Source organism: Aplidium turbinatum, chromosome 14 (assembly GCF_918807975.1).
Source record: "Aplidium turbinatum chromosome 14, kaAplTurb1.1, whole genome shotgun sequence".
NCBI lineage: Eukaryota > Metazoa > Chordata > Ascidiacea > Aplousobranchia > Polyclinidae > Aplidium > Aplidium turbinatum.
This window is the reverse complement of record NC_137485.1, coordinates 12,803,818-12,875,906: the sequence shown is the minus strand read 5'-3', so window position 1 is coordinate 12,875,906 and position 72,089 is coordinate 12,803,818. Positions and strand designations below refer to the sequence as shown.

At 37.4% G+C, this 72,089-nt stretch overlaps 4 protein-coding genes across 6 annotated transcripts in view; 2 read left to right on the top strand and 2 right to left on the bottom strand.

Moving 5' to 3' along the window:
- LOC145782909 (very long chain fatty acid elongase 4-like) overlaps nt 1-3,323 on the top strand; it is a 9,022-nt gene extending 5,699 nt beyond the window's left edge. Inside the window, exons 4-6 of the mRNA XM_082594672.1 lie at nt 1,821-1,992; nt 2,792-2,919; nt 3,156-3,323. Coding sequence (XP_082450798.1) covers nt 1,821-1,992; nt 2,792-2,919; nt 3,156-3,323 — 468 coding nt within the window. The remainder of the gene's footprint in view (nt 1-1,820; nt 1,993-2,791; nt 2,920-3,155) is intronic.
- A 23,058-nt stretch (nt 3,324-26,381) lies between these two features.
- LOC145783123 (very long chain fatty acid elongase 4-like) lies at nt 26,382-39,723 on the top strand. 2 transcript variants are annotated; one of them, XM_082594903.1, is made up of 6 exons: nt 26,382-26,544; nt 32,811-32,998; nt 34,916-34,996; nt 35,354-35,525; nt 36,923-37,050; nt 37,271-39,722. In XM_082594903.1, the coding sequence occupies exons 1-6, from the start codon at nt 26,469-26,471 to the stop codon at nt 37,436-37,438; spliced, it is 813 nt and encodes a 270-aa protein (XP_082451029.1). In that variant the 5' UTR covers nt 26,382-26,468; the 3' UTR covers nt 37,439-39,722. The 2 variants fall into 2 exon arrangements, with proteins under 2 accessions (XP_082451029.1, XP_082451030.1); XM_082594904.1 differs by lacking the exon at nt 34,916-34,996 and having other exon boundaries at nt 37,271-39,723.
- A 1,019-nt stretch (nt 39,724-40,742) lies between these two features.
- On the bottom strand, nt 40,743-49,438 carry LOC145782908 (uncharacterized). Its single transcript, XM_082594671.1, has 9 exons — nt 49,367-49,438; nt 48,720-49,016; nt 47,916-47,988; nt 46,900-47,184; nt 46,533-46,590; nt 46,216-46,346; nt 42,898-43,067; nt 42,514-42,730; nt 40,743-41,743 (listed from the first exon to the last, which is right to left on the bottom strand). Exons 1-9 carry the CDS (start codon nt 49,436-49,438, stop codon nt 40,743-40,745), a joined length of 2,304 nt encoding a protein of 767 aa, XP_082450797.1.
- Nucleotides 49,439-57,679: 8,241 nt separating this feature from the next.
- On the bottom strand, nt 57,680-68,527 carry LOC145782713 (putative ATP-dependent RNA helicase DDX6). 2 transcript variants are annotated; one of them, XM_082594467.1, is made up of 12 exons: nt 68,232-68,527; nt 67,547-67,610; nt 66,580-66,712; nt 66,229-66,330; nt 65,402-65,548; nt 64,030-64,124; nt 63,758-63,880; nt 63,130-63,258; nt 61,839-61,955; nt 60,618-60,783; nt 60,257-60,366; nt 57,680-59,249 (listed from the first exon to the last, which is right to left on the bottom strand). In XM_082594467.1, exons 1-12 carry the CDS (start codon nt 68,381-68,383, stop codon nt 59,175-59,177), a joined length of 1,413 nt encoding a protein of 470 aa, XP_082450593.1. In that variant the 5' UTR covers nt 68,384-68,527; the 3' UTR covers nt 57,680-59,174. The 2 variants fall into 2 exon arrangements, with proteins under 2 accessions (XP_082450593.1, XP_082450594.1); XM_082594468.1 differs by lacking the exons at nt 67,547-67,610; nt 68,232-68,527 and adding an exon at nt 67,362-67,416.
- Nucleotides 68,528-72,089: the final 3,562 nt, after the last annotated feature.

The following is a 72,089-nucleotide window of genomic DNA, read 5'->3' as shown; positions in this document are numbered from 1 at the left end:
CACTAAAAAAGTTTGATCTCAGTCTCATTGGCCATCTTCGGAAACGAAGGGCGAACATCATCAATATATTTTTGAGTTGTTGCAACACAACAAAGAATGGCTTTTCGATACCTTCCATGACATTTATTCTTAGCCATCTCGACATTTATTTTTAGCCTTTCATATCTCGAGTGTCGTAATAGAAAGGGCACCCCAGCCTTTGTTTCCTAATGTTGATAAAGGTTTATGCAAAAAAAAAACACAGGCAAACTTTACTAACACGTTCAAATGATAAATGTTGTCGCTTGTAGGCTACAGTAGCCTAGCACTTTTTGTGGTATTAATATGCTACCATTTATTGCAGCCCACTAACTTCCGTTATCTGCAAATTAGCTGGAAAATTTGGTAGACGAATTAGCATAAATAATGACGGATATGGCCATGTTGCATAATATTTGTTCAAACACTTGTTGTTTTTTTAAATATCGCATCTGATTGTTTTGTGTTTGTCAATATTGTTAGGCTTGGATTAATGGTAACCAAAGTTGCCAGATAATCCTTGAGGAAGTCGGACAGTTTTAGTTTGAATTTGGACATTTTAAGACAAATAATGTCAAATGTTTTATTTATAGTCCAGCACTTCACTGATATCACAGGAAATTAAACGTTTGCACAAAAAATGTCCGAATGACTTGCTGGCTGTTGAACACAGTAGGCTATATCCTATAAAGGGTCAATTTTTCGTTTTTTTTGTCCGATTAGTAGGCCACCTAGCAACCGTGGTGGGAACCTTTCCCTTCGCAAGCTCAGATATCTTAATTATCTTGATATCTAAATAAGATGATTTGGAATCTCAAACGTCATCGTGTCGGTTATAGGCTATGGCTGAGTGCAATGAGTGGTGAGTGTACCTCAACAGCGCGTGAAAGGTTGACATCCATCTACAGCAGTGTTTCTCAACCTTTTTTTGCCCAACGCTCCCTTTACAAAACTGGCGAAATTTTACCGACCCCCCCCAACAAAAACGATTAATTACGAAAAGCAAATATATATTTGCGAACATGAAAACAGTATACTGGTAGCCTAGTAGTGGTTACGGCATAATGGAACTCACCAGATTTTGTGATATGCTGAAAAATTACTGAATTTAAATTTTAAATAGATAGCGTTTGTAAACAAAACGGTTGGTCAATCAAATACAACGATGGTGTAAGAGAAATTGTTTGGCTATCGTGCGAGCATGTAGAGTAGATTATCCCGACAATGATGCAACAAAATCGTTACGCTGGGCAGTAGATGGGTTAAACCACAAAGCCCCTAATAATCAAAACACCCCTCTCAAGCCGAGGTAATCATACCGCCCCCCTGCAAAATCAAAACGCCCCCCCGGGGGGTGGTACCGCCCCCGTTGAAAACCACTGATCTACAGTATCGCCGCACTCGCTGCTGTAGCGGCTGTATATCTTTGACAAGATACACATATTTGAAGATGGAAAATGGGTTCCTTTCAGGCCTATATAGTTGGATAGTCTTAATAGACAGCGTGAAAGCTACACCTTGTGCGGACAGCCAGGTTGGTTTTGAATCGTTATCCTTGGACTGACAAAGCCTTGACAGGACTGGTAGTTTTGCATACTTCTAGAGGCTTTTGACGCAGGGCCGGTTACCGAGATTGACAGAGTGACGCTTGCGATTGTTGAAATGTTGTTGCCGAGGAATTATTCCATCCAATTGGTGACGCTGAATGGAGAGCAGTCATTATAGAATCTTCCTTTCTGGGCTATCCTTCAACAACTTTGTTGAAGTGTATTTTTAAATAATTTCCAAATTGTTTGTTTTAGATGGCCAAAGTTATCTGGTGGTATTTTATATCCAAATACATTGAAATGCTGGATTCGATATTTTTTGTTTTAAGAAAAAAGTACTCTCACATTTCTTTTCTTCATATGTACCACCACAGCACGATGTTAATGAACGCTTGGCTTGGTGTCAAATATGTTCCTGGTGGACAAAGTAAGTTTACATTGCAAGTTTATGTTGTTGGCAAGTGTGTTTATACTTTAAGCAGAGATGTACGTATACGCCGCATACTTGCGGCGTAGACTTTTTGTTTACGCTAACGCTTACGGCCACATTTATTTGGATAGTTTGCGCTTGAGGCTACGTCGTAAAGTTTTCGCGGTTTTTTAGCGCATAGCGTCAACGCATACTTTTTAATGTCTTTTTTTCGCCACAACACGCCAATACCTTCCAGCGCTGCAGTTGAAAGAATGTTTTCAATGGGCAAAGACATATTGGAACCAAAACACAGCAAAATGTCAGATGAACACTTTCAGATGCTTGTGTTTCTTCGTGAAAATTCAAAATAAAACTTGTTTGTTTCGAGTGGTTTATACTGTATGAATGTTTGGCACCTAGCAAACAAAGTTAGTTTACGCTAATGCATGCGCTGACGCCGCCAACTTTTTTACAAGTTACGTTGACGCATACGGCGTATGTTTTTTCGAACGTTTGCGTTTGCGCTGACGGCGTCAATATTTTTTGTATGCGCGTACATCACTGACTTCAAGTACACTTTGAATTTTTATAATTAGGCCCCTTTTTTCTTGTTTGCATCGAATTGCATCTAATTTGTTTTTCAACTAACCTTCAAGAAGAGAAACTGAAGCGTGATTTTACCACAAAATAACCACATATAGCCTAATAAGCATAGTAGGCTACATGATTGGCTTGCTAGCTCCCTGTATTTGCGTTTAGATAAACCACCTTTCTTCAATTCATTCTTATTTTCGAGATTTGCTTTGTTTTTCAGGTTTTTTCATTGCTCTTCTCAATTCTTCAGTCCACGTGCTAATGTATAGCTATTACGCTCTCAGTATTTTTGGGCCAAAAGTTCGGAAATATTTGTGGTGGAAAAAATACTTGACACGGTTACAACTTGTAAGCAACTTTTTCTTTATGTAATATCTATGGGGATTGCTGTGTAGAGTTAATGTTGGCAAGCCAATTACATTTCTCTGCATTGGTCAATGGTCAACACCTGGTTTGGCTTATGCGATTTTGCAAATGGCAATATTCAAATGCAACGTGGTGTTTCAACGTAGGTGATTTTCAAAAATATTTTGACATAGGCTGAAATACAAAAAAAAAATTTTTGACGCATCTCTTCTTTACAGGTCCAATTTGTTGCCATATTTCTGCATTGCGGCTACAACTTGTCTGTGGAATGTGACTTTCCACGATGGATTAACAAACTGGCCATGTTATACATGTGCACTATGATTATATTATTTCTAAATTTTTATCTGAAAGCATACAAAACTAAAAACACGAAAAGACAGTAGGCTAAAATATAGGCTACAGTAGGCTGTGTCTGGAGAGTTATTATTACTTTTTATATGAAAGTAGGCTACATATAGATTACAATCGTATTAAAATCCGATAAAATTTGAAAGTAAATGATCTATTGCAGTAGATTACTGGTTGTAGTGTCTGTTGGATCTAAAACTGAATCAACATAATAGTCTCGGTTCGACTTGTTTTGTATAAAAGGAATCTTTAAGGTAAGTTTGCCATTTCTGAGTAGGAAAAATTTGGGAAGACACAGAGATCATCTGTTACCACAGAGTGTTTATTTCTAAAAATATTTACTATTAATTCAGCATTCAAGCATCACCTGGAACCAGATCTCCACACTAGGTTAAGAAGTTGCGATTGAATACGTGAATTCAAAAAGAGCCCAGCAACTTCATTTTTTTTAAATTTCACTGTTCGTGCTGTTCCGATTCCGTTCAGTGTCTTCTAGAATCTAGATTCTAGATGATACATAAAAAAAAACAGCCGAAATTTCAAGCCTGAACTTGAAAAATATCTCCCTCAACATTTTCATTGATTAGACTCTCTCTAGTAGTCTAAGCAGAGAGAGCCCAACTTCAACAATTGGGCTTGCAACACCTTTACATCGTTTTATCCCACAGAATTTTCATCGAGTGAAATTTTCAAGCATAATAGGCTACTTCTTCCCAGTAGACTATATTTAAGCATATATATTATAATAATCATTATCGAAATCCGGATCGAAATTCCACCACAAACGCAAATAACCAAAATAATTAAAACAGATTTATCTCATAAACACGTTTGTGGGAATTAGGCCCTTCTTGAATTCACGTATTCTGTTGCATAATAGCACAAGAGAAAAAGCAACAAAGAAATATTCGATTGCATGCATGTTTTTATGAACATTGACTCACTTTCAACAAGGTATTGCTTGTCACCAAATTTCGTATTAAATTGCTTAAAAAATTACCTGAGCTCATATGTTTGAAATTGTAGGCTACTAAAGCGTCAAAATACCTTTTTAGGTTACTGTCTCAACACTTTTTTTCTGAATACCGGTATTGAAAAGTTTAAGTGTTCATCAGGATGTCCATTTTTTCTTTGTTCATTGACTTTGCATCGACGAAAAAGCTCGTTTAATGCTTAACAAATTAGAAACAAACAAAAAAAATAAACACGTTGAAATAATGTAAAAACAATTACTGTGTTTCAAAAATAGCAAAAATACGACAGCAAGATGTGCAGGAAATATATTTATTTATTTACTTAGTGTTCGTTATAAAACGTGCCGTGAACTGGCCGGTGGTGCGACTCCATCTGAAAAAAATGAATCACCGTAACAGGCTCACAACTAAATTGTAGACTGGTTTGTAATCTTTTTTTTTTTGGACGCAAACTTGAGTAGAAAAATTTGGAACATGGTCCGAAAATTTGAAACTCATGACAATTTTACTTTAGGGCCTCTACACTTGAAAGTTAAGATGCGCAATAACTACTACGTGGACTATAGATTTTATTGCATTACTTGGGCTATAGATTTTATTGCCATTCGTTTTTTACGAAACATTATCTTGAAATGATTATTGTAGCGCCCTGCGTTCCTGCTTAGGTCTTTTCAACGTTTTTTAATCGTCGTGAAATGGTCGTTCTTTTGCATATATGTAACGCTATCCAGGAATTTAAGTAATTGTGCAGTTGTGCTTCAAGATTCTGAAGCGTGATTAGGAATTTGCGTGCCTCTCAAGAATTCGCATGCCAATAGTAGTAGTTTTTCGTCTCTTCAACGTTATAGCTTACAGATGCTGGATGCCTCAACGACTATGTATATCGCATTCTGGCCTTCAATTCAACAGACAGAGAGTATTATTTTTGGTGTAGAGAGTATGTCAGAGTACGGCATAATAATTGGTGCAGCTCACTATAATATGACTTTGGTACAGTAGTGATATTACTTCTGGCTCCGTCAGTCAACGTTCAGTGTGCTGTTTCCTGGGTTGAACTTATGATTTGACTTATGTTATGAGTTCTGTTGTGGAAAGACGATTGCAATCTTTTAAGTTATGTGGTGACAATTAAATCATATATGTAATATAGAAGCCCAGACCTCGTTCTCGGATCATTTCTGCCGCATTGTTGCGCCGGAAATGTTGTTGTAGACTTAGTATTACAGCTAGGTATAAGCGGATAAGTTAAGTTACCTGTTATCCGCTACAATTATCTTATAGTTTTTTTCCAGCAAACGCTGCGCATGTAGGGCTTACGACCTGTGGCTGTGGCTATCAATGCAATATGATTGTAACTTGGTAACAAGACGTCTATAACGTTGCAGGCATGTCACCACTATAAGCTGTTGCTTACGTTTACATACTTGTTGCTGTTTAATTTTTTGTTTATGGAGTAAACAAATTTCATCAAATATAGTTACTATTTTCTAAAACCTCCACGGCCTGTTTCACTCTAACAGGGGGATCATCAGAAGGTCCTTATTCAAATATAATTTGATTTTGAAGTTGATTCTATTTGAATAAGGATCTTCTGACGAACCCCCTTTTAGGGTGAAACAGGCTGTAGAGGATTTAGAGAGTAGGCTACTAGCCTAACTATATGATGTAATTTTCTGTGTAATAAGAGTTCTTTACTAAACTTTATATAATTTATATCTTTGAATTTCTCTTTTTGAGCCGCAACACCTTTTCACATTGCGAAAAATTAAGCCTGTCTTTCTGCCCCGTTCCGCCACTCTAAATTTTGCCGTCGGTTCTTACAGTCAACGAATTTTGGATTCACTCTCTCTTTCCACAGGCACCTCGACTCCACAGTCTAGCCTTCACGACCTAAGCTTGTGGACCTTTCCCCGGGTGCATTGCCCCCCAAAATTACACCGCTTCCAGCCGCCGCGGGTGTAGCAGGCCGGTTCTTTGAAGTCTCTGACCTTGCGATGTTTATTGTGTTCTTCTCGTTGTGTTAATTTTTTGTACCGGTACGTCGTCACCGTTTAATAAACAAAATAACACCGTAAGGATGGAATAAAAGAGGTGGTCACAGCGGTAAACCATAATCTCTTCGTGGGAAAATTGTAACATAAAGTTCCCGGATCCGTTTGTCTGCATATAGTGACCGAAAAAGAAACACTTCTTGAAACGTCTATTCAATAAGTGTATTCCTGTAAAATTAGCCCGCGGCTATCGAAATTGAGATGCAATGCCGTACACCAAACTGTCACTACGATACAGATTACTTGGATAAAAGACGGAGAATTTGTCCAGTTAGCAAGCACCAAATAAACCAGTTAAATGTGCGACCGACTTCCAACAAACAACTTCGAGAATGAATCAGAAAAATTTGTGATAACTCAAAGGCGACGCAACATTTCATGTTTAAACCGGTTTCAACAGGTTTGACCCAGGTCTTACGGACGATGGTGCAATTTTGGCTCATGTTTTAGGAATTTCCATGACGTAATATTCAGTAGACCCGAACGGTTTCTACATGACGTTTGACCAGGCGAACAACCGTCTGGAACAAGAGGTAGCCTACAGTAGTAAAATCTCATCAAGAACGTAAGATCGCAAAAAAGGAAATGGTAAAAATAACAAACAGATAAAAAACACTGTATAAACAAAAAAGCAAGCGGAACGACTTGGACCTGGAGATCAATCTTGCAAACGATTTTCAATAAGCATGAACCAAGTAGAAACTGCGTTTTCTGTGACGTCATTACGTAAATGGAAGTTAAAGGTAGAACAGAGTAAAAACGCAAACAGTTCTGACAACCGAAAGTAAATTAAGCGAACGTTCCGCCGTAACCAGCGTGTCCTAGAGGGTTTTGGCTAAGGGATAGGCTACATGGGATGACGTGTGTTCGATTTCCACCCGGCCTGTCACTAACCCTTTTTTCTTCTGCAGCCTAATTACCAAACAACGTTTGAAGCACTGGTCAACTCAGTTTCAGTTTGTTTTTTACTTTTGACCATCACAACGAAAAAAACAATATATGCCAAACATAGCAGACTAGCAGAGGTCTAGAAAAAGGTAGAAGTGACAAAACGCGGACGTTATAACGTGCATGATAAAACGCGGACGTTATAACGTGCGTTAAACCAAGCAGAACAATCAGTTTGAAATATGGCACGGTCACAACTCTCCGGCTGGTCACAGCAGAAAACCAAAATATCTTTGTGGAAAAGTTGTAACATAAAATTCCCGGATCCTTTCGTCTGTAGCCTATGCGATGACATAGGCTACAGATTTACATAGGCTACATAAGACTACAGACTACATAAGGCTACAGCACATAAGGCTACATACATACTACAGACTACATATGGCTACAGATGACATAGGCTACACGATGACCTGGCCCTAGCCAACCATCCTTCCAATGTCCATCCTGCAGCAGAAGTTTCACCGCACAGATAGACCTCATCAGCCATCTCCGCACTCATGTAGACTACACTGACCAAAGTCAACACTAAAAAAAGAAAAAAGAAACTTGATCTCAGTCTCATTGGCCATCTTCGGAAACGAAGGGCGAACATCATGCGATGACACCGAAAAAATACTGTTCTGAAAACGTCTTTTCACGAATTGTATTTCAAGGTAAAACGCGGTACGCCACTAAAATTTGTCACCACAATATAAATTACTAAGATAAAAGACGGAAATTTTGTCTAGTTGGTAAGCACAAGCAAAACAGTTTTAATATTCGACCAACCTTTCAAACGACAATTCTAAAATGACGAAACTGACTTGGGATATTTCAAACGCACGTAACCAGCTTCTGTGACGTAATAGTGCTAAACATTGTGAAGCAATTCCCACAGGTGTTGAAACGGTTTGTGCAATGTTTTACAGGTGTTACAAAAGATTGTGCAATCTCTGCTCATTTTTTAGTAATATTCCATTACGTAAGAGACCTTAACGGTTTTATGTGATGTTTCATTTGGGGAACGATTGTCCGTAGCACTGCCTAAGGGCCAGAAGGGTCACAATTGGGCGGTAGCCACTTAAACCATGTTCTGATTGCTTCATGCCTTAGGCTACAATTAGCTCTTACAAAAATTGTACTGGATGCAGCGGAGCGAAAATTTTTTTGTCTAAATCCGTAGCCTATAGCACGTTTAAAAATGAATATATTTTTATTTCTTTAATTTAAAATGAAAAATCATCTGCAAAACTGTGAAATAATGACAAATCCTTATTTTTTGGTGAAGTTGGTTGGTTTTGAATCTTTATCCTCGGACTGACAAAGCCTTGATAGGTTATTCCAGGTAGTTTCGCATACTTGTAAACTTGTAGAGGCTCTTGACGCAGGGTGAAATTTTCTGATTGTTGAAGTTTTGTTGCCGGGGAATTATTTTATCCATTAGGTGCCGTTGAATAGAGAGCACTCCTTAGCGTGCGATGCTCAAGCGCACACCCCGAGAATCGAACCAGCGCCGCTTGATCTTGAAGCTTTTTCGTTTACGAAACCACGCGCTAACCAACTTAGCTATCGGGGCGGACTGTAGTTGAAGATATAATCATAGAAGAAAATAAAGCACAACTTGTGTAAAATTAATAATGTGTAAAATTGATAAAATTGCAAATTTTGATGGTGGTTTTGGCAAAATGCATCTCATGCTGCATACTTTTACCTTAATAAATTACACTGGAGGTTAGATTGTTGTGCAAATGCCAGCATTTGATGAATGCAAAATAGCATAACTTGTCAGGAAGAAATGGGTGTGGTTTTAAAAATGAGAAACTACTGCTTTGAAAAAAGATGGATAACCTCAAAGAAAAAATATCCCACTTCTTTTTCCTCACAGCTTGCGCTTCTTTGTAAAATTAATGGTCATGTGCTAACCCAGTGGTTCCCAACTTGGGGGTCGCGAAGCTGTTGCTCATGCAACAACAAAAGGGAATGTAAGTAGGACGAGGTACCGGTCCGCTAGTAGTATGTGCCAGGCTACGTTTACATGACGTTGGTCACAACGGTAAACCATAATCTCTTCGTGGGAAAATTGTAACATATGATTCCCGGATCCGTTCGTCTGTATGTAATGACCGAAAAGAAAAACTCTTCTGAAAACGCCTATTTGAGAATTGTATTTCTGTAAAAATAGCCCACTGGTTGTCGAAATTCGAGTGCAACGCGATACACCACTAAACTTGTCACTACAATGCAAATTACTTGGATAAAGACGGAAATTTCGTCCAGCTGGCAAGCACTAAGAAAAACAGTTAAATATGCGACCAACCTTCAAGCAACAATTTTACAAATGACGAGAATACATTGCAATAAATGCAATATCTCAAACGCACGTAGGCAGCTACTGTGACGTAATAATGATAACCAATGATAAGTTATTCAAGCACCTGTTCAAGTTTGGCTTACACCTGTTCAAGTAAATAAAGATTTAACGATGATGTAATGTTATGCTGCAGCTGCAATGTTTTACAGGTCTTGCAAAGCGATAATGCAATCTGCTCATTTTTGAGAAATATTCCATTACGTAATACGCTAAGATTCAGTAGACCTGAACGGTTTTATATGACGTTTGATTTGGTGAACGATTGTCTGGAACAGACGTTTCATTGCGCCCGAAATAAAAATTTTCTTTTTCGGTTAGTCTACCACAGTGATGAGCAACCTTTTTGTGACTGTGGACCATAAATTTTTTTTAGAAATCTCTGTGGACCATAGCCTTTTTTGTACTGTATATCAGATTTATAATTGTGGTATAAGTTTAGAAAAACAACATATTTATAAGTAATAAATTTAACCAAATATTTATAAGTAACAACTGAGCAAATTTCGTAAAATTTGACGTCAGTGACTGCCTTGTTCTTAAAGTTTGTCACACATTAAGTCATAATTACAAGTAAAAGTTTGATTCAATCTTAATCTTACTGTACCACGCTTATTAATATCAAGTCGGTTTCTTTTTTTACAAAAAAATATCATTAATAACAGAAAATCCAGCCTCAACTAGCCATGTTGTTGGAAAGGATATGATGAAAGATTGTAGGCTACAATTTCGTCAATCTGTGGATTAGAGTTCATTATTTCAGTATAACCAAAAACACCTTCCCTTTTTATTTTTGTAATACGCTCAACATTTTCTTTCATGTCTAACAGCTTTTCACATATTTTTGGATCAATATTTTCATTTGGTTCAAAGTTTGAAAGATCAAGAACCCATTTTGGGATATCTTTTTCCAGAATGTCTTTAAACCGTCTCTCACAGTCTTCATGGAGACATTCTAAATGGTGGTAACAAGCGTTTATACAATTTTTTGAAGGATTACTGATTTCTAAATTCTTGAATAAAGATGTGTTTTTCTTTTGCAACAGATTTTTCCAATACATCAACTTATTCATGAAGCCCTTTATTTTCTGGATGGCTTTCACTAAGTCAGATTTTCTTCCTTGTATTGTCAGATTAAGTTGATTGATAGCTTCGAAAAAATCACTAAGATAAAATATTTTTGACTTGATTTCTGTATTTTCAAGCTTCTCCATAATAGTCTTTGCTTTTAATGCAATCAGATTTAAGTGTGTGTGTGTGTGTCTTGAAAGTGTGTGTGTCTTGAATTATTTTATCCGTGGACCACCGAAAATTCTTTGTGGACCACTTGTGGTCCACCTGGACCACGTTGCTCTTCACTGGTCTACCAGACTCGTAGTCTGTTTGCATGTGATGACCGAAATGAGATTCGTGGCGGTCTGGATTTCATGTCGGTAGTTTCAACAGAAATGAAACCGAAATGAAGCGGTTGCGAGTGATGTAAACACACCGCAATAAAATAGCAACGAGATTAGCCCTAGTGCTAGTAGTTTGTGGTCTGTTTAAGTATTTATTTGTAGTGTAGGAGGAAGAGAGAACTTGAACATTACATCAGTGCAATAGCTTTGTGTTTTTGAAATCATAATGATAGATATTTTCAACTGGGACTGGAATGCTGGTTGTTTAATTTAAGTGAGCAATTAGCAACTGCAAACCAGCATTACAAAGTCACTCTCTCAATTTTGGTGTGAAATGTATGATTCATACCCACAGATTTCTAAGCTGGCTTTTCAAGTTTTACTGCCCTTCGCTACGACGTACTTAAGTGAGCGTGGTTTTTCAGCTCTTCTGCATATGAAAACGAAGGAAAGAATTAGAATGGATGTGGAAGACGACATGAAACTGGCTCTGTCTAGCACGCAACCTCGAATTTCACGGTTAGCTGCAGACCTACAAGGTCAACTATCGCATTGATTTGTCAATAAATGCAAGAAAAACATTTTTAGTGCTGTCTTTTGTTGTATTATTTGTTAATAGTATACTTGCATTTAGGAAAGAATATAAGTGGGGGTCGCGGTATCTACGAAATTTTTTAAAGGGGGTCACCAAGTGTTACGGCCAATCTCTGTACAAATCAAACGTCATATAAAACCGTTCAAGTCTACTGAATCTTACGTCATGGAAATTCCTAAAACATGAACAGAGATTGCACCATCGTTCGTAAGACTTGTATCACACCTGTTGAGAATTACTTCACAATGCATATGGATTATTGCGTCACATAACTGCGTACGTGAGTTTGAGATATTGCCATGTATTCTGATCATTCGTAAAATTGTTGCTTGAAGTTAGTCGCAAATTTAACTGTTTCGCTTAGTGCTGCTAGCTGGACAAAATTTCCGTCTTTTATCCAAGTAATCTGTTCTGTAGTGACAAGTTTTAGTGGTGTACGGCGTTGCATTCCATTTTCGACAGCCAGGTGGCTAATTTTACAGAAATACAATTTTGAATAGACGTTTCAAAGGAGTGTTTCTTTTTCGGTCATTACATGCAGACGAACGGATTCGAGAATCTTATGTTACAATTTTCCCACGAAGAGATTATGGCTTACCGCTGTGACCACCAAGACAAAAAGGTTGGGAACCACTGTCCCAACCTTTTTACTTAAATCTTTTTCTGCCGCCTGGCTTTGTGGTCATGCTTGACTTGTGACTGGTTTTGTGTTTTCGTGTTGCCAGATAAAAAATATATATTCAGACTTGGGAAAGCAGAAACGGTTGAGTTTAGAAAATTTGAGACATTGCCAGGAATTTCATGCGAAGGTGCCTGGCTCTGGCAACGCTTTCTTGTATGCGAGTACAAGGATGCCAGGTAGGCATTTTTTAATGTTGCTGAGCTTTGTTGCAGTTTTATCCATTTTTTACCGAATTCATTACTTATTAATTAAGAAACCTTCGATTTTGCAGCATTTTACCTGTTTGGCATTTTTTTAGGTCATTTGGCATTTTTTGACCAGTTATTTGGCATTTTTTCCATAAGTTGACCTGGCAACTCTGTGCGAGCAGAGCTTGCTATTAGCATAAATATCTTACATATAGATATGCAACTCAGCAATCGTGGAATTATCGTCACGCTCGACTGACTTTATGGACACAATCAACAAACAAGGTTGCCAGCTTGGCTAGCGTATCTATGGTAGGCTATTATTGTACGGTTTCGGCTTGGCGAGTGGTGGCTTTTGACCTCCTTTGGAATATTTTGTTTGGCGTATATTTCAAGTTTTCACAGAATAGCCTACTATGAAAAATCAAGACAATAATCTTTCTTCACGTAGGTTATGCAACTTCTGTTTCATGATCGTTGGAACTATCATTTAAGCTTATTTCCAGTGACTCATTAAAGCTTGTTGTAGGCAGTTTACAAACCTGAGATAGAGAGGCGCCGGAACAATTTTAGGACGAGAGTTTTAGGATGAGATATAGCGATAATGCTGGGCAACTCGTTCGTTTTCCCGCTATTAGCCATGAAAGTCGAAATGTGAGACAGATGAATAATTGCAATAGCTTGAACAAGAAACGAAAGGTAAATTTCACATTCATAGCATCACAATCTGCTGCAAAGTATAAAATGTGTCCACGGGATAATTTGTGTGAGCGTACTGTAGGCTATAGGCCCTATAATTTGGCTAAAAGCGAATAGCAGAAGTTGTTAGCCTATATTGCAAAATTTGCAGTAGCTTACATGACCTTAAAAATGGCACCATTGCCCCCCATCCAGAGAAAATTTGAGGGCAGGAGGCATCCTCCCCCCTGCTGAGACAGCTTCATTAGCATCACGGATCCAACCGCCAAACCAAGACAATTTTAATGTTTGGTACACACCATAACCAGAGATGGGCGTGATCTTGATCTTGAAGATTACTTTTTTTTTGGTGATCTTGAACTTGATCTAAGATCACTTTTTTTTGTGTGATGTTGATCTTGAAGAACAATAAGATCAAGATCACTTTAAAATTGAAGTTTACTTGCTGGAAAGAGGCATTTTTTTAGAACTCGTACTGTACAAAGTAATTAGTGGCAACTACTAACATTAAGCCACTGTTAATACGATATGTGTCCCACAAAAGACGATTTAAAGTCCATCTAATCTGGTCAGTGTTGCCATTTTAAATAAAAAAAAGTTTTCTGTGTTGGTCATAATAAAGAAGTCAACTTCCATGTAGCCTACTTTATGTTGACTTATAATAAAAATGATTTAACTTTGTTCACAATTTCCATGTGTTAATTTTAAAGAAATGTTTGCTTTCTTTGGCTCAATTTTAGATGTTTCAAAAGTCTAGAATGGCGGTGTTAAAAAATTTGGACTCTAACCGACTTTGGTCATTTAAAGTGGTTTATTGCAGAAAATCAACCAGACCAAGACTTGTTTACAATGTTTAGGGTCTGAGTATGGAGCGGTTTGTCTGACCGAAAACCTCTGAACTTTTTTGATTACAGACAACAGTATCAAGGTTGCCAGATGGGTCAATGGTGCAATAAACATTGACATAATACAGTGAAAGTTAAAACTACTTAGTAACACGAATAAAACTCCCACATGAACCAGACAAAAATTTGGTAAAAAATGATGCAGTTCAGAGTTTATTTTTATTTATTTATTATAAATAAAAATTATTATTATAAATAATAATTGTAGATATGCAAATAATAATAATTGTAATTGCAAAATCACCAATACTGGTGATTTTGCCCATCTCTGACCATAAGTAGGCTACCAAATGCTATAGCACAGTTTCGGTAGCCAGCAGTAACTTTCATTTTGGTAACACTCAGTAGATTAATTGAATAAAACTTCAGCTTGTCCTGAAGCTACAGCTCCAAAAAAGGTCTTTACCTACTTATCAATGGTTGACAGGCTTGTTGTTAGGCATTGTCGGAAATTTTCAAGCATTTTCAGGGGTTGTCAGGCATTGTAGAGTAGCTACTTTCAGGCATTGTCTAGGATTTCCAGGCATTGTCGATCATTATCAGTGGTTGACGGGTTTGTTAGGCATTATAGAACATTTTCAGGCATTACCAAACATTTTCAGGGGTTGTCGAGGATTTTCAGGGGTTGTCAGGCATTATAGAGTAGCTACTTTCAGGCATTGTTGGGAATTTCCAGGCATTGTGTAGGATTTCCAGGCATTGTCGATCAATATCAGTGGTTGACAGGTTTGGTAGTCATTATGGAACATTTTCAGGGATTGTCGAACATTTTCAGGGATTGTCGAACATTTTCAGGGGTTGTCGAGCATTTTAAGGGGTTATCAGGCATTGTCGGTAATTTCAAGGCATTGTCTAGGATTTCCAGGCATTGTCGATGCTAGACAACCCCTGAAAATGTTCGACAATGCCTGACAAACCCGTCAACCACTAATAATGATCAACAATGCCTGGAAAACCTAGACAATGCCTGGAAATTCCCAACAATGCCTGAAAGTAGCTACTCTACAATGCCTGACAACCCCTGAAAATGCTCGACAACTCCTGAATATGTTCGATAATGCCTGAAAATGTTCGACAATGCCTCACAAGCCTGTCAACCACTGATAATGATCGACAATGCCTGGAAATTTTACACAATGCCTGGAAATTCCCAACAATGACTGAAAGTAGCTACTCTACAATGCCTGACAATCCCTGAAAATGCTCGACAATTCCTGAAAATGTTCCATTATGACTACCAAACCTGTCAAACACTGATATTGATCGACAATGCCTGGAAATCCTAGACAATGCCTGAAAATTCCCAACAAATGTCTGAAAGTAGCTACTCTACAATGCCTGACAACCCCTGAAAATGCTCGACAACCCCTGAATATGTTCGATAATGCCTGAAAATGTTCGACAATGCCTCACAAGCCTGTCAACCACTGACAATGATCGACAATGCCTGGAAATCCTAGACAATGCCTGGAAATTCCCAACAATGCCTGAAATTAGCTACTCTACAATGCCTGACAATCCCTGAAAATGCTCGACAATCCCTGAAAATGCTCGACAATCCCTGAAAATGTTCCATAATGACTACCAAACCTGTCAAACACTGATATTGATCGACAATGTCTGGAAATCCTAGACAATGCCTGGAAATTCCCAACAATGCCTGAAAGTAGCTACTCTACAATGCCTTACAACCCCTGAAAATGCTCGACAACCCCTGAATATGTTCGATAATGCCTGAAAATGTTCGACAATGCCTCACAAGCCTGTCAACCACTGATATTGATCGACAACGCCTGAAAGTAGTTAGCCTACTCTACAATACCTGAAACCCCTGAAAATGTTCGACAACCCCTGAAAATGCTCCACAACCCCCCAAAAAGTCGACAATGCCCGACAATGCCTGACAATGCCTACAATGCCTGACAATGGGTATTTAGAGGTACCCTCTGTGACTGTGATTTGTTTTCAATCGCCAGAATCTCCATAAAGCAGTCCATGCGGAACGAGAATGTGACGTCATCACAAGCAATCCATACGTCAACTTGAAAACGAAGAAAGTTTTGTTCAAACAAAAACCAAAAAAATATATTAAAAATAAAGTTGTTTTGCTGTGCCAAGTTTGAAGTCAATGCATACAGCCATAGCTACGCTGTTAGCCTTCAAACATCGTTACGCACCACTGAGTTGCATATCTATATGTAAGATATCTATGCTTTAGTAAACCCGATAGGCTACTAAAATACTGTATGATTGTATTATCATGTAAAGGATTTTACCGAACACGCATAATTTTGAGTTCAATGAGTTGGTTAGTTTTGAAAGAAATGAAGATTAGTTTTGAACAACAGATGCAACACGATAGACATGTGGAAGCAGTGAAAGGTATGTACAGCGGCGCCGGAACGGTTTTTGACTGGGGGGGCAGGATTATGAAAAAGGGCACTTTTGTTACTGAAAGGCCAATTTTTTGTAAAGTTTTAAGATAAGATATAGCGATAATGCTCATCCATCAGCTCATCATCGAGTAATGATACAAATGTCCGGCATACAAAGAAGAATGGCACGGGAGGGCATCATGCTATGTTATACCGTAGCTAATGATGTAGGCTAACCTACTGTGATACAGAATTTTGTGTCGTGAATATTATTTTGAGGCAGAAATGAAAGATTATAAGTAGGCTAAAAGTGAATTGCTGAAATTGTTATATCGTATTGCAAAAATGTGCATTGTGCAGTAGCTAAGTAGCTTACATGACCTTAAAAGGGCATCATTTCCCCCCTGCCCCCCCATCCACAGAAACATTGAGGGCAGGGGGAGCATCTGCCCCCCGCTTCCGGCGCCCCTGGGTATGTAGGCTAGTCAGCTTTGTTCGCTCTTTTAGCTCAGTTGGTTAAGTGCAATCTGACATTCCAAATAAAGAAATTTGCATGGTCAAGCGGTGCTGGTTCGACTCTCGGATGCAACCTAATTCGTACCCTGAACACTTGCAACCCGACTCTCCCGATGTGCACTTTTACAATTGATGCATTTTTAGGCCCGTTCTTCATTCAGCAGGGGACCTACTGGTAGTGGATATAATAAATTGAAGTTAACAGTTGGTATCAACAGTGATAAACAGGCAATTAATTAAACAGCTAAGGTATATATGTAATATCAGTGAGGGTAGGTAAAAAGACACACAATTTAACATAAACAGTACCAAAAATTAGGTTCTAATTATAGCATTATTAATGGGCTTAGGCATCAAATAGACAGTGACTGCTGGTATGGGCAATGCTGACAGTATAATTGAACACTAGTGTGGGTACAGTATTAATAACAGTGGGCTACACAATAACAACAATGAATAGTACACTGTTAAATATTGGCAACAATAAACACTAAACAGTATACATAATTGGAAACAGAACTTGCTATGGTCAGCTTAAACGGATGCAACCTAATTCGTACCATGAACAATTCGTACCGTCAATTCGTACCTTGAAAAGATCGAGAGAAAAAAATAAAAAAAGCCGAATCTGATTGCAGTTTCCGCAAACATTTTAAAATTTTCCGCAAACAAACAAAAACTCTTACGATCATTACCAGAAATTTTAAAATGTTTGCGTAAACTCCAATCCACCCTAACCCTATTAAAATGTTTGCGGAAACTCCGATCAACCCTAACCCTTTTAAAATGTTTGCGGAAACTGCGACCAGCGAGACAGCGACTTCGGCAAACTCTTAGGATCATTACCGGAAATTTTAAAATAGATAAAATATTTGCGGAAAAACGGAAACTGCGATCAGCGACTTTGGCTCGGTACCTCTAAATACCCATTTTCAGGCATTGTCGGGCATTTCAGCCATTGTCGGGCATTGTCAGGCAATGTCGGGCATTGTCGGCTTTTTGGGGGGTTGTGGAGCATTTCTAGGGGTTGTCGAGCATTTTCAGGGGTTGTCAGGCATTGTAGAGTAGCTACTTTCAGGCATTGTTGGGAATTTCCAAGCATTGTCTAGGATTTCCAAGCATTGTCGATCATTATCAGTAGTTGACTGGTTTGTTAGGCATTATAGAACATTTTCAGGGGTTGTCGAGCATTTTCAGGGGTTGTCAGGCATTGTAGAGTAGCTACTTTCAGGCATTGTCTATAATTGAAAGGCATTGTCTAGGATTTCCAGGCATTGTCGATCATTATCAGTGGTTGACGGGTTTGTTAGGCATTATAGAACATTTTCAAGCATTGTCGAACATTTTCAGGGGTTGTAGAGCATTTTCAGGGGTTGTCAGGCATTGTAGAGTAGCTACTTTCAGGCATTGTCTATAATTTTCAGGCATTGTCTAGGATTTCCAGGCATTGTCGATCATTATCAGTGGTTGACAGGTTTGTTAGTCATTATAGAACATTTTCAGGCATTGTCGAACACTTTCAGGGGTTGTTGAGCATTTTCAGGGGTTGTCAGGCATTGTAGAGTAGCTACTTTCAGGCATTGTCGATAATTTCCAGGCATTGTCTAGGATTTCCAGGCATTGTACATCATTATCAGTGATTTACGGGCTTGTTAGGCATTGTCGAACGTTTTCAGGGATTGTCGAACATTTTCAGTGGTTGTCGAGCATTTTCAGGGGTTGTTAAGCATTGTAGAGTAGCTACTTTCAGGCATTGTTGGAAACTTTACGATAATTGATAATTACATCATTACTTTACGATAATTGATAATTACGATAATTACAAAACTTTACGATAATTGCCTCTACCCAGTGATCGATTTCGAGTAATGGGTAGTACCAAATTTAAGTCATAAATAGAGTAGACAACCGGAAACAGACATTGCAGTCGGCTGCAGGGTGGGCCAGGTGTACGTCGGAAGGCGTACACCGATGCATAGCGCTCAAGTCCGCTTTCCCGCAATGCAGGATAAAGATAAACAAACAAACGAACAAACAATTTCTAGGCATTGTCTTGGATTTCCAGGCATTGTCGATCATTATCAGTGGTTGACAGATTTTTTTATTCATTATAGAACATTTTCAGGCATTGTCGAACGTTTTCAGGAGTTGTTGAGCATTTTCAGGTGTCAGGGGTTTCAGGCATTGTAAAGTACTTTAGATTCTTTCTGGCAGGCATTGTCGGACATCTTCAGGCATTGTCTAGGATTTCTAGGCATTGTCGAACATATTCAGTGGTTAATAGGTTTCTTAGAATGCCTGGCTACCCCTGAAAATGCTAGACAACCCCTGAAAATGTTAGATAATGCCTGACAAACCCCTCAACCACTAATAATGATCAACAATGCCTGGAAATCCTAGACAATGCATGGAAATACCCAACAATGCCTGAAAGTAGCTACTCTACAATGCCTGACAACCCCTGAAAATGTTCGCCAATGACTGAAAATGTTCTATAAAGCCTAATAAGCCTGTCAACCACTGATAATGATCGACAATGTCTGGAAATCCTAGACAATGCCTGGAAATTATAAACATTGCCTGAAAGTAGCTACTCTACAATGCCTGACAATCCCTGAAAATGCTCGACAATCCCTGAAAATGTTCGACAATGCTTGAAAATGTTCCATAATGACTACCAAACCTGTCAACCACTGATATTGATCGACAATGCCTGAAAATTCCCAACAATGCCTGAAAGTAGCTACTCTACAATGCCTGACAACCCCTGAAAATGCTCGACAACCCCTGAATATGTTCGATAATGCCTGAAAATGTTCGACAATGCCTCACAAGCCTGTCAACCACTGATATTGATCGACAATGCCTGGAAATTCCCAACAATGCCTGAAAGTAGTTAGCCTACTCTACAATACCTGAAAACCCCTGAAGATGCTCGACAACCCCTGAAAATGCTCCACAACCCCCCAAAAAGCCGACAATGCTCGACAATACCCGACAATGCCTACAATGCTTGACAATGGGTATTTAGACGTACCCCCTGAGAACCCCTGACACCTGAAAATGCTCGACAACCCCTGAATATGTTCGACAATGCTTAAAAATTTCCGACAATGCCTAATAAACCTGTCAACCATTGATAATGATCGACAATGCCTGGAAATCCTAGACAATGCCTTGAAATTACCGACACTGCCTGAAAGTAGCTACTCTACAATGCCTGACAACCCCTGAAAATGCTCGACAACTCCTGAAAACGTTCAACAATGCCTGAAAATGTTCCATAATGACTACCAAACCTGTCAACCACTGATAATGATCGACAATGCCTGGAAATCCTACACAATGCCTTTAAATTATAGACAATGCCTGAAAGTAGCTAGGCTACTCTACAATGCCTGACAAGCCCTGAAAATGCTCGACAATGCCTGAAAATGTTCTATAATGACTAACAAACCTGTCAACCACTGATAATGATCGACAATGCCTGGAAATCCTAGACAATGCCTTTCAATTATAGACAATGCCTGAAAGTAGCTACTCTACAATGCCTGTAAACCCCTGAAAATGCTCGACAATGTCTGAAAATGTTCTATAATGCCTAACAAATCCGTCAACCACTGATAATGATCGACAATGCCTAGAAATCCTGGAAAATGCCTGGAAAATTCCCAACAACACCTGAAAGTAGCTACTCTACAATGCCTGACAACCCCTGAAAATGCTCGACAACCCCTAGAAATGCTCCACAACCCCCCAAAAAGCCGACAATGCCTGACAATGCCTACAATGCCTGACAATGGGTATTTAGAGGTACCCACTTTGGCTTTGTTCTATTTTTTCTCTCGATTTTTTCAGTTTGTTTGTTTGCGGAAACTCTGATCGTTGCTCTGATCAACCATAACCCTTTTAAAATGTTTGCAGAAACTGCGATCAGCGACTTCTGCAAACTCTTAGGATCATTACCAGAAATTTTAAAATGTTTGCGGAAAAACAGAAACTGCGATCAGCGACTTTGGCTTTGTTCTATTTTTTTCTATCGATCTTTTCAGTTTGTTTGCGGAAACTCCAAACAGCGACTTCGGCTTTTTTTAATATTTTCTCTTGATCTCTTCAGGGTATGAACTGTTCAGGGTACGAACTAGGTTGCACCCGTTTTTTTTTAAGATGACGCTGCAAACGAGTTGATCTTAAAGCGTCGTTGCTCAGATTTTGATAACATATGACGCAATTTTCTTCACGCTTTGTACACATGCTGCCATGCACAATCGTGCAATGCTTTTTTTCAATCCAGTGCGTATGCGACTCTGCGATAACACTGGTCTACACAAAATTTCAGGTTTGGGTTTTGACAACTCATTTTAGCTAATTTTGGGGCGCTGAATCCGAAAATGAACTCAGATTTTCTCTATCACATCACATTTTTGAGATATGAAATATCCCTAATTTTTGAAAAAAATCAATTTTTGCCCACCCTTTGTTGTCAAAACAAGGAATTCTGATGCAATAAACACTGTTTTACCTGCAATAATCTAGCTTTAATTAGCAAACAAGCATTCTATATTATATTCACACAAATTTGAGTTGTCTTTATTAAAATTTCATGCCTTGGAATAAAAAATAGGCATGCAAAAGAGCAACCATAATAACATCAAACGCTACATTATGCTGACAAACATGTCGATAGGACAGTGACAAGGTATTATCTGAATTATAGCCTACAGTTCACACAATATGCACGTAGACATTCCAATGGAGTGCAGAAATTCTGAAGACACACACAGAAATAGCAAAGTGCCAAAATAAAGATTGACTCAAAGGGACTTGGGCAGGACGAGTTCAGAAAAAGTCAAAAAAAGAGCTTTCATAAAATATGAACTCTTCACTTATAAGCTGAAAAATGCTCTTTTGAGGGACTTTCTTTTATGAGCAGCATCTGGAATTTCTCTTTTAAAACTCCAGCAATAGTCGGCCATCATATGACAATCCCACCGACCTTGATAACGTTCCTCCATAATTTTAATATCCTGGTGGAAACGTTCACCCTGTTCTTCACTAACTTTCACAAGGTTTTCTGGAAACTCATCCGCATGGCTCTTCAAATAGTGAACTTTGATGCTCATCCTGCATCCCAAATCTTCAAAACTAAGCAGTAGCTCCCTTAAGAGATCTTTATAATTTTCTGCTTTTCTTTTTCCCAAAAAAATTCTCACAACAGCACCGAAAGCATTCCAAGCTCTAGCCTCGAATGGCAACATTGATTTTACAAAATTTCCATCCTTTAACAATTGCCTGATTTGTGGTCCATTGAAAATCCCAGCTCTTTTTTTCTCTTCACTGAGACCAGGAAAAGCATACATATATACTTAAAACACTCTCCTTCATGATCCAAAGCTTTTACATATTGTTTCATGAAACCAAGTTTGATGTGAAGAGGAGGCAAGAGGATCTTTTTGATATCAACTAACTGATCTCGTATGATACTTTTGTCTCCAGGTGTCAAGGTGAGCCTTGGAGGCCACTCTTCTTTGTTCCAGTGCTGATCCTTGGCCCTGCTGTCCCAGTAGCATAGGAAACATGGGTATTTGGTGTAGCCAGTTTGTTGCCCCAGCAAAAAGCTCACTATTTTTAAATCTACACAGATGAGCCAACCATGCTCATAGTAGTTTAACTTTTCAAGAACGGTTTTGATGTTCTGATACTCTTCTTTCATTGTCACCGAATATCATATCGGAATAGAACCGTACACGTTACCATTGTGAAGTAGAACACACTTCAAACTTCGTTTGGAGCTATCAATGAAAAGTCTCCATTCGTCTGCATCATACTGTGGTAATCCCATTTCTAGAAGAAGCCCTTCCATATTGTTGCAATAAACGAAATCATTGTGGGAAGCAAAATATGGAAGCAGTTCTTCTTCTCGTTTGCGATAAAATGTCACGCTTGTACCAGCTTTGAGAAGTTTCCTTTCCTGAAGCCTTGATGCCAATAACTCCGCAGATTGCTTAGGCAAATACAAATCTCTCACTAAATCATTTAATACCATCTGATTAAACTGGGAAGGCTTGTCCAACAGATCTTCGGGTGCTGGTTGAAAAATTTCACTTTCTCCTTCACTAAACGATGCTTCTGAAGAAGAAATAGCCTTTTCGTGTAGTTCTGGAAGTGATGTAAATACTGGCAGTGGCTTTTCATCACTGTGAGGAACTGGCCGCAACGCCGAATACAGATTTGGATATTTCAAACGATGTTTACCGTACTCTTTTTGTTATACCCTTTCACACTAACAAGACAAAAATAACAATCGTCAACATGATTTCGTTGCTCTCGACAAATCATGGGTATTCCAAATTTCATTTGTGAAGCTTTTCCTTACGACCAACTTCTCAGACATTCAACGCAGGTCTTACACAATTTATGAGGAGCCCAGCTTTTGTCCTGGTTCCCCAACTTGACTTTAAAGTACCGGTAAGCAAGATATGCCCTTTTTACAAACGTGGTAATATTGCATTGTTGAGACTTCAACATGAAGCATCCACAAATGTAAAAAAATATATCCGAATCATTGATTCCTATTTCAAACAATAATGTTTGTCGATTTTCCTTATTTTTGTTTACGGTACACAGTAACTATTTCCGTAACTAAGGTATTACGGTACTTTAATTATTTTGTTTAGGTGAAATATTTAGCTATATTGCTAAGCCTAAGAATGTGTTGCTAATTCAGTGAAATTGCTTCTTAGTACTTGAAAATTGAGTTGGCCCTATTTTTGGCCCCTTGTTTTAAAAGTTGGCTCTTTTTTTGGCCCTTTTTGAACGTGCAGTTGGCTCCTTGTCAAATTTGCATCTGGTAACCCTGCTGCATAGAGATAGCAGCTGACCCACAGATAACGCCCCACGCCCGAGAAGCCAAGACAGGGAGTTCTAACCAGCATGAAAAAACTCAACGCTACCAATCTCCACTATGTCCTATTACGATTATTATAACAGGAATTTTTTTTATTTTAGAGAAAATCTGAACCTATTCATGAATTTAGTGTAAAAATATCTCTATGTTTGAAAGTTTATAGCTGTCAGAAAATAATTATATTTGACATTTTACTGCACTAAAAAGGGTAAATATTGGTCAATTTCATAAAATAATGGCAACGATAGAAAGAAAACTTGATGTGATAGAGAAAATCTGAGTTCATTTTCGGATTCAGCGTCCCAAAATCAGTTGTCAAAACCCAAACCTGAAAAAAAAGTTGAAATTTGTAGACCAGTGTAATTTGACTGGTGGGCGTAACAACATTGAGCAGATGCCCCTGCTAAAGGAGTTGGCTCTCAAATATCTCAGCATACCTGTTACATCAGCATCTTCCGAGCGATGCTTTTCCACAGCGGGCTTGACGTCAACTCAACTAAGCTGCGCTCCCGCTCAGCGTTGCCAGATGGGAAAATAGAACATCAAATTAAAAAATGCTGGTGAAATTTAGAGATCTTTATTGCCAAGCTTTTTGACCTTGGAACCGGATAACTTTTTGGTGAAATCTGGTAAAATTTTCCCACTCAATTTTTTTCAAGAAAGTTTTTCAATTTTTTTAAATTTTTTAGCAAATAATCCCTGCTCGTATAGAAAACGTTTTGCAAGAGGTTTGCGTATGCATGATGGCAGTGTCCTATGTCTTAAAAACTATTTGTATTTTAGGCTTATTTAATTGCTTTATTTAGGGTGTTTTAAATATCTGGTGAAATTTTAGTTACTTTTTGGTGCCAAGCGGTTTCCATCATCTGGCAACACTGCTCCTGTTTGGCTATCAGTCATTTAGAATGCCTTAATGTGTTACATTGCAACAAACATTTACTTTGATTGTGTAGCTTTTGTGTCTGAAATTTTTTACTTTTTGCGTTGCTGGAGCCTGGAAGTTAATAGGATTCGGTATTCTGGATTCGATTCTGGATTCGGTTTAGTATTCCGGAATAATTCTGGAATAGTGAATTATTCTGAATTGCCCATCCCTAGATTCTGAGAGTTTTTGTTTGTTTGCGGAAACTACGATCAGCGACTTCGGCTTTGTGCTATTTTTTCTCTCAATCTTTTCAGGGGGAAAATTTTAAAATGTTTGCGGAAGCTGCGATCAGCGACTTCGGCTTTTTTAAATTTTTTCCCTCGATCTTTTCAGGGTACGAACTGAGGGTACGAACTAGGTTGCATCCAAAAAAAAAACACCTTGACCATCAAAGCAAACCTTTAGCTTTTTTCCAATGCAAGAAAGACTCTTTTAAAAAAATAAAGATTGCAAGTAGCGAGTGCTTTCGCCAATCATCGTCGGCGGAAGTTGTAGAAGCGTCTTTCGGAATTGCTCACATGATAGCTCTGGAGAAGAAACCCCACAGACAATTTACAAGAGGAATTATTGGAGCTAACATGAAATTCTACTGAATCTAGATACCTTTGAAGCAATGCCACTAACTTAGTTCTGGGTGAAACATGTACAGACATTTACAAGAGTGTGGGTGCTGTGGCTATACGCACACTTCTTCCATTTTCGTCCACTTACTTGTGCGGAAATGTTTTTTTTACTCTCATGAACATAAAGACAAAATCTTAGACACAAACTTGACTGTGAAGCCGATCTGAGATATGCATTTTCTGCTACTAATCCTCGAATTATGCATTTAGTATCAAAAAACAGTTACATCCTTCGCATTAATGCAACTTATCTAAGAACAAATTGCTGTTCTACTAAATGTTTTTTGATTTTGTAACAAGGTGGGGCGCAAATTTGTTAGAATTGTAAAAGGGAGGCGTGTTTCAAAAAGTTTAAGAACCACTGGCTTAAACATATGAAAATTAAAAACATTGTGGGGTGTACACAACATCTCGGTTTTGAAAAAAATTATCTAATAAAGCCTTAAACAATTTTACACTCGGTGAAGCAACCACACACTCAGGGAGACGTTTCCATTCATTAATTACACAACAAGTAAAAAGTTAATTTTCAAAGACCAAATTTTCTGGACTTTGGCCTTGGTTTTTCTAGCTTAAGGCTGTGTCCTCTTGTAGCGATAGTTTTTAGGTCCAGTGAGAATAAATTCTTGATATCGACGTCATACAAGCCATGCATATATTTGAAGCTTTCAATGAGGTCATCTCTGAGTTTTCTGTATTCAATGGTGGGCAGACCAAGTTGTTACCGCCTTTCTATATAGGTTAACTCTTGAAATCCATGTACAATTTTACAAGTATTGTGGCTCTTCGTTGAACTGCTTCTATTTTTGCAATTTGACATTTGGAACTTGGCCACCGGATTATGTTATTATATTCCAGTATGCATCTAGTATTTTGTGCAGTGTGGGAAACACATTTACATCCAGAAAGGTGAATTTTGTCTTGATTTTACCAACAATACAGTTTGCCTTAGATACCATCTTGTCAATGTGAGCTGATATATGTAGCTGTTTGTAGCTGAAATCAGAATTAAGTTTTGAGAATTGCGTTTCCTTGGTTTGTTGATATGGAAATGCAGAAAGATGCTGGTTGGTTCAAGGATTTAAAAGAAAACTATAAGGTCGTGATAGAGGAAAGGGCAGGTAATATCACATCCACATGCTTTGCTCTAAATTTGCTGTTTAATGAATCTTGTAATTAATGTCAGTAAAACTTTGGGGTTATATAAATCATAGTTGTGCAATTAAATTGGCTTAAAGACTATATTATGTCTATAGAACTGTACTATATACTATTATACTATACACTACAGTATAAAACTGTCTATAGAACTGTACCATGTAATTTGATTGTAAAAGGAAAAACAAAAACAACTGTGGATTGTGGTAGCCTACAGTAGTGGTATCAAGAAAAGGTTTTTCTGTATTTCTAAGTCTTGTTTATATACATCTTAGCATAGCATAAGACATTTGTGATAAGTCAACTATGTACTCAACCAGGGATGGATCCAGCCTCTAATTGTTGGGGGGGTGCTGCTGAAATCTATTTTCATTCAAGGAGGTCCATCAGTGTGGCACTGTCAAAATGTGTCTCTGCTGTATTTGGCATACTGATAAGCATTCATGTTGGTAATACAGATGTTTTTGTTTAATATTAATAAAGACCTGAAAACGGAGAAAGTGTGTATGAAAAATCAAGTCTTAAAAACAAACATAAATAAAAAACACTTATGGTATAACAAAATTCAAGAACGTGATGAAATTTTGGGAAATATTCTAAAGTTTAAAAACATGAGCAGTACAAAACACATGATTATTTCCATTGGTACACATTCCATAATCTACACAGCATCAATTCGTTACATGCTGATATAAAATGCTATGATCTATCAAAATATAAAGTAATACTAGTAGACAGGGTTGATCTCTAAGTGGTCAAAAAAGCGGTTTAAACTTGGTATTAACCAGTGAAAACTAGGTTTAAACCGGTCAAAACTGGTCAAAACCCAGAAAAATATATTTATGTAGTGAATGGTCGGCTACCTGGGCTATGGGCTATTTAGAAAATATAAAAGCGGTTGTGAGTTGTGACCATTTTGATATGCAGGCCTCGAAAAACTATCCTGTCTTTAAATTTTAAGGCATCTTAGAATATGCATTCGCATTGTTTTATTTTAACTGGATAAAATTTGATGGCAAATGTTTTTCATAAAAAAAAAATTGTTGGAATAAATTCTTGTATATAATTATATAGCCTACTTCCGTTGGCTGTGCAAATTGTTCATCGTTCTACCAAGCATTTTTTGGTTCATCAGAAACTGATTTTTTGAATTCTCTCAATAACTGAAATAACCAACTGATTGAAATATCAAAAATAAACAGAGAAATTGAATATTTTTTGTTCCAAATCCAGCATTTAGGTTATTGTTGATCAAAACAAAATATAGTTGAACATCATTACTAAACATGGAGGGTAATATTTTTAATTCAATTGAAAAGCAACTTGAAATGATTCATACACTAAAGGGGTTTTGACCAGTAAGAGGTGGTCAAAACTGCCCGGTTTAAACCAGGTTTTAACTGGTTTTAACCAGAGATGTACGTATGCGCCGCAAATTCTACGCCGCATACTTGCGGCGTAGACTTTTTGTTTGCGCTAACGCTTGCGGCCACATTTTTTTGGATAGTTTGCGCTTGAGGCTGCGCCGCAAAGTTTTTGCGGTTTTTTAGCGCATAGCGTCAACGCATACTTTTTAATGTCTTAGTTGTTGTTTGCAATTTTTTTTGTCAAACTGCGAAATGTTGACGTCTTGCAATTGCCCATTGTTCTAGTGTAACTCATGACAAAGACAGGACTCAATTCAATTTTCTCTTTCGCCCTGGCCGTGTGATGTTCTAGGCGTTACCATCTTCAACGTCCAGGCGATAATAGACGAGCTATTAGGCCTACGTAATAGACGAGCCAATCCTGATTTGACTGTAATCGACACTGTAAGCAGCAGTTAGATTTATTTGAATGCATGCCGGTAGCCTACAATTTATTCTCGCGGGCTTGAGCATGACACATTTGCATTTAAAAAGAGAAATGAAAGTAAAAAGATCGCTTTTCGTTTTTTTTTTCCAAAATTCATCAGGTAATCACGGACCCCCAAATGGTTTCTCACGGACCCCCAAGGGGTCCCCGAACCCCAGGTTGGAAACCACTGCACTACTGCCTTTGACGCTAGAGTCCCACGTGGAGACTGAAGTCTTGCAGAAAAAAAGAAAGAATTAGTTAAAACAACTTAGGCCTACTGAGAAATTAGCAAATTACAGGTCAGAACAGGAATGTAATGTAAGCAAGCAAGAAGGTAGGTTGGTAATGTCGCTCCATGTAAAATGTAAACAATGACTTGGCTTCGTAGTGTGAAGTTTTTTTAGTCAAGCCGTGTTGAAGGCGTTTGTAAGCAATTGTGAGCACTTTAATTTATATTAGTTAAGTCTTGCATTTTGGGGCAAGTCGGAAACTTCTCAGGCAATGAGCAGTGCAGCCTATGTATCTAAACAAACTCAAATATTTGGTCTCCAACCGTGATTGCTTGCATGATGTTGTACTCTGTACGTTATATGTATAGTACATTACTTTGCCTTTGCCGGTTATTCTTGTTGTATGCTATGTAGCGTAGTAATGTGTAGGCCTACATACAGTAGGCTATCAAGCTAAGATAATTTTTACTTGACAATTTATACATTCTGTTGCGTAAGTATGTAATTATATATATTTTGTAACTTGATGAGCAGTTTAGCAAAACATCCATCCAGGGGCCAATTGTGAGAGGCTTTTGAGTAGCCTACTGCTAATAACACTAGTAATGCTAACTATCCCTGAATGCTAATAACAAAGAGTTGTGCAGTTCAGAATCTAAACTTGCTTGTGTCTGGCAGTTTTGTCCTCCATTAACCCACTTTTTAAAAATCTTATCAGAAAAAGCATATAGCTTAGGGCTACTGAGAGAATTATGGCATTTAAAGCAACATTAGTCTTATTCAAACGGAATCATTTTAAAAATAGTGTTTTTTATTATGAATTTTTAGGGAGCGACAGTTAGTATATTACTAGGAGCGACAGTTAGTATAATACTAAAATTTTCTTGATAGGCATATGCTACAGTTTCTTACACTACACTATTGTATTCATGGAATAACTTATGGTAATACTAATCTCCAAGTGAAATGGAGCATGATAATACAAACCCGTGGCCCTACTTGGAAGAGAGGCCACACAAAGGACCATTAACCGTGGGCGCTTTTCCAACGAAAGATTTCCAAAATACTTTTTTTCGCTACAACACGCCAATGCCTTCCAGTGCTGCGGTTGAAGGAATGTTTTCAATGGGCAAAGACATATTGAAACCAAAACGCAGCAAAGTGTCAGATGAACACTTTCAGATGCTTGTGTTTCTTCGTGGAAAGTCAAAATAAAACTTGTTTGTTTCGAGTGGTTTATATCGTGTGAATGTTTGGCACCTAGCAAACAAACTGAGTTTGCGCTATAGTGTATGCGCTGACGCCGCCAACTTTTTTTACAAGTTGCGTTGACGCATGCGGCGTATAGTTTTTCGAACGTTTGCGTTCGCGCTGACGGCGTCAATATTTTTTGTATGCGCGTACATCACTGGTTTTAACCGGGCGGTTTAAACTGCCCCGGTTTAAACTGCCCCGGTTTAAACCGATCAACCCTGCTAGTAGATCTTAATACCATTATTTTATTAAAATAATAAATTGTATTAAAATATTAATAAATTGTATTAAAATATTTTATTAAAACTGAATATGTATTAGTTGAAGGGGCCAAAAAAGATCAACATGGCCATGCATTAAGTGCAGATTTCAAGTTGATGTTTTGATGAAATGGGTCACTTGATATTTCTGAGTTTTATGCTGGCATTTTGAAATTTTTTTGGGGGTGCGCACCCCCCCTGGATCCATCCTTGTACTCAACTTAAATCGCAATTTGTAACTTCTCACGCTTTCCAACGAGTTATTTGAAATTAAGAATGGTGTTGCTTGTGGAGAATGGAAATCTTCCTTCACTTGCCTCTAAGTTTATGTCAGTGAGAGAAGATTTAATTGTACTTTTTATGGTTCGTTACATAACATTGCTAATACTTTTCTTTTTTTCTAGCAGAGAAAAGTGATAAAACTTGTCCTTACTTGGTTGCCTTGCAAGCAGACCTGCTTTTTGTTAATGGGATCTTGCAATGGCTTGCATCATTGTTACTTGTGCACAACAGTTTTTTCACACTGTCATGTTGAAATTTTTTATGTATGTTTGTATATACATCATTTGCGAAAATCAACTCATACCTCCGTCCTCCATTCCATTTTCACTTCGGTTATAAAATTAGATGAAATCTAATTAACATCTAAAGCAAAAGGAATTTTATTACATATGAAATATTGTACATTAATTTGACAAGTACTCAGGGCTCACACACCAAGTGTTGTTGTGGCATATTAGATCTATATCAAGCCTACACAACTCAAAATGGTGCAAGAGCTACAACAAACAAATTATCGTACATTTGCGGGCTGCATAAAAACGTTACTTTACATTTCTACTATGTATCAGATTTAACAGATGTTGTTCAGCCAGTAACAAGATGAAACCAGTCATCCTGAAAGTAACTGCCGAAGAAGTACTACACTATCTCATTGTTGTACTCATGTACTGTATTTAAAAAAGTTAGTTCATACTTGTTTAAAATTAAATGATAAGCCAAAAATTGTTATTATAAAATATAATTGGAAAACATATTTAAATCATCTTGCTTCCACATAAAAAAGATTTTGCTGGTCACATGTTGTGCAGGCCTGATCTATATATACTTTACTTCTATGTCCTCAATGAGGAATATGAACTGTCAATGATAGGTTGCTCTGAGTATGTTTATCTTGCTTAATACAGAAGTTGTAACATGCTTTAAGTCCAGCACAAATTAGACTTCTGGAGTTAGCCTAAGAATTTACAGTTAGTTAAAGTTATACAGTTATAGTGTACACACTCATAGGCGTCGAAATAGGGTGGGCCGGGTGGGCGGTGCCCACCCTGCCGTGAAACGAGGGTGGGTAAAATATGTTTCGCCCACCCTGTTTTCATGACACTTATGAAGTTTTTGTTACAATTATTTCCGTCTTTGTTAAACGCTGAATTATCCAACCAACTGCAGCGTAACTTCTTGTTTTACGCTATGTCTCTCGCAAGGTATCCGACAGAACAAAGCAATTCCGCAACAACGCTGCGTTGAAAAAAGGGCCGATACTCACTGCATTGTTGTTGCTATGGCAACTGCCACATGCTGGCAATTCGTGGTGAGAGAAAGCCACGTGTGATCTTTTCTCCCAATGGTCTCACTTTCGTCACGTCACAATCAAACTTCAGTTCCCGGTCAGCGTAAGGGAATATAAATATGACATCATAATGAACATGACAATAAAATAACCGATACAAACTAAAGACGTACTGATTCTACTGAAACAATCGCTTTTTACAAATCTTTCCTCACAAACTTGTTGCTGGATATAAATTGGGGCACCGCGCGATGTTGTCATTTCATTATTGAAAAGTTAAACATGAAGCAAAGTCAAACATCTATTCACGCATTCTTAAAACCAGCTTCCAAAAGGCGTCATGATAACGCTGAAGAAGCCACGTCTAGTACGAATGAACGTACAGATGACATTGATGAAGAAAGCAGTGCTTCAAGGATGGACAGTTGTGAAGTCAATGTCTCAGGCAATGCATCAGTAGTTGTAGAAGACAGCATGAGCCATGGAAATCTACCTGCTCCATTTGACGTTAGCATGCTGTCGGATCAGCTTCCCGCTCAGGAAGGTTCCGTCAGCACAGTCAGCAGTCACCTGTCCGAACATTTTGCGGCAAATCCGAAGGTGCCACTTTAAAGGTAACAGGTCACAAGTCAGTCACGCTCTTTTTAGGCCGCAAAGGATAACATGAAATAAGTTTGTTTAGTTTAGCAGCGCTCATAAAATCGCAAGGCGCAAGAAAGCTAACACCAAACCTATTATTAAAGCTTAATTGCTGCAGCGACGCTAAACGCAGTCTTTGTGAGCAAGACTAACCATTGCGAATTTGCGAACATACACATTCAAATAAAATCTGTTTAAAAACTCTCGCCCACCCAGAATTCCTCTCTTCTAAGAAAAAATCGACGCCTATGTTACCAATTGTACATACCGTATCTAGAATCCTGGCAAAATATTTGTGTTTCTAATTTTAACAAACTTTTGGGAAAAGTTATGTGATTTTATTTAAGCATTTTGCACCTTTCACTTGAATTTTCAATTTACTGTTTTGTCGGAGGCTAGAATACCTCATTGAAATTTTAAATTACCTTTGTATGTTTTAGACCCACGAACTCAAAACTGGTTTTTGGTTCACAGTCCATGGCCTCCTTTCATCATTTTGGTTGTCTACATCATTTTTTGTTTGAATGCAAAAAGACTTATGAAAAATCGAGAAGCCTTTGAACTGCGTGGTGTTATGTTCATTTACAATTCTGTTCTTGTCATTTTATCGGCTTACATGGCATATGAAGTAAGTGTTAAATTGGATCTAAAAGTTTTTTAACAATTTGTTTTCTTTGTTCAAGTTTCTAATGGTTTGTAACGTATGGTACAGTAGTTGTCATGCAAAAATGGTGAACTAAGATTTTCTTCTTTCAATGACATTGAACAGTTTTTTTATATACTGCAATAGTAAACGCATATCTCATGTGATTACTGTTTGAGATAGTTCCAAACTCTGTTTTGTTATAGAGTTATCTGAGACAAGTTGAACGAATGTGAACAGATGTAATTGAACAAACTCCTTGTTAGTAAATTGTGTTCAATCAAAAGTTCACGGTGTAGTTTCACAGCTTCCACTCTGGTCCCACTGGTCATAGGCACTTTTCTGCTCAGCTTGCTTCCCATCATTTCGATCATAAACTTTTCTCACCAATATGTATTTCTCAGCAACAACTCTCAACGTAGATAGCCTACATTTTTAACAAATTTATATTTTTTATCATGGAATATATATTTAGATAATTTGCATAAGTGGCGCATGCATAATATGGCTTCAGCATAGAAAAAAATTGGCAATAAACTTTTAGCGATTTGAATTGTTTTAGGTAAAAAGTCAGTGGCACACGCAGAGTGATTTGGCCATCAAAAAACTATCAAAATATAAAACTGGGGCCCAATGCCCCTGGCCTAACCCATCCATGTGTAGCTTATGCCAGATTATTGATTTGTACAAGGGCTGCTAAATATCTAGGTTGTTGAGCCGTTTACTAAGAAGTTGGCAAAAAAATTGAATTTTTCGAACTTGGTAAGACAAGTGTGTTTTGATTGAATGTCTACATCCGACCCCAATAGACTACTAAGTATCCTCTAATTCTTGTAGGTTTGATTCTTGCAACTCATCAAGTTTTGATGTAAGCAAGGTAAACTCAAATCCCAAATGCAGTTAAAAATGGGTTGCTCCAGTTTCATCATGCACAAATGAGGGTTGGTACTTCCATTGATCTGTGAGTGCTGCGAGAAATTCGATAAAAGATGTTGGGTTGGTCCTAGAAGTCCCAAAGTTTTGCTGCCATGTTATTTGTTTTCAATGCTAATTCGAGCGGTTTAAAATTCGAACATTGGTATTTTAAACATAGAATGAGTAAGGTGCGTGTAGCGGCACGTTGCTTGTTAGCATGCTCGCTCATATACAGTCGTTGAAGGACCACAGCACTTCTGGACATGATGATGGCGAAAAGTGATCAGGACACGATGGTCTTCGATATTGATTTGTTTATTGATTCATTCCAACAGAATAAGCTTGACGTTGAACGACAGAATTCAGGCAACAAAACACTGGAACGACTGAGTCCCTCCACCAGAAATTAACACAACGCTCTGTCGTTCTACATTGCCAACTTGAATTCAAAAATTGAAAGTTCTTCTTGAGTGAGTGAGAATGAGAAAAAGACTAAGATTGAGTCAGAAATCATGGTTGTGATTATTTAGAAAGGACCCTAGTCTTAATAGGAAAAACGCCACTGTAAGCATCGCAACCGCTGTACACAACCAGTAACCACACAATGTAACATAACGGCAAATCTACGTATGTATGAAGCACTAGCCAAAATGCTATTAGGCATTCTTACGAAAATTCAGTGCTTACAATTTCCTAAATTCAATTTTCTAGATTTCTAAGTTAGACGCAGGGTTGTGCTGAAAGTCCGCGGTATTTGTACAAATTAAGCGGATTCCGACGCGACGCTAGTGAAACGAAGCCCGTGGCGTCGAAGGAAGCTCTCGGGCGCTACAGTGCGTTATGATATGTAGCTACAACTTGGCTATTGGCAAACGGACGGACGTTTTCTTTCAAAAAATAGGAATGGCCTCTTAACAAAATCCTGCATGCGCCACTGAGTAGCGGTCAGCTTCTACTGATTAATTTTGTAAAACTCAACGTGTTTAGTATTTCATGTCCAGCTACCTTGCAAGTTACAGCTTATATTGTCAACCGGTTGATTACAGCACTTCACCACTCGCGATGAGGGTAGGTAATGCTTGTGGAAAACATAAATATGTTTTAAAAAAATTTACCTTGCAAAATTGTCTTTCTCACTATTTGAACTGATTCAATCAATTCACAGTGTTGTGCACATGCTTATGCTCTTTTTTTTCAAAATTTTTTATGACTTAGAGAAAGTAAAAAGCTACTGTATATAAATTGGTTTGTTAGACGCTTTTTTAAAAACAGTTAAAGCGTAGCCTAACTGCTATTCCATAAAATGTAAATAAGCCAAAAAACTAAGATTCTATGTAATTTTAAATGCATTTCTTTGTGTTTGGTTCTTTATATGAAACAAACACTCGTTACTATTTATTTAACCTGAGTTAATGTTTATATCAGATGGCCAACGTTTCCTGGTGGTATTTTATATCCAAATACGTTGAGTTGCTGGATTCAATGTTTTTTGTTTTAAGAAAAAAATACTCGCAAATTTCTTTTCTCCATGTTTACCACCACAGCACGATGTTAATAAACTGGTGGCTCAGTGTCAAGTATGTTCCCGGTGGACAGTGTAAGTTGCTACGTTTTTTAGATTTTCGGTGTGGTTTACGTAGTTATGATAGCTTATTTTCGTGGTCGTGAAGAATCATAAAATGCACAGTCTCCTTTTATACGTTTACACAGTCTCATTTTTCCCACAGCTTACAAAAACCAAGTTTCAATTTAATTGTATGGCGCAATGCACTGTCTTAAAAAATAGATATAATTCTGTGTATCTACGCTATTGAGTGCAATAGTATCATTCGTCGACAGAGGAGGAAAAAAGAGTCTGCTTCTCCTGCGGAAAGATTTTTCTATAAAATTTTCATTTGCTGAATGCTTGTATAATATAGCCTTATCGTGGACATCGCTATAATAGCATTCGGACTGGAAGCCAAACGCTAGGCCTCATCCTGCACGGCAAACAGGATTGCCATATCGGAGGTTTTCACGTCAAATTTTAAAAATTAACTTTTCCCGAATCTTGATGCATTTCATAATATTGCATTTTGGGCTGATTTTGTCAACAGTATGATTACTACCATAGCTTAAGGTGTTGCGACTGTGCTATATTTTAATCTGAAAATGTATAAAAAAAAGTCAAGTTTCCGAAATGTGACGTTCAAACGGCCGCTATGGCAATCCTGTTTGTCGTGCAAGATGAGGCCTAGCGTTTTGCTTCCGCTCCAGATGCTATTATAGCGACGTCCATGGCCTAACTTCTCTCGTTTGACTTGTAGTAGCTTAGATTGGCAATGCCTCATCGTGCAGCCAAGCTTTCTTTTTGCTACTTGTCGGTTTGTTGTCATCAGTCGAATCCAGGGCTCACCACGTGGAGGTTGACAACTTGAGCCCCATGGCCTAACTGTCTGGTGCAGTATGATCCTATGGTCCAAAGTACTAATTATATAACGTATGTATTTATGTAAAACTGTCTGGTGCAGTATGATCCTATGGTCCAAAGTACTAATTATATAACGTATGTATTTATGTAAACATTACCTAGATGAAATATGACATGTTTGCCTCGTCAGCTTGGACTTTGAACTTAGTGGCCTGCTGGTGATCGAAAGACACTGAGGATCTTAAAATTTTGCTGTTATTTTGTTCTGGCGTGTTGAAAACTGATTCAAAGTCCGATGACCATCAATCAATCACGTTAGATTCAGTATAACGTTACATGTTCAACAAAACAAGTAGAAATCAGCGTGCATTGTGTTATCCCATGCGTTCATGAGTTTTTAAAGGCTTGTTATGACCTTAAGCTTAAGGCAATAAGAATACAGGCGACTTGTGCTTCGAATAAACAAATATATGTGTTAGTGTATAATATTTGCTTTGTGGAATGTGTATCAACAGTATTAACCAACGTAGAATATAATTGAATTCATCAACTTCAAATGCTTTCAGTTTATTGTGCTGTTCCAGGTTTTTTCATTGCTCTTCTCAATTCCTCAGTCCACGTGCTAATGTATAGCTATTACGCTCTCAGTATTTTTGGGCCAAAAGTTCGGAAATATTTGTGGTGGAAAAAATACTTGACTTGGATACAACTTGTAAGCAACTTACTCTCGTTGTAGATTTTAATTTCCTGTGGTGCTCAATTGGATTGCCATATTTTTATATAGGTTGAAATTGTACATGATTTCAAGCCATCAACTTAACTCTGCATTGATTAACATCAGGTTTGGCGATGTATTTCAACATTTAAGATTTTCATTTGTGTTTTGACATTATATGAAACAATGTCTTCTTTAACCGATCTCTTCTTTACAGGTCCAATTTGTTGCCATATTTCTGCATTGTGGGTACAACCTGTCTGTGGAATGTGACTTTCCACGATGGTTGAACAAACTGGTCATGGGCTACATGATCACCTTGATCATATTGTTTTTAAATTTTTACATGAAGTCCTACATGAAGAAGAAGACCAAAGATGCGTAAATTATGGTTGCCGGCCGATTTCAAGAGTGTATCGATTTGTAGTTGTGAGATATTCTGTAGTTCAATCCGTTCTCAAGCGGGGTTGTGGAGTCCCGCAGACGTCACTCAAGTCCGACTGCGGACACGTCAAAGTCTTTCCAATGCCTTGTTCACCAGCAGTCCTGTTAATGATGAATTTTAATTAATTGATGATGTTTTGAATATTGTTGCCATATAGATATATCACTTCTTTTTATTTGCAAAATTTTAATTACTTTATCAATCCACTGTTATGTATTAATTTTTTCGCTTGCGTAATGGAGCGGACTCTCAATCAGATTGATGAGCTGCTCTGTTACAAAATTATGTCACATTAAGAATAATTTTATGAATCATCTTGTTTATTGCTATTTGTGGAATAAGTTAACACCATCGTTAAGATATGACAAGTCCAAAATAGTAATGAACATTAGTTTGTTTTATATTTCATCCACAAACAGTAGAGGTTGAAAGTTGTTAAGGAAGGGCTGACCAAGATAGGGGGAGAACCGATTCCCTGTAAAATTAATGTCAAAGTATCTCCCGTTGACCAGTAGTTTTGTTTGGCGTTTTCACACTTGAAGCTCGTTGTCTTTTAGCCAGTTTTTAAATGTATTTTTGCATTGGTAGACTGTGTTAAAACCCAAATGATCAACAGTTTGTCAGCTTTTTTCACAATTTTGACAGATTGGTGTGTTTTGATAGCCCTATCGACGAAGAGCGGGAGCAGTTCGGGCATAGTGGGACAAAATTCTATTATAACTGATTCATTCCTTTCTGGTGCCTGTCGAGAAACCTGATAGGGTAGCATTGGGTCGTTGATAATGTCTCCACCATATGGTCGATTTAAAATCCCTTCGACTAATGTTAGATCAATCGGCCAATGGTGAACTGTATTTAGACTGGTAAACTGTATTATACCTACTGTATAAATTAAAAGTCTACCACATATCTGCACTAGCACATACCGTGAACTGTACATATTGTAGGCAATTAATACTTTTCATATGGGTTAGTCATGCAGTCATATTGGCAATTTGAAGAGTTGCAATTTATTTTTGACTTTGTCCCTCTGTGTGACATTTCTTATCATGTTTCACGAATGCCAATTCCACTATTACCTTTTGTAATACATTCCATGGCTGTAGCCTGCAAGGTATTTGTGGCACTGTAACTACTGACTGTGTGTCCCTTTGCTGCTTCCAACTATGGTTTGCATTGCATCTCAAGCTTGCAGTGCACTGTTTAACGTAAGTTTTGTTATTGCAGTGGGCGTAAACTATACTGATTGTGATGTATTTCAAAATAATGGTATTTTTATTAAATCCGTTGTTATTGTCGCTTTTTATGATTGTAGCTGATTTGTGCAAGCTTATTTCTAGCTTGGGTGCCAGCATCCCGGGTTACTATTTGATTCACTATTGATAGAAAAAAATTCTTGCGGTCTTGCAAAAGACAACTTTTAATAAAGCTCTATAATTAGAAAAGATTTGTCTTTGGTGGAGAACAAGGGTGCCCAAGGTTTTGTAGCCATGGTCTGCAATTCGCGAGTTAGTGCCGCATTAAAATTTTCCCTCATTTTTGTCCTTGAATTTCGGCCTAAGCTTTAGAATTGTGTATTGTAGATGATGCACTTTAGGCACGTCTGATGGTGTAGAAATTATGCTACACCAGTTCTTAAGCCCCTCATCCCAAATATCTTTTTCAAACTATGCAATGTGGTGGCTTTGACAATCCTCTTCTGAGGTGTCATGTGACGTTTCAATCCCAAGCAGAGTAAACTCCCGAAAGCAAAAGCTACCATTTTAACGAAATTTCAGTTTAAACGATTCGTCTTGTGCTTTTGTCGCTATGTTTGAAATCTTATTTATATCTGCAAGGAATTATGAACCAAATCAAACATTAAAAGATGCTTTCATTTGGCTTCTATCTATACGATTTAACGTCTCTTCTTCCCGGTAGGCTATATAATTCTGTTTTTATAAAGACCTGGTACTATTTTGTTATTGTATTTCAAGCTCCACCCGCATCCGTTCCAATCACATTGCAATCAATGCGAAACACTCTTATAGTGAGTTCTGTTTTTATTTTTGGCTTGTAAGTAACAGTTTAATTATGCAAAGAGAAACTGAAATTAGGCCTAACATCATTTCTGCAGTGCAAATAAATTTTCAATAGAATGTTTTTTTTATATCACCAATCTTGTTGTGACAAGCATAGTCGGCCTTACAAAGTCAATCAATATTTTTCCAGTGTTTAATGAACAGTTGTGGGCCCAAGGCAGAGCCGCATAAAGTATGCAAGCTAGTTGCCTGTCATCAGTGTGAAAGGCAACGACATAATCTGCAATATTTTACTTTCAATATATTTTTAAGCAGTTGTATTTTACAATGTAAAGTAAAGAAAATCAACTACCGTAACTAATAACTATATATCGACTTTTTTGAAAATTAAGATATAGAAAACATAAAGTAAAGCCATTGGAAAAATACCAATCGAAGAAAAACGTATGGCTAAAGTCATACTGACCTTGCGTAAGGTTATATATAAACTGTTCGGAAGCCAGCAATTGTACAGGAGTATAATCAAGTCGTCATAAGTTTTTTTTATATCGTCACAACGTCAACAACTGACTAAAACATAACCAGACACCTAATAGTAATCAGTCCTGTTTCACATTGATTTAATGCCTGCGGACGTTGGTGAATGTAAACTAGAACTGATTTTCTGGATGGGTAATCACAGCAAGCTTATGCAATCGATTAAACACGATGCCAATTCTACATTTCTATGTTTAATCAGAAAAAAATGAAAAGGTGTTAGAAGCTTGACGGTTGGCGTGATCGAGAAACTGTCCAAGCATGGTCAACGTAATACAAAAAAAAAAACGTGACAAAGCGTACATGACGATACACACTACGACTAAACGGTTTTATATGCTATTATACAAAGTTAATGAAACATAGTAATCAAAATTCAAGCTACAGTACAATTAGGAATTCCACCTTGTAGAAGAACAAAAGCAACAGCCTACTTATAGAAAAGTCTTACAGGTAGGTCTATATACAAATGTTGGGCATGAATTCTTGTGGTGTTGACTATCGACCACAAGGTAGCCTACTTGCCTGAGCAGGGTATCACTTCAAACTGGAAAGAGTGTTTTGGTAGAACGTCTAAGTATTGTTTGTAGGCTTATCAAACTTAGCCTACTCAAAAATGGTGGCGCATCGTGTAAACAAAAACCTGAGTGTTACATTCTAAACCACAAACATAGCCTAGGCTACTTTCAAACAGATAAAACATTGTTTTCTTCACATACTTCTTCATACGTAGGCGGTCTTGTCAAAGAAGCACTGTCTTGAGCATTTGGGTGTTCCACAAAAGGCTTAACTTCTGAAAATGTTTCTTGAAGTAGAGTTGCATTCTGCTCTAACGATTCATCGTTGTCTCCCGTAGTGGACGAAACTCTAATATGTTCAGCACGTGAATTGAAGACAAGAACTGGCGTTGAATATCGACTAGACCCGTTTTTTGCTGGTTGGTTGTCTACGAGTGAACTATTCTTGCGGCTCAGTTGTATTTCAGAATAATTCGTTTGATCGTTTGCGTTCCAAGCCGAACCTTCAACACTCGATTTTCGCTTCAGAAAACGCTTGATTTTGGGGGACACTACAGGCCAATTACGATTGGGCAAGCGACTATCTTTTGATGTCTCCATGACCTGTAGAGATCGGCTTCTTACCGAAGATCCGTCCACCTTGTTTGGGTCTTGTGTTTCGGTCGAGCGATGCTGTTTCAAGTTGGTCATTTGTTTAGATAACGACATTTTCTTTCTGTGATGAATTAAGCATCCAGTTGCTAGGAGTAAAGACAAAAAGAGAATCCCTGATGAGAAACAAATAGCAATCCAATTCGTTTTATTAAGGGATTGACTCTGATTGTCAACAATGATGATCTTGGTTTCAGCGTTATCTTTAATAAAATACGTTTCTTTGTGCTCATACTTTGCAAGGATATGCGGATCTTTTTCACTTGACGCAGATCTACCTATTGGTACTTTAGTAGTTAAAGATACAGAGTCGTACTGACATCTCTTGCCAGAATATGGCAACGTACAGCGGCATCTACGACAATGACAAGTAGGGTGGGCATTTGGTGGATCTAGGCAGACGCCCCCATTAAAGCAAAGATGTTCAAAACATTGTTTGCTTACATTTTCGCAAAATGTTCCAGAAAATCCGCTTTTGCAGTAGCACTTAAAACTGTTCAAGAGAGTCCCGCAACTACCTAAGATAAAAACATAATTTCAATACAAAAATCGGAGTTACAAAGTAAAAGCGTTTAAATTTTAATTGAACGACATAGGCTAGCCTACTCATTTAAACTATGAACTGGAAATAGCCCCCCTCCGCAACACGATGACGATCTTTAACGTTTTGCCTTGGCAAAATTCTATTTTTATTTGACCTTTCTACAATTTCAACAAAATAAAAGGTACCGCGTATGTTTTAAGCTCTTAATGGGTAGGCTGTTTCACTTTTCTGTGTTGTCATATGCGATTGATTCAGCAATAACTTGTAGTAGCCTAATAGTTTTTAGACACATTTCAATCACCAGGACAAAATAGGAGTAAAATTAATTAAGAGAAGATCTCGTAGTGTAAAATTAAGGCACCAAAAGCTAACGGACTAATTACTCTTGTATGCTCTTTCACTTGTTTACTTATGCTTTGCCTTAAATTACCACAACCACATAAAACTTTTCTGTCTTAGATAATCAAAGAAACAAGCTTTTTAAATCGTCAACAGAAAACGCTCTACCGCTGTAGATGAGATTGCTTTCAACATCAATTAGCTCGCTCACTTGGTACGATACCACTGCATCAATTGACGTATTTCTGATTGCCATTGCTTCATAGCTCTGGAAAATGCCTTGCAACATTTCATGCCTCCAGAAAAAGAGTCAGCTTACAAGAACGTAACATTCAATATCACTGGCCCCTATTGTCGATGATAATTCGTTATTCGCGGCAATTAGACCGTAGTCTATTTACTCACCCCCATTTTTGCAAATTACATTAGAACAGCGATGTGCTGGTGCTTCGCAAGTGATGCCGGCCCAGTCTGCAGGACACTGGCAGCGAGAGAAGTTATTTCCTTCAACACAACTGCCTCCATGTTGGCAAAGAAGATCGGAACATTTGATTTGAACACTTTCACTGCAAAGCCTTCCCAGAAATTTGGAGCACATGCATTGATCATCGTCAGTTAAATTCTGTTAAAAAAGTTAAAGTTTTTTTATGTTTATTTTTGAATATCACAACGACCATAAAAAACACTTTAAGCAAAGAAAAAGACTAGTAAGATGAAAACCTTAGGCTAGCAAACCTAAGTTTCAGAGGTATGAAATTACAGAGTACAGTAACCCACAATACAAGCTACCTCACAAATTTGGCTGTTTCTGCATGATTGATTGAAGCACTCATCAACTTTCAAATGACAGTTTCTGCCAACAAATCCAGGTGGACACTCACATGTGTAGCTGCCTTGACCAGTGTTGCTGCACAAAGCCCCATTTTGACACGGACTGTTATTAGTGCAAAAGTTTAAATCTAAATGAAAAATAAATGTGCTTATCACCACGACGACAACTTGGCTTATGCAAAGATATGATAATAAAAAGTAGGCTACAGTAGATGAGTTTGTCAATCAACATATACCATATGTGGCTTAGTCGATTACTTTTGATCAGATCTCTCATTAAAATAACTAAGCTAAGTTTTATGCTGATCATAAGAATCACAGTTTCAACTCTGCAGCCTTAAATTTGCAACTCCATATCTAACACGCTGAGCCAACAGTGTGGTATAATTCGGATCAAGTCAGGGATCTTCTGTTTCACACTAACACTTAAAATAATTTCATATGCAATGGAGCGCATGTGCAAGCCAACGCATGGAATTGCACTTTACAGATCCAAGAGGAACACTTGATCAGGTACTTTTCAAAAATGAAGAAACAAATGCAATTGTAAAGGTTTCTGCATTATTTTCTCGCTTGCTACGCCAACTCAATCACATTTCATTAACATAATTAGCGGCAGCACTTACGAGGGGAAAACGTGTGATTAGGTTTGAAAAACTGAGAAACAATGCGGTTTTTTGTAGGCAAAATATCCTTATTGTGCCACAGAAAGTTATCGTCAATCTGGAAAAAACTTTTTCCGAATACTTTTTCCCAAAGAACTGTCACCACCTTTACGAATTTACAAAGGTCAGGCTATTTAAAATATTGTTAAAATACAAATCATCTAAATTAGAGATATAGTAAGAAAGTAAATTTAAGGGAGAGGGCAAAGCTTTTTGGGGGCAAACGTCATTCAACCTGAATTATAATGGTATTCAATCGCTGTAAGAGTATTAAAACGATTTTTGAGGGAACTAGATAAAATATTGGGGAGTAGATTGACCCCAAGCCCCCCGTGGGCTACGCCCTTAACGTAAATGCCGGTTTTCTACACAATTTGTCATTAAAGGTATTCCGGTATTCAACGATGTCTATTGCTGTAGCTACAGTAATCTCAAAACTCTTTGAACGTTTTATTTTGAATACCAGTGACAATCAATTTGGATTTAAGTCTGGTCATAGTGCTGACATGAGTGTTTTTTTATTAAAACAAGCAGTGTCCTCTTATATCAGTCATGACACTCCTGTATATTCTGTCTTTTTGGATAGCCTTCGACAAAGTCAATCATCATTTATTGTTTAAAACGCTTATCACACGCAACGTGCCTATGTATTTTGTTCGCTTATTGGAATACTGGAATAGTAAACAAACCATGCAAGTGAGGTGGGGAGGTCACCTGTCCCAATCATTCAATGTGTCCAATGGAGTCGGACAAGGTGTGGTTTTAAGCTCCTATCTTTTTGCAGTATATACAGTATTGATCAGCTTTCTAATGAGCTCAATAAAACAAAAGTTGGTTGCTATGTTGGCAACTCTTGCCTAAATCATATTATGTTTGCTGATGACATTTGCTGCATCTCGCCTAGTTTGTGTGGCTTACAAAATTTGTTAGATGTTTGCCACAAGTATGCTGTTGAACATGAAATTACTTTCAATTCAAAAAAGTCATTTGGTATGTTATTTTCCCCAAAAAACTTTTATCTTTCACGTGCTCCTCTGCTATATCTAGGTAAATCTGAAATTGTGTTCACAGACTCTGTAAAATACCTGGGTGTATTTATTGAGAGTTCTCTCTCAGATGAAAATGATATTTCAAGGCAGGTACGCTCTCAGTACTGTGCTGCAAACAATGCAAAATCTCATTTCGCTAAATGCTCACCCTCTGTAAAAAACATTGTATTTCGCTCTTATTGTATGTCCTTTTACGCATCCCAGTTGTGGAACAAGTTTAGATCTTCCAGTATAAAACGATTACGTGTTACTTACAATGATTCTTTTAGAATATTGCACAACTTGCCTCGTTATGTCAGTGCCCGTGAATATCAAGTAATGAATAATATAACAACGTTTGATGTTGTATTAAGGAAAAACATGTTTTCATTTATCAACCGTTGCATTCACTCCTCAAATCGCTTTATGTCAGACCTGATGTCATCTGATTGTTTTTATCGTTCTGAATCCCTGTTCTGAATACTTTCAATTCTTCCAACGCTCATTGTATGTAAATTTGTAGCACTAGATAGCCCATTTAGTGAGCTTTTAAACCGACGGCATCCAAAGCGGCTCTCTGTGACCTTTGTGCATTTGCAGTTTGTGTATTATTTCGTTGTTTTGTTTTGGATATGGACAACTTGTCTGACGCAAATAAATAATAATAATGATATTGGTTATCTGTTTGTGGTGTCCATCTGCAATTTTCATTATTAATGTTCGTTGAGAAATTTCGCATAAAATTTTATGAAGCTGAGCTGACAATTAATCGTAAGTTACTGATCAATGTATTAATCTTGTTTATGGTTTCTTTTTTTGTGTGTTTTTCTCAGGGTGGCAACTGATTGGTAAACCATACAGTCGTTTCGTTGTCTCCCTGCCAAGAACAATACATTGTGTGTAGTTTTGTTTTATGTCACTTTTGTGGTTTGTTTTTGATAAATAAACAATTAATTGGTTAAAGAAAATGTTTCAGAATTTTATTTTAGTTGTTTAAAACCAAGGCTTTAAAATCTAGCGTTTTCAGAAACCGAGTGCATTCTTTGGATTGAGGATTATAGTGAAATGGTTCTACAAAGTGTGTATTTTAAACAAGAAGCATTTTTGGAGACAAAATAATAAAAAAAGACCAAAAGATGACCAAATTTGCCAAATTTCTTTTTTGAGCAAGCCCCCCATCCTCATTTTTTGTAGGGATATCAATAAATAGCTTTGAATGCCTAATATTTTATGTTAAATATTTTTGCTTCAACTTGATTCTGGTGCCGTCTAAAATTTATTTCTTACTTTGACTAGTGATGACTGTTACAAATTATTGTTGAAATGAGACGTAAGTCTATGTGACATGCTGAGTTCAATAATCTAAAAATCCATCCAATATGTATTTGCCAAGTTATATTGTGTTATGTTGAGAAGGCTGCATCGCTTCAAAAATAATTTATTAAAACTTAAAAGTATAGTCTCCGCTGCAGACTCTACAATCGTGGCACAATATCGAAAATACGCTTCTTTTAATACCGTAGGCTATAACTCACAAAATAAAACCAATCACTGCCTTTGTTAATTTTTTTTATTTACCTTACCTTGGTTGCAGTAGTGACCACCCCAGCCGACTTGGCACTTGCATTGAAATGGTCCTGAACAAGTTCCATGCTCACAACCAGTTCTAGTAACGCAACGAGAACAGTCTTTTCCTGTCCACCCCAAGTTGCATCTGCAAATGCAGTTCAGGGTATGGGCCATTAAGTAACATAAGACCTCGTGTGATAACTGACAATTTATCTTTTAGCGCTGTTGCTTAATTAAATTGTAAATGTTTGAAAAGTTGAGCAATAAATTTTTTCGCATATAAAATTTCAGAGATAGCCTACTAAAAATCGTGTCGAGTGAAATTCTGTACTTGCAACTGTTGGGAAGAGCGCATGTTCCATGGAAACAACCTTCTTGGCAAGTGGCTGCTGAAAAGAAAACAAACTTGGTCAAGTTTTTACGGCACTGTGATAATAGAGTTATGTTTTTCAGCCAATTTATAAAAATCCATACCACAGTAGGCTAACGACTAGTAGACTAGTGACCACGGGAACGTAATAGAAAGAAGACAGGTGGAGCAACCCTGGCATACTAATAATAAACATGGCCTTAATTCACCGTCTGCAGACATTGAATCAATGTAAAAATTGCACAGTTTTGCTGACTGGGTAGTTGCGCTACTGTTAATCATATCAGCCTACATGTTGAGAAATGATTTTGTCAAATCCGAATGCTACCTTTTGTGCAATAAGTATCTTTGTTGCTTGATGTCCAGCCAGGTAAACAAATCTTCTGCCCATTCTTGTTGCAACTGTAATGACCTAATCTATCATTTCGTGGGCGACAATACGTCGAACATTCTGATCCGTACGTGTTCTTCAAGCAGAGCACTCTGTACTCATATTCTAGCTCGGAGTTTCTGTGTCTGTACGGCTTCGGTGTAGACCAGAGGGAAAACTTGTTTTTTCCAGGCAGTTGATATCCACTTTTAACAAGACGTGAAATTAATACATGCGTTGAATCTGGTCGAAAACAAGAAAAGTTAATGAAGTTGTGTAACAACCAATGAGTGCTTGTAAAACAAGAAATTTCGAATTAATTATATGTATGGCGAAGCAGAAAACAAACCCGAGAAACACAACTTGATTGATTAAGTTACAGCCTAGCCCGAAAATCATTTTTTTTCATTGGTCCAACGTCTCCAAACGCTGAATCAATGTGAAAAGATACTATTTGGTGACACAGAAATGCTCGTAGCAGCGTCAACAAAGTCAAATCAGTTGAAAAATTTAACATCTTGTTGAACAGCTGGCAAGCGTGTGCTTGCGTCAAAGTGCTACAGGCTAATAAATTTGATGTTTCACATTGATTCAACGCATTATGATCTTCAGTCAATTGATCTGATAGTAGCAATTGTTTCTACGACTCAGTCAGTTATGCTATTATTAAACCTGCTCGCAAGCAATAGTTGGGGTGACGTCGGTTCAAACACAGAATTTCTGACTTAAATCGTCTGAACTTACAATAATAATTTGCTCGTCTAGTTTTCGTGGAAATGATCAGCTACCCAAAATCAATTTTAATACATTCCAACTAAAGTTATAACAATAACGTAAAAACTAGCAGAAATTGGCCATCGGCTCTCTCACACCAGAAATTATATTCTATAAATCAGAATTCAAGTTCTTCACAGAACACATCGATTTTTTTAAACAAAATGAGCCACAACGGATGAACAAACAGTGAAGCATACCTACGTTTGCCTTCTGTCGTTCAGTTTCATTGTTCTTTTTATGAATAGCATCCACAATGAGCGAAAAGTATCCCTGTGAAAAAAAGGTCCACAAAATATTTGAATGTATCTTTACACCATTTAAATTGACCTATTTTTGCTGCATTGTTTTTAAGCATGGCTAACTTTTTTAAACCAAGTGATACTTTTTAAACCCAACACAAAGTTATATTATTCGCTATTAACTTCCTATCTGTACGAGTTAACTTCGGCAAATGTAAGCTTGTCATTCCTGAATTAATATTGCATTCAATTTTACAGTAAATCAACTACAGTAAGTTACTGCCACTTACAAAACTGACTAGAATCTCTTAGTCTTATTAGCCCAAGTATTAAAATATTTATCATCTCAAAAAGGGGAATAAATCCCTACTATGAAAGATTGAAAGTTGGTAGTGATGAAAATAAAGCTTAGTTTTGTAGGCTACTCTGACGTGCTTTTGCAAAATACGACTTTTGTAAGCCATCAAGTATAAACAGTTCTTTATAAATTCATTCATTTATCACAACGCATAAAATTAAGACGTGCCGTCGTGCCCCATATAGGCCTAGCCTTACTTGTCTCCTGCTTTAGGTTAAACATTGAACAGAAAAGTAGCACATTTTGTCAAATAGTGAATACATCATACATGACACCTATTTTACCTAAATCTAGCCACATATAAGTTATACTGTACATCAAACGAATATTACGGGATAGCCTACATACAGGCATTGTCAGCGATTCTAAGTTTATTCAGCTTTGCAGTTCATAAAAACACCTACCGGCCAACTGAAATTAAATTTGAATTGAATAGGATTGTTTCCAAAAAATCTATGGTCCATTGGTGAGAAGGTATCTTTGCCGATTACTGGAGTTTCTAGCTTTCCATAATAACACGGAGGCCCGGGTTCAACTCTTGCTTGAAAATGCTTCAGGCAAACACGAAATGCAGTTCGACATGGACCTCTACAATGTTCTGGATCATGAATGGATGACACGCAACAACCACCGGTTGCGTCGAGACTTTTGTTGTTGCTAAAATGTTTCAGTCGCAATTGGAATACACCTTCCGAGTGAACCTGTGAGCAAAAACATGGCAATGACTAACGTGTATCGCAAAAAAGGGCTCAGTTTTGCATCCAAACGAAGTTTTTCAATGTGCTTTTGGCGTCGGCTGTGTGCTTTTTGATATTGTCCACTTTTTAAAAGGATTTATTAAGCAAAAATAAACGGAAAAGTGATTTGTTCTAAAACTCCACTCAACTCTATTTTATAGATAGCTAGTTAACCTTCATAGTTTTTTGTAGCTTTTCATTTGTAAAGGTTTACACCTATTTAGCTGAAGGATAACAAATAATAGCCAAAGCTTAAAGAATATTGAAAAGCAAGTTGCCAATGTTTTTGTTTAGTGTAAAGGCAAGCTACTTACCTGCAATGAAAAAGATGTGATCCACAAGGCAATGGCTAGAGTACTTTTAATTATCTTTATTGAATCATGCATTGTAAAAATTAGATTTCTTGCTTCAGCAATTGTGATAAACTTCCTCAGTATGTTTTTCAATTATTTTTTGAAATTACTCCTATAGTAGAGGGAGCCATTTTCAACTCATCAATTTGCAACTGTTCAATTTTTCAACAAGTAGCCTACATTGCTTTTGCATTAGACAAGTCTTGTAGCTTCAAATTAATTAATTTTTAAAAACATTATTTAGCTGTGCTAAAGTAAACACAACAGCTTCATGAAACTTTATAATGCAAAACTGCATCATCTGAAAACTTGAGATGTCATTGACCACATTTTCAAAAATTTGCTGTTTGAAACAAAGTCTTTTAGTTTAAAAAAATTTAATGCCTTGGTGAAATTTTAATTCCTATCCTGCAATATATGCCGCTTTCTATAAGAATTGAAAACATAGGATTGTTTAGAAAAGTTTTTCAATATTGTAAACAACAAGCTAGACCTAGCCTACACCATTAACAGTTAACACTAACATGTTTAAGTCAAGTGAACTAAATCAGAAACGTGGAAAAACTGTGCGCCTCCAGCAAATCCCAAATTCCTAAGATTGCCAGGCCACGCAGGCCAATCGAAGGCTCACATGCGCGGATCGGTCTTCAAATTAATGAAACTGCAACTTTCTTTTCCCTCGTTTGCGTTTTTCATCTTTATTGATATTGAAAGCAGATAAAAATATTCTCAAAACTCAAATAACTTGACTGCTCAACATGGCGCTTGGCATAAAGCACTATTCTTATGCTATTAATACTTCAGCATATGGCGTAGCTGACTCCTTTCATGAGGGAAAGAACACTCCACTAGCACAAATCGTTTAATGTATGCTTGACACAGGGATTCATACTATCCCTGGCTTGACATAAAAACTTAGACAAGCAATTTTTAATGTATAAAATTTGAAATTTTACCTATCACTCAATAAGCGCATTATGATAATGTTTATTTTACTTCTACAATTATTTGCTTACCCATGCGCTATGTAAGCCTACACAGAAAAAAAAAATATTCACAGCAAGCAAAAACAAAGACCTACAAAGCGGGTTTTAAATAACAAATTATGAAAATTACAGTTCCTGCTGAATAGTTACGACTACGAGGATGCAATAAATGTTAAGTTTTTTTTTTATATAAAATAAAAACGTTCTTGAGCATTCAACACGCTTGTCGGCCTATTACATGTTCTTCATCAAACGCACCCTTTTTTGTCTATTACTATCAAATCTTGCTACTCTACTGTCCAGAAATACAAAATCCAAGTTAGAAACTGCTCAGAGTGGCTTTAACGAGAATATGCTTTATCTTTCTCATAACATCACACATCGGTCACAAAAGCTAGACACTTTCTAGTTTATAAATTACTTGACTGGCGATACAGAAGGCTTATTTACTCTTAACCGGCAAATCTCCTTTATGGTCGCACTAGTTCCTTCCTGATTGTGACTTCATTCGACATTTCAGAGTTTGAGTCAACAGTCAACACGCTGATTGCTCAATTGCGAAAACACAGTCGCTTCAAGTCTGTTCCCTAAAATGATACGATTTTTAACTAAGGCGCGTGCTATTAATAGGTTTTCAGTTTTACGACTTTTCTGCAGAAATGAAACTAGTTCAGTGTCGGATTAGTTTCATTTTCGACTCTGTTGCTGGCATATCTGGGATCGATTCCAGGTCAGGTCAAACCGAAGACTTTAAAAACGGTAACGATTATGTTTTTTCTTGCGTAATGCAGTGAGGATAGGTCGGGTAATAATGTGATATAGCCTATGTAGCCAGTGATATAAAATTGAAAATGAGTCTTGTCGTTAAAAAACCTTAGATGTTGTAGAGCGAAAAAAAATAAAACCTTTACATTTTATGCAGAATTGAACTACAGTAGTTTTGTTAACCTTAGTTTAAGTTAATTTTTGAAGCAATTACAAATTACGCCGATTTTAGGTTTTTACGCTAATTTAGAAATATCAGTGGACAACCTTTCAGTAAAATGAGCTTGGTATCGTTTGGTTTTGAACCTTTAACCTCGGCTGACACAGCCTTGATAGGTAGTTCCTGGTAGTTTCACATACTTGTGGAGGCTTTTGACGCAGGACCGGTTACCGAGATTGACAGAGTGAAGTTTTCCGGTTGTTGAAGTGCTGTTGCCAGGCCCGTAGCCAGACATTTTCAAGGGGGGGGTTCCCAAATCCAAAAATATGGACCTTTTGGTAACACTTTCTTCTTTGTGTTTCCCCAAGCAATCAAAACATAGGAAGTGGCAGTACGTAATATATAGGCCAACAAACAAAACAAACTTCAAATTGTCAACATTACAAAAACGAAATAAATAAATAAATAGGCTGCAAACAATTTTCACATTAACAATAGCATATCTACATGGGCGCCGGAAGCGGGGGGCAGAGGGTGCGGATGCCCTTTTAAGGTCATGTAAGCTACTTCACATTTTGCAATGTAACAATTTCTGCTATTCGCTTTTAGCCTAAATTGTCTACGATATGCGAGGTTCTAAACCAGGGTTCCGCAAATTGTGGGTTGCGACCCAAATTTGGATCGCGAGACCATCCACAGTGGGTCGCAAAAGGGTTTAAACTTACTATAAACATAGCTTGTATGTCAAAAATAAATACAATCATATACTCTTTGACGCACTGAGTTTCGTCTTTCCACCTAAAACATCGGGAAGCTTATCGTGAGCTACATGTTCAGAACAATGTAAAACCTCTGTCCTTCTGCCCCGAACCAAAATATGTTAGGGTGACACTAGACAGATCGCTCACATACCACCACCATTTGGTGTCACTGCGCAAGAAACTGACATTCCGCGCTGGGCTACTCAAGCGCCTGGCAGGCTCCAGCTGAGGGGCGAGAGCTGAAACTTTTCCTATAGCAGCCTTAGCCCTTGCCTACTCTTCATCAGAGTACTGTGCAGTGTGCACCTGTTTGGTGCTGCAGTGCTCACTGCCACAACATCGACACAGCTATAAACAGCGCCTTGCGCACAGTGACTGGATGCCTGCGTCCCACACCATTGGACAATCTCCCCCATTCTCGCTGGCATCCAACCCGCTGATCTTCGTTGTGAAGAAGCCACTCTGTCTCTCAGTCGACGAGCACTGGAGCCTAACCATCTTCTCTACCACAAGATCTCGGCTCTCCAAATGAGCACCTCCGTCGAATGAAATCAAGACACCCATTCGTGCCAGCAGCTCAACTTCTGATCAACGAACCTTATGAACAAAACATCTACGCCGACACATGCTCCATAGGCCTGACACTACAAAGACAGGCATGGGTGCGCCTCTACAGTCTTCGTACGGGCGTCGGGCTTTTCCGCTCAAACATGCACCAATGGTGAATGGCCTCTTCCTCCTTCTGTAAATGTGGTGCCGAGGAACAGACCGCAAACCACGTCATCAATGACTGTAGAACAGAGTGGAAGGTCTGCGCGTCTTGGATGATGAAACCAAAGACTGGCTGCTCTCTAGTAGCCTTCCAGTGTAATCCTGGAACATCGTGAATCTGGGGTGGTAAAAGAAAAGATTCTTGGCCCCAGAAGTTCACACGACGACGACCACAGTTAGTAGGTCCACTCGCTTATTAAGCCAAATTTGGTCCATTTTTCCTTTTGTCCATTGTTCTTTTTTCTTTAAGTTTTTTCTTTGTCCCTTTTTCTTTTTTTCTTTAAGCCAAATTTGGTCCACTCGCTTTTTAAGCCAAATTTGGTCCGCGCCAACAAGTATTTGCGGACCCCTGTTCTAAACAAGCAACAATATATTAACATGTTTATTCAGAACTATCTGGAAGGTTTCAGCTGATCATAGGTAGCTGATCCTGTGATCGTATGTACACTACAACTTCTCCAAAATGTGGACCTTTTCGGCTCAAGGGGGGGTTCCCGGGAACCCTGAAAACCCCCCCTGGCTACGGGCCTGGCTGTTGCAGGGGAATTATTTCATCCTTTAGGTCATAAGTATAGGAGTTAGGAGTGCAGGGGGTGCGATCGCACCGCCAAAGTTTTTGATTTGTCGACAATTTGGGCAGAACTTTTAACATGTTTTACAAATTCATTAAAATATAACTGCTTTTCGATTTTTTAGCCCAAATACTCAAAATTGTGCCTTAATATTGAATTTAAAGCATGTAAAATTAGCAAAATTAGCTAAAAATGTGAATGATTGCATGGAATTTAAGTTGTGAGAGTATAAAACAAATGTGTAATTCGTGGAGAGTTTGTAAAAGTTTGGGCAAAAATATCCAGATGCTTACAAATTTTGTTGAAAGTACGGTAGGCTACATCCTAATCGAGATGTGCTCAAATATCGAAAATGTTGGTTTAATTGTATCATAAAAATAGAGAAAATCAATATAATCAGCCAAAAATGTAAATCAAAAAAGATTATTGGCAAACCAACTTGGGAGTTGTTTCGTTTTGAAGCAAAAGACTTTTGTCTTTTCTACATCTCAAGTTGGACTTCTTAGTAAAATTTTCTGTTTGTTTCGAACTCCAGGCGATTTGGTTTTCCTGCAGATTTGGTACAAAAATACGGTAGGCCAATTGCTGCTAATGGGATCAACGAATATTGCAGCCAAACCTAACGTCTAATGCGTGACCATAAAAGTAGGTTAAATGACTATTTTTGATTTTGTACAAATGTATTGCCTAATGCCAAAGTACTTTGATATTTCAGCATTTTCTCCTTCAAAACACTCTTAATTTTTGTAAACTAGCTGTTTTCGCAACAAGCCAACAGTTTCTAATCACGACAACATATCTCATATCTTGTACACGTTAGATGCTTTTCTCCCAGAAGTCTCATCAAAATAGGTGTAAGATGTTAAAAAATTTCAACAGATCAACACTTTGTCGATAACGAGTCTCCTACAAGTCGAAGTCAGCAGTTGTGAACTGAGCAGAAAGGTAATTGCTGAGTTGCACTTGCTGAGTTGTTGCATGCCGAGTGGTCTGACGACCATAGATAACAGACTGCTAGGCTATGCTTATTGTGGGCTGGAAGAAGTCCTGAGCGACTGCGCAAATATGGTGTCGATTGATGAAATATTAGTCTGTCTGCTGCGCAACTTCGTAGGCTATTTAGAAGTTGTCAACTGCTTAAATTACCAACAAAAATCCTGTATATCTACAAACCAGATCAGGCGTTTACAAAACTCTAAACTCTTTTGTTTTGAAAAAACGACAGCCGTAAAACGATGTCACATGCGACAGACGGAAGACGGGCGTTGGACCATTTTCGGTTTGATGACTTTCACAAATTCCAATAAACTGTAAAGCGGTTGGCAGCATAGCAAACTTTTGGAACAAATGCACACTTAAATATTTAAATTGATTTGTTTCGATTTTATTACTTTCGTAGCCTACCATCTGAACTGAAAAAAACAAAAACAAAAACAAAACAAAAAACGTTCTGTCAATAACCCAGACGTTTGCAGAAATTGAAACATTGAATCAATGTAGAAATGACGGATCTTTACATTGTGGAGCCGAGAAAATCTCGTCCTTTGTAATGGCCTATGGCGTAATAATGGCTCTCTTGGGCGAAATTGTTGTCCATATTATTTATTAGGCCTTGGCTGCCCTTCTAAGGTTTGAATTGCGCCATTCTAGTTTTCGTTTTCACTATGGCGTTTTCTTAAATTTAGTTATACTGTAACTTTATTGGTCAGATTTTAGCTATAATTAATTGTTGGTAGTCGGACCACTCGGCACGCGACAACTCAGCGAGTGCTTCAACTCAGCAAGTAGCCTATACTTCAACTCTTTACATTTTAGCTACTGTCCAAATCAGCAAATGAAATTTTCATGTAGCATCGGATTTTCTTGGTCATTGTTTGCTAAACTGATTTGCGGAGTTGCTACATGCCAAGTATCGCCTTGGTCAGTTTTTACTTGCTTAAGTTCATCGTTTACCAATTTCAGCCACTTGCTAAAATGTTGCTGGCTCAGTTATCTTCTCACTTGCTCAACTGCAATGTGTTGAGTTCACAACTGCTGAGTTCTAAAATACCCTTAATTTTTACGTCAGTTTTTAAAATATGTTTTTAGGTAGCCTGTCTTAGACCAGTGGTTCCCAATTTTTTTACACCACCGGCCCCGGGGAACCGGTAAAAATTGAAAAAAAAATGTTCGCGGACCGACAGCAAAAGATTGTAACGAATATAACAGATATTTGTAGCCTAATTATTTGTTAACAAAAAATTGTCGCTGCGTACCATAACGCAAGATTTTGGCTATGAATTTAAGGCAAAAATTATGCTACAAAACGAGAGTCAAATCAACTCAAACATGTCAATCCATGTACATAAAAATGATTGCCCTTTTCTGCCAGTATGCGAGGCAAACAAAGGCAGGAAAAGAAACGGTCCCACAAATTACCCATAAGCACCTTAAGTCCGTCGACTTTCCCATAAGTCTGGCCGAATTGCGTCAATTTACCCATACGTTACGTCGAATTACCCATAAGTTGCGTCAAATTATCCATAAGCACCAAAGTCCGTCGAATTACTCATAAGTCGCGTCAAATTACCTTTAAGGCGAATTACTCATAAGCACCATAAGTCCATCGAATTACCCATAAGTCACGCCGAATTATTTATAAGTTAGGACCTCGAATTACCCACAAGTCCAGCCAAATTACTCATAAGTTATGTTGAATTACTCATAAGCATCCATAAGTGACGTCGTGTAAGTCGAACGGACTTATGGTTAGTAGGAATTCGAAGTGACTTATGGGTAGCCTACTTATGGGTAATTCGACGCGAGTTGCTCCCAGGTTTAGCAATAGCAAGCAAGACGACTAGGCTATATCAATGGAATCCTGCCACTAGACTACCTCCAACTCAAACCTGCAAGGCTATGCAGGGCCTTACTGGTGAGGTGGTTGTCGAAGATGAGAATATCCTCGACGACTTTCGGTTCATTTTTAACCATAATTTTCTGGACTTGCTTATGACCGAACAAACTATAGTAGGCTACGTGTAGGCCTATCAGCACTGGTTGTCGCAGATTGATGCGTTTTTTTTTTGTGGAACCCAGCTCTGGGAACGAAACAAATCGAAAGGAGCTGAAAGCATTCTTGAGGCTTGTTTTCTTTAAAGGTCTAAACCAGGGCAACTCAACTGGCGGACCGCGGTCCGAATCCGGACCTTCTGGGACCTGGGTGTTGATTGTGGATCTTGAGCTTTCGAAAGAATAACCTCATTGCCACGTTTCAGGGCTTCTTTAAACAGATTTCTACTGGGAGGAAGCAATTTTTACTGTGATTATCGAAGTTGCTTGGAGGGCTTCTCCCCAACACTTTTTCAGAAATCCAAGTCGAGTTACATTTTACCTAAAAAAGTGGTTTGGTACAGATAATTTAACTTTCGTGGTTGCGTGTGAAATAACTTATTCACCGGACCTCTAAAAATATTCAACTTGTCAAACTGGACCTTTGTTAACATTAGTTTGAGTAATCCTAGTCTAAACCATAAAAACACAACGGAAGATTAATAGAGCACTGTTACAGAGATAGCAACACCTTTATGGACCATTTTGAGCAGAAATAGATTCCAACTTCTTACCAGCTTTCGCAATTTTTACGATAACTTCAAGATTTCCCAGAATAATCAAGACAGACTCTACAAAATCAAACCTGTTTATGAGTTAATGCGGTCTCGGAGGCGTTCTTTGTACAATCTTGGCGAGCACATTTCCATTGATGAGGGAATGTTAAAATGCAAAGATCGTCTTGCATTTAATGTGTACAACAAACATGAACCAATTAAATGTGGCATCAAATCATATAGGTTGGCAGATTCCACAAGTTACTATCGTTGGAATCTGTCCATCCACAGTGTTGAAGAAGCATCTGAAGGAGATTATTTGTGAATTGTTTGTTGAGTTGCAGCAAACTATGGCACTCACTATATACCTATGTCCTATATGGATAATTATTATAACAGTGTGAAGATCAGTGAAGCTGCTTTCTCTCGAGATCCATACTACGGGGACTTTGCGGTCTTTTCCAGCGCTGATGATCTTGATCAATATAAAAACGACAATGGCTGACTTGGTGAATGCTTTCAAGTGGTGAACTGTTTAAATTTTACAACGTCTACGAAAAAATGTAAACTTTTAACAGCTCACGACTTAAAAACATTCACTCAGTCATAAAATGTGATGAAGACGTCTCCAGCTAAGCAACATCAAAACAGTCACACGAATTGTATTGTGGGTCGAATTGTAATTTTGTTCCAAAAATTTTCACCAAATGAAAGTCGCTAATTCAATTTCAAAAATTTGCTTCGAAATCAGTCAACCAAATACAGTATGTTCACGCCTGTCGTGGATTACACCATGCTGCAAATACTATAGGAAATCAAAAAAGGCAAATATTCTTGCCTACGAAAAAAGATCGTCCAGCATAGGTCATCATGTACTACTGTAAATTAATACTTTGAACACGCAGTTAAGCGCAACGTTATGTGGACTAAGAATTTTTAGGGAGTCTATCTTTATTAACAAATAAGTTTTACAAGCTTTCTATAAGCAGTGAAAGCTTATGCTATTTCTACATTCTGAAACATAAACTACCAAGACACATTTGCGGTAGCTTCATTCCAGATATATCCCTGGTTCAGTAACGCAGCTCTCGTGGTGCGTCACGGAAAACAAAAACGAGAAACCGTAAAGGCGCAAAATGTAATATCTGATGTGTTTTCAATCCCTTCACCAAAGCATTTTTGTCATATTAATCATGAAGGCTTTCATGTAGACTTTTACATCACCTTTTGTAAGGCGATAGTGATAGGCTACTCCTTTTCGTACGCGCTATCGCTGGAAAAGACCTGATTGCAGCGCCGAATCGCGGAAAATTTTAAGCAAATAAGCAATCCATTAAAGGCAGAGATCTATGCAAACAACTGTTGCTCAAGAAAATCTGAAAACTCTATGCCTAAAAGTTAGATTGGAATTGCTTCTTAAAAAAAAGAACAAATAAAACAAGGAGACGTGCTTTGAACTGAAAGTGACTTTAAGGTCGTTACTCTTTGCTTCCCTGACAGCAAAATCTGTCATTTTTACAACGTCTGCAGACGTTGAATCAATGTAAAAATGTCAGATTTTGCTATCCGGGTTGTAAGTCAATTTGCTAGCTTGACAGCAAAAGTTTTCTATCGTTTCGAGGTAAAGATATTTATAGAGAAACGATGTAAAATGGAAACTTTGGCTGGCTGGTAGGTCAATGCAAGACGATTATCCACAGCATTTTATATGCAAGTGGCATGGGAAGGACTTGCAAATGATACACCTCAACAACTTGATTTAATGCACGAAGCGCCACTCCGTGCAAGAATGTTCAGATGTAAATTCATAAAAAAGCAACAACAAAAAGAGACGAGAGAAGTGGCAAAGTAACTTAGCAAAGCTGTAAGCTACTGAAAACACCCTTTTCCGAAATGTGCAGTGAAAAAAAAAGATGTCTTATCTTCCTTGAGAAACATTTAACATTGCGTTGTCATTTCAGAGTGCGTTTCATTTGCTTTTTTTAACATCTTCTTTCTGCTGCACAGATCTTGGTTAACGTCACTCATAGAAAACCGTAGGATTCAGTTTGTACGATGAGGTCGGGCGAAATCGAAAGGGAAAATCTTGAGCCCAAAAATGTTGATCGCATTCTTCTGCGAAGTGGTGATTTATGAATGACCTTGGAAGCGACATTTTGAAACTGCGTCACGCCGCTCCATCTTTTTCTTTTTTGGAATCATCTTGAGAAAACTCGGCGACGTACAAACTCTTGTCGATGACCTAAATGCATATCGGAGTTAAAATAGGCAAAGTCAGCCTGATCTCAGGTAATTTTAAGGGTCATTGAGTGTCTACTTTCATGCCCATTTCGTACGCTTGGCTGCGTTACAAAGTACGTTCACTCTTACGTTTTCCCTTTTGTTGCTTAACAGACTTCTCGAATAAGATGATGCAAGTTCAAAGCTTAGTTCATGTCAGTATCAGGAAAATTAAGAACGTAAATGTGAGAGTCACTTACGCCGTCTTGATTCTGAATGTAAGATGCGCTATACAAAACGTGTTGCCGGATTTAGTGCCAAAATGTTACAGAAAAACCGTGCAAATTAATCCAAAGCGACTTGTCAACCAAGTATGGGCAGTGGATGCGACGAACTATTATGAAATATTGCACAGAGTGCTGGGATCATAAATGATGATACTTTCGTTAGACGTGTTGATGGCTTTGGGATGCAGTATTTGATAAACTTGTGCACTCCCAGATTGTAGCCAAGGTTCATTGAGCAGTTTAAATTTTCAAATACTATAGCATTAATACACTGAAAGGTCGCTTTGAAATAATATTGTGCGGCTTTGTAAACTTTGATTCATATTTAACAGACCAGCATTGGTTCACTTTTGAGCTAGTTTGGAATGCAATTTAATTTGAAGAAACATCTGGCAGCACTTTTATTTAATGCAACCAAATCTGAGCTGGTAGTTTCGTATTTCCAGTTCTTTTAGAAATCCGTGGGTTATATTCAACCATTGAGGTCAGAAAACACATGGCAATATACTGTAAGTTAGTTACAATTGTAGCACTAATTTAAAATTTCAAAAAAGTTATCAATGGATGCCGATTTTGGCGAGGCTGCTTGCAACCAGTGCGCTAGGCAGCGTTTTGCGTATGGCGTGAGTAGTTCTTAGACCGCTTTATGTATTGTACAATTGTTTCCAAGTTCAAGCAATCGCCTCTGACAAAGTCGACGAAAATACAAAAAGAGCTGAAATCGTTGAAGGTTTATACAAACCGGGGGAATGGGTTTGACGTCAGTTTTGAGTTCTTCTTCAATTCTTGCCAGGTTGAATCGGTCGTCATAAGTGATAAGGTTAATAGCCAACCCAAGGTGCCCGTAACGACCTGCACGACAACAAAATTATTTGGTCTCTAGAGTTATTAGAGAAAAAAGTTACCTCTCTACTCAAATTGTATTATGAAAAAGAATTGCTGGAGAAGGAAGTACATAACAAAATACTATAAAGTCATTACACGAATGAATTAAATAAAAACGTGTAACAGACAAGAGCATCCTCCGGTGAACAAACCACCAAATCAAGTCCTTTGTAAATCCTAAAACCTCTGCTTCAAAATGGTTGAACTACGATACTTACCAGATCGGCCAATCCGATGAAGGTAGGTTTCGGGCATTTTCGGAAAATCAAAGTTGATAACGACGTTGACGGCTTGTATGTCAATGCCTCGGGTGAAGAGATCGCTGCAGACCAGATTCCTACAGAGTCCTTGCCGGAAGTCATGGAACACCCGATTACGATATTCCTGTGTACGAATCATAGAGAAAATGATGAATATTTAATGCTCGATGACGTTTATCTATTGTTAAAGTATATTCAGTGGCTTTCCAATAGAAGGAAGCGAACCCTTCATAGTATGTAGTATTTTTATTATATCCACTAATCACGGCATCCAACAACTGTCATAGCTTCAAATCCAAAGCATGGAAAAAGTACCTAATTACCAAGATTATAAGTTTAAAATTGGTCCGATTAGGCCAGGGGTTACCAACTACGGCCCGCGGGTCAGATTCGGCCCACCGCACTGTACAGAGAATGTGGAATTGCACTGCATAAAAATCCTATCAAACGTTAACGCTGCGTGAGTTAACGCATGGTGGAGTTTTTCTCCACAACTTATTCGCCTGCACAAACCAAACGTGTCAATTGCTGCTCATAGCTGGATAAATCCCACTCTGTAAATCACAACCGCAGGTTGCAGAATGCAAACTGTAATGAACAAAATGGTTATCTGGCCACAGAGCATCTCTTATTACAGCCACCAGGCCCTCTCTCAAATAAGTTGATAACATCTAGGTTAGGCAAACAAAATCCACGGCGTGCTCACGAAACTACGACCTCAGTAAACTGTTTTCCGCATGCGTTTTGAGGCTCTAAGTACAAGTCTAAAGAAAATATGTTTTGATTCAAAGACCTCGCTCGAGTGGTCAGTGAATCAGCAATAGTTTGCATTGAATTAATTACCTATGTTAACACATCATCAAGAACCTAGCTGGACAGATATATCTCATTTGCATTGATTCAACGTCTGTTGACATTAAATCAATAAAAACGTAAAGGTATTCGCTAGCTGGGGTAAAAATCCTTATCGTATAAAACTTAAAAATTGAATGTTGCTAACTTGCATTCATCGAATGCTGGCATTAGCACAAGGTAATCTCGTAACATAATTTATTAAAGATCAATTTCGCTGGAATAATAGAATTTATTAGCTTATTCAAATAGAACTTAAAGACTTATAAAATTTAATAAAACTTAAAAAAAGAGGCATGGAAGGATTGTGGAGCAATATCAGATTACCTGTTTCATACGAGCGTGAATGTAGAAGCAGGAGTAGCCCAGTTCCGTGATTTTCTTCGCAAGAAGTTCAACTCGATGGGTAGAGTTACAAAAAATAATAGATTGGTTGATTTGCAGCTGAAAGAAATATCGAGCATGATGAGAGCAATAAACACGTCATGGATGAGTGATTACATTAGTTCTTATCCACGCAACTAAATCGATCAATGAATTCACGCATGATTGACTTGAAACGTATTAGAATGCCAATGCAATATGCATTGTGGGGTTTGTTCAAACTATGGTCAAACATAACGTAAGATTCAAACAAATGTAATTTTCTAAGTCCTAACCCTAGTCGCTGATTTCTCATTAGTAGATACACAAAAAAAACAAATATGCAGCATTTTTTAAACATGCAAAATTTAGAAAATGTTGATGTTCTCTAAACGCAAAAAAGTTGCAAAAATGTGAAAAAAGATCAACGCAATTTGATTGTCCAATTTGTCCATTGTGACGTTTGCGAAACTTAGCGTAAGACTTAAATAAATTTCATGATAAAATCCTAATCGCAGTCACTGTTTCGTCATTGTTAAAAGTGTAAAATGCAGTAGCTATATATATTTTTTTGCTCAAATCTTACATTTACTTTACTAGAAAGCGCTGTAGAGGACAAACTGCAGAACTCGGACGCACGCGTATTAGAAACATCATGTTCAAGTTGACACCCCAGCAAAGTTCCTGATGTGTGGTTAATTACATGCTTTTCGTGACTCTCCTGTTACTCATACATGTTATCCAGTCTTGTGAAAAGTTAGCAAAAATTATCAATCGGATTGACTCGGCAAAGAGTTGTCTTTGTAGCAATGCAAAAGGACATGAACAATTGAACATAACAGGACATTGCAAAACTTACTCCAGTTTGTTACAGGAAGATTAACTAAAATTTACACAGAACTAGGTAATGAGTTGCCAGTTTTTTTCAACTTTTCACAATTATGACCTTCGTGTTATTGATACTAAGAAACTCTTTTTTACAATCAAAGTTTATTCCTATTATATCAAAGGTAAACGGTAAGAGTTCCTTTACAACCCATATTGGTGACTTGTCTCTTTCGTTCAAGTTTTGAATCCTCCGTGTTAGACTTGGGCAAGTGAAAGATAACCCGGTATTGCAACTTGATCAAAATTTTTGGCAAGCCTACAGCCCTACAACCTTGCTATATAAGAATCTTAACATTTCATAGATTTCTGGTCAGATTAATCTAACAGCTGTGGTTGCCAGCGATGTGACTATGCGGTCATGACTTACTTTTGAAAACAAGGTGTTGAGGCAATGCACTTTCTTTTTCTCTTCAACGTAAGCGTAATATTGCGTAACGCCTTTCAATGTTAACTCTTCCATAAGGTTTATCTCGTAGGGTTTCTTCATATGTTTCACCTGGAAGAGCAATAGCGGTTAACAATTTCCAAACACAATTGCTGAGATAACAGATAAAAAACTGCGATTTTAATTCCACACTTGTTATTGTTTGGCTCTGATCTTGATAAAGTCTTCACACAAGATTTTCCATGGTATGGTGTCACCCACTTAGTTTAATTATAACGCTGATTCAACGTCCACCAGCGTTAAATCTATGTTGAAATAGAACTGATTGGCTGATTGGGTAGTCAGTAGTCACCGAGTCAAATCAATAGCTACCGGTGAAAAGAAAAAGATACAGAAAACGTGTTGAATGCAAAAATGAGCTGAGCTGAAAAATAAAGCAACATCAAACCCTCATAGAAAATCAGTCCATTTTTACATTTGTGTAACGTCAAAAAAGGGCTGGTTTTCTGGCTGAGAGTATCAACTATCGACTCATTTACGGAGTCCGAAGGGGAATTTCTAAGCGATATGTTATAATATGATCTTGAAAACAATTTGCTTTATTGCTCACCATAAAGTCTTTAACTGTTACTGGAAATGTGGCGGAGAAAAGAAGTATTTGCCTCGTTACAGGAAGAGAATTCACAATGTTGTCCATCATTAGTTTGAAGTCTTGAGATAACAACTTGTCTGCCTGTAAGCGAAAGACTAAAATCATTAAAATCTGAAAGGCTTGCAAATTAGCCACCATAACACATATCAAAATGTTTTTATTGAGTTAAGCCATGAGTAACTTAAGTCATATACATGAACAGTTATCTTTTTATGAAAGCTAACACTTACCTCATCTAGCACTATCATGTTGCATTGGTCAACCTTTGCTATTCCTTTGTTGATAAGATCCAGTATCCTTCCAGGCGTGGCAACAATGACATGAACTGCAAATTTTGTAATGTGGAGATAAAAAAATAAAGCGACTAACCAGAAGTGCTACACAAAACTTCTTGTCATCAAAGCTATACATAAAATTAAGCAGGTTAGTACAAAACATGGAAACTTGTGTCACTTAGGATGCAAATGTCCTTGTTGCAATTTAACTGTTAAAAAAAAAACAGCTTCTGCAAGTTTTATGCCACAGGTGCATATAAAGTCGTGCAATCAGCACTAGCAACAACGCATTTTCATTAAACTTAATGACACACTTCGTGCTAATGACAAAATAGCTCTGTTAATAAACCTTAAACTATTGCAAGTTAATACAAAATTTAAAATTATTTAACCATCTATTGAAAATAGAATTTGTATGCATGTTGATATCGGTGTTTGCTTTGGTTGTTCGTTTTAAGTATTTTTCAAATTTTCATTGTTACATGTGCTAGCTCAAAGGTCTCAAATAAGCAACCCGCGGGTCGCATGAGGCCCGCGAGGACTTTTGGTGCGGTTCGCGGTGCATTTTTAAACTTTGAAATAATTAACAGTTATACATATTTTTCTATACACTTAAAAGGATAAAACGCACTCTAAAATTGCTCAAAAAATCTGAAAATGTCCATCAAACTTCACGCGACTTCTCAGGTCCACTGTCGCGCCATTTTATTGCCTGCAAGAAACTCGTATTGTTACATCACAATCACACTTATTGCGTTGTTTTGCAATAGTAACCTTGGTATTTGCTGAAGTCAGTTGTTCAAGGGTTTAGTTTTTTCCGCGCTTTAACTGCTAGATTTTTATTCTCCAGGTCCATCGTTTCGTTTGCGTTTCTTTTTCGTTTTTTTTTTTGCGTTTGCACAATGTTTGTCTATCTATTCGTTCTTACTACTTTTTCTTGCGATCGTTAGTTCGCAACGTTGTTGGTGTGTTCTTACTGCCCTTTTATTGCGATCTAACGTTCTTGGTGTGTTCTTTGCCCTTTTTAGTGCGTTTTAACTGCGTTATTTTGCTTATTGACTACTTTTTGTGTATTGCGGCCCTCGGGTTAATTTACAAATGTTTATTTGGCCGTCAGAGCAATTTGAGTTTGAAACCCTAGTACTAGGTGATGATTCATTATTATAGCGAAATCGATTCTGAATAAATTACGCTAAGAAGTTAGGTTATAGCGCAAATGCCAGCATTTGATGAATGCAAAATAGCAGTATAATCGTCTATGAAAAACTGAACTTGACATTGTAAAAGCGATAACGACATATTGTAGATTTACTAATTGAAATCATACCAGGATTTTCCAATCTCATAATGTCGTCGCGTAGATTAGTTCCACCAGTGGTGACCATCACATTCAAAGCTCCCATGTGGCGACTCAGCTCGATCGCTATTTGTGAAGTTTGCAAGGCAAGCTCTCGTGTAGGAACTAAGACTATGGCTGGAAAGAAAATCAAACACGTTTTGCATTGCAATACCTCAACAAACTGAGTTAAAGCGAACCAAGAACACACAGTAGAATCTCAGAATGAGAAATAGCTGTTACTCAAGACTTTATTGCAGTTTGTTACACAGTAGTACAAGTTTTGAAATAACAGACTAGGATTTAGCATTAGTGGTTTCATGAAATTAATGGGCTATGTTCTTGGCAGCTATATAATCAATAAGACTTACCGTATTTTACGGACCATAAGGCGCATTTTAAATCCATTTTTTTCCTCATAAATTGATCGTGCGCCTTATGGTCCGGTGCGCCTAATGTATGGATCAAGTGCGGTAGTGCTGTATTGCCTACACTCAAAACCAGTACCGATACTACTATTATATATATGGTCCGGTGCGCCTTATGGTCCGGTGCGCCTTATGGTCTGGTGCGCCTTATGGTCTGGTGCGCCTTATGTATAAACAAAAAACTGTAATTAATTAAACGGTAATTAATTTTGTATAACTGGATGGTGTTACAAACCAAAATTTGTTGGACTTTTTAAACATTTATATAACGGATTTCAGTTAATATTGTGCTTGCTTGAAAGTAAATGACACATTGAGAGCAATAAAAAATATATCAGCATTTTGGCATTACTATAACAACAAAATTATGAGAGTGCTTCAAGTTGATACCTTGCACGTTATCTTTGTTTAAATCACACCGGCCAAGCATTGGGATCAGATAGGCTCCCGACTTTCCTGTACCATTCTTAGCTCTTGCTAAAACGTCTCTCCCTGCAAATTCAAGAAACATGGCAAAAATAAGAAAGTTGATACATGTGGAGATACATACATACACAATCACATACATACAGGATACATGTGATTACATCATCTTGAGGATATACTAAACGGAACAAAGCTTATAGATGCAGATAATTTAGTGCCTGCCAAATAGGTAATATAGAAACTATAATGATATGATAGAAAATATCCATATATATAATATATAATAAGAATATATATACCGCATATAGTCAGTACCTGACAAAGCAACGGGTATGCTTTCCTCCTGAATTGGAGATGGCTTTTCCCAACCTTTCTCAAATATTCCCATTAACAACTCTCTCTTCAAACAGAAATCTTCAAATTCAACACCTTTTGTTGAAGTCACATCCTTTACAAAAATATTTCAGCCAATTAAAATCATATTCCAGTGCAACCAAGCACATATGAAGTAAGCAACGACATGATTTAGGGAAAGTATTCATTTTTGTCAATAAGGTATATATATTCAATAATATGTTAAAAAGCAGTGTAAATATAGCAATGACTAATAAAATCATTATCCCAATATTTTAATCTATCGATACCTAGTTGATCAAAATAGCCAGATATACTTTTTTGAATGGACCGGTAATGATCACACATTACAAGTGCGTTCAAAAATGCAGCAGCAATAAGAAAACTTTTTACAAATATGTAACTATACAGAAACTACTGCGCTGGTAGGCCAATGTTTGGTCGCCAGCTTCCACAAACCTACATTCATTATCTGAAAATTTTTGTTCACTTGCATTTATCTTTTCAACTTTTTTCTCTACTTGCATTGGTATATATGTGAAACATTCACTCGAATTGGCAACCTTTTTAACTTTTGCAACAAGGCAACGCCTCTCACATGGAGAAATATTGCTAAAAAAAGTTTCGCACAAGGCTGAGAGTTTACCTATAAAAACTCAAAGATAGCTTCGCAGTACTTGGGAAGCAGTGCATTTAAAGACAACTACAAATCATTTTTATGGTCTTGTTTGCATTGTTCTTACCTGAGTGAACGCAAAAACACGATATTAAACAGTCTTAATGCTTATTGGTCTGTTTGGTACAAAAGTAACAAAATCTGGTCTGTTGAGTGTGGGAAAGCACTTCTTGGTGTGGCCATGCTTGGTCAACAGAAAAATAAAGAGCTTCAAGGCTTGAACACATCATACAAGTAACAAGTGTTGCTTACAGAAGTTGTCTTTCTTTTATCCACCGGTGGTCGATTCAGGTTTGCTTTCCAATCTTCTCCCTCCCTGATAAAAAATTAAACACAACAATGTTGTTATCCATATCAACACAACCAAGTCTGTTAAAACAACAACAACACAATTTCTCAGAAGTGCACTTGTTCAATGAAGCTTTTTCTGAATGAACAACAGTTCATATAATAGAATATATCTCTATTTTTTTGAAAACCGGGTCTGTAGTAAGTTACAGAAAGATGTAGGTATTTTTTATATATTTTTGGTGGCTATTTTTACCCACTTGTTGCCATGGTTATAATCAGGTGTTGCCAGAGTTAGGATTAAATTTAGGAAGAGTTAAAGTAAAGGTTAGGAATAAGGTTAGGGTTTTGATCTTTGCCCAGGACTAAAAAAAATCAAAAGTACAAGTTTTTGTTTTCAACAACTTTAAACTTTTCTTAAATTAGGGCAGAATTCCTTATCTGGCAACACTATTGAGGCTATATTTACACTATTACAGCCATTATTATAATAGTCTGGATATGTGATTTTGAAAAATGGCTTGTCTGAGGTAGCCTATTAAGTTCGATATGATGAGTTTGATGGACAACATCAATGGAATCCAAAAAATCCGTAAAATAAAAACTCATTTAAATTTTTGAAATTGAATTTTGTGTAATTATTCCTTACCCAACTTGTCCTGACAGCATTTTTCCTGATAGTATTGTCGAATGTGTGTTGTTGATAGAGGACTGCACAAAGACTTTTCGATTGTCTGGGTCTTCGTTATTGAGAAGCAAGTTTGTCTTGTAATTAGCAGATGACAATGTTATATCTGTCATAACCAAAAGTCAACGCAATCGTGCTTTCCACGTAACTCACAGATAATTTAAGCCCTGTTTTCCACTTTTTACTGCACTTATATGGTAAAATGTCTTTATAGATACAGTACGGGTATGGTATATCGTTTATCAATCAAAGCTTATACAACCTAAAAAAAATGCAACTTATTAGTTACTATATAAGCTATGGCATGCATGAATGAAGTAATTTTAAGCAGTGAGTTGCAACAGTTTCTCTGTTATTGTTGTTTTACAAATTAACTTTGTCATTAGTACCGGTACTGTACCGTACTCTGTAGCATTTGTAGGCTACAGGATTTCGTCAAAAAAAATCGATTTTTGTGCATTCACTTTGCAACAAAGAATGTTTTTACTAATGCATTTTACACTACTGTTAAATCTACTTCTACTTTCAAAATATGTTTCCTTCCACGCAATTCACAAAACCACCGTTGAAGCGCAACAGCCCACCACAAGGTTTTGACTTGAGGATCATCAATCGGTCACTCACAAAGAAAAACAAAAATGTAAGGACGTTGCCAAACATAAATTTAAAAAAAAAAACTTTTCGCTAGTTTTCACTTTTCAGTTTACAACATATCAATCAATCAATCATGATAAAATTTTTCAACATAGAAAAAATTTTCCAACTTAATAAATTATTACAAATTCAAAAACACTAAAAACAATTTGCAATAATCATGACCAATCAAAAGGAAAAAAGTAGGGAAATACTTTATGCAAGAGTCAAAAATAAAATAAGTCTTTGAAAAATAGTCTAACCTGTTTGGTCTAAAAATTACATTGAAAATTCAAAAATCCATTCAATTCAATTTTATTTTTCATTGCTGGCGCGAACATGCAAAGAATGATAAAGCAAACACACAAATTTGACATCAACAAAAGAGAAAGATGACAAAACCATAAGGTTAAAAACATGCATCGATAACACAGTGCTTGGAAACATTTTCCTAAACATGCACGCACAGCCACAAAACCTAGAAAAAAAGGGAAAAAAAAACTTTTATTTTGTTGATTTTAAAATAGAACTACACTTGCAAAGGCAACAAGAGCGATTTGATACAAATAAAATTCAAAAAGTGACAAGCTACTCAAAGTTTTTATATTGAAAGTCTCGCATTCAAGAAAAAAAATCAAAAAAAACAAAAACAACTACAATCGAAAAGGCTTGTTTTATAATTATAGTTTAATTTTTTTATTGCTTTTAAAGAAATCATAGTTAGAAAAAGTTGACAGAAAAAATTAATTCATTCTATGAAAAGGGAGTATTTGTTTGTAGGTTTCAAATTTACTTTCAGGATACTTTTTATTTAAATTATGCAACAGCACAAATCTTAACCTTTTAAAGTAGATCAAAGACTTCTTACTTTTTCATTCTTTGCAATAACTAATCATTCCTTGGCAGCTCAACTATATTTCAGACAGGAAAAGTGGTGATTGGTTCTGCAACTTTACTCTTCTTTCAAAAATTTTCAGTAATTTATAAAACTACATAGAAACTGACTATAGTTTTTAATTTGTTTGTTGAATCCTAGACCCGCTGAGTTTTTCATGCAAATTTTTTGTTTTTATAATGTTGTTTTTGCACAAACTTGCTACTTTTTTTTAAAGATTTTGTTATTGAAAAAATCTAATAAATTGCATAGGGAAACTCTATAGACGGGTCATTTTTTTTTCTTTCAATTATTTTTTTATCTTCTCTAGATTTTTAGCTCAAATGCTTTGGGCAGTATAGAATTGTTTAAAAAATATGCACTATTACAAAATTGTTGTGCGATTTAGTTTAACTTGATTAGTTCTTCTACGATCATCATTTAAAGTCACTAAACAGATCAAAATGAGTGACATTTTGACACTTTTTGAAATCGAAACTTGGCATTGGAATCCAAAGGTATTTTCACTGGCTGAACTTTGCATTGTTGTTTGAATATTTTTTTCCATATACATCAGGGCTACTCAACTGGCAGACCGCGGTCCAAATCCGTACCTTCGGGGTGTTGATGGTGGACCTTGAGCTTTTGGAAGAATAACCACATTGCCATGATTCAGGGCTTCTTTAAACAGATTTTTACTGGGACGAAGCAATTTTTACTGTGATTATCCTATCGACAACTTTATTCAACTCGATCCTTGGCGCGTATGATATTTTTCCGGTTGCTATTCCAGAGGGAATGAGTTCGATACTACCCGGAAGCATTCCTTTTTTTTTAGTATTTTTTTTTTAACTAAATTTTTACCCGAAGTGCATTTTTTTAGTAAATTTTAAATTTAAGTTGCCTACAGCCCTATTTTTTATGTCTTTTCAAATGTGAGTAATAAAGTTATAGTTTTTTTAATTTGCTGGAATTTGAGATTTTCTCTGAGTACGGTAATTTTTGTTCGTCATAAGAGGATGTGACCGTGTTTGCCGAACGACGCATTACATTTTTGCTCTCAACAAGTTAGTTGTTTACAAAGCTTCTTTTAAAAAAATGGTACTACCGATATGTAATGCGTCGCTCGGCAAACATGGTCACATCCTCTTATGACGAACGGAAAATTACCGTACCCAGAGAAAATCTCAAATTCCAGCAAATTAAAAAAAACTCTAACTTTATTACTCACATTTGAAAGGACATAAAAAATAGGGCTGTAGACAACTCAAATTAAAAATTTACCAAAAAAAATGCACTTCGGGTCAAAATTTAGTTAAAGAAAAAATAAAAAAAAGGAACACTTCCGGGTAGTATCGAACTCATTACTCATTCCCTCTGGAATAGCAACCGGAGAAATATCATACCTGCCACGGATCGAGTTAAATAAAGTTGTCGAATTTAGAACTTATATAGGTGCTTCTCGTCTTTTGCTTTGAAGAAGAAAAAGAAAAAAAAGTGCCTATATAGTGACCATAGGCGCCGGGTTTTGAAAATTGCCGGGGGGGCAAACTTTCTAGCCGACTGATTGCTTACATTCAAAATGCTGATGTTTGTTTGTCAGCATTGATGTTTGTTTGCGCCTATCTGCCATTGTATATCGCCAAGCTTTATAATGTAGGCTCAGGCATCGAAATTTTCACGGCGGACATGTCCGCCGTCACAGCATGTGATGTCCGCGGGAAGTAAGGGATACCTATCCCTGCGGGAAGTACCGTACCATCTAGATCGGTCATATTTGTCCGCCGACAAATAACACAGGAACATAGCGATACAAATCGTCGTTGCATAGCACGAACAATTGTTGCGATAATATATTTTCCAGCGCATTCTAACGCGCATCTAGAAAATGTGAATACTGTATCCCTTAGCTTCCATTCAAGGAGGAAAACTTTCGATTTTTACGTTGCTTCAACGACTGATGACATTGAATCAGCGTAACAAAGGTGAATTCTTTGCTAAGAATCGATAGGAGTACAGGTACTTCTACACTAATCACGCGCAATTTAGTTCACGTTTTACGTCACAATGTCTGGCTTTGATCTCCGAGTAATAATGATACGGCAAGGTTGGTTACTTAATTAGATTATACGAGTAGGCTATTACAGCAAGATGCAACAAAATTTGTCAAGTTTTGGTATACAGTAAGAAAGAAAAGACCCAAGGAAAATTCACTTTCGCTCACATGACACGCAAAAATAAACTTAAAGAAAAAAGCCTGTGAAACTTTGCACAGCAGAAAATAGTAGCGTTGGTGTAGAAATTTTCCGACT

Bases quoted from the DNA above. Each gene is read 5' to 3' on its own strand.
- LOC145782713 (XM_082594467.1), bottom strand. From the start codon at position 68,383: ATGACAGATATAACATTGTCATCTGCTAATTACAAGACAAACTTGCTT. The intron at 66,331-66,579 runs GTACTGACTATA...TTGAATTTGCAG, and splicing joins CATACCCGTTGCTTTGTCAG to GGAGAGACGTTTTAGCAAGA. The intron at 65,549-66,228 runs GTATCAACTTGA...TTTTCTTTCCAG, and splicing joins AAACAAAGATAACGTGCAAG to CCATAGTCTTAGTTCCTACA.
- LOC145783123 (XM_082594903.1), top strand. From the start codon at position 26,469: ATGGAAATGCAGAAAGATGCTGGTTGGTTCAAGGATTTAAAAGAAAAC. The intron at 32,999-34,915 runs GTAAGTGTTAAA...CAACGTGTTTAG, and splicing joins CGGCTTACATGGCATATGAA to TATTTCATGTCCAGCTACCT. The intron at 35,526-36,922 runs GTAAGTTGCTAC...GTGCTGTTCCAG, and splicing joins GTATGTTCCCGGTGGACAGT to GTTTTTTCATTGCTCTTCTC.
- LOC145782908 (XM_082594671.1), bottom strand. From the start codon at position 49,438: ATGCATGATTCAATAAAGATAATTAAAAGTACTCTAGCCATTGCCTTG. The intron at 46,347-46,532 runs GTACAGAATTTC...CTGCATTTGCAG, and splicing joins GCTCTTCCCAACAGTTGCAA to ATGCAACTTGGGGTGGACAG. The intron at 42,731-42,897 runs GTAGCTTGTATT...CTTTTTTAACAG, and splicing joins GAAACAGCCAAATTTGTGAG to AATTTAACTGACGATGATCA.